Consider the following 71,390-nt stretch of genomic DNA (forward strand, 5'->3'; position numbering starts at 1 on the left):
ACCCTTCGGGGTAAGGAAGAAGGTGCACGTCCGCATGTTGGGCACCAACATTTTGTGTCCCACATATGGGTCCCGGACCAGACGTCAAAACTGATGATCTATGAATTCCAGGAATCTCTGACTATCAGTCTGTCTGTTGTGTGGCTGTCTCTCGACATGCCCAAATATAGAGATGACTGACATCATACTACGGATGTCATAGTACTGACATCATAGACTTACATCCAAATAGAATTTGTAGACTGCTTTAATATAGGCTACATCAGAGTAGTTGTAGACTAGGAGAGTGGTGCCATTGAGGGGGCAGAAAACAGCCCAGTGACGTGGTTCATACTCGTTTGTCACTCGCGTGAGTTCAATGCATTCCATAAACTTCCGGTTCAGTCCTTTGTCACTCTTCACCAATCTATAGTCTATGTAGAAGAGCCGCCTTTGGACTGGCCCATGAAGTGAATGGAGATGTCATGACTCTCCTTCAATGGCTCTGGGCTACATGAGTGACTTCAAAAGGTTGCTTGGTGTCAGTGTAATACACTTAGGCTCGGGCAGCTTTGTAAGCTATGACACATTGGAAATGTGTCTTTCTGAATCAGATTGGATGTATCTTTGTATTTCTTGACTATCTACCGTCCATTCCCGGTAGCTGGCTGCCTTATCTGAACCTCAATTCAGGAGGTAACGCCGTTCTTGCAATAAGGCTCATTAATCGTGAGCTAATCGCTCTATGTGGGTAACTGATAGGCTAATATCTAGAAAGAAGTGATAACCTTTGCACATTTTAACTGTTTAACTGTTTAAGTCAGAGAATTTGAACGCAGGGTGAATTAACCTAAACGATTTACACTATACTTAATTTATGTACAACAAACATCACACCCATGTAAAGTGAGGGGTGCTCTTATCAATGTACATCATCATGATTTAAAATAGACACTGCCTATTTTCTTAGACACTATGATGTAACTTTCTCCATTCATTGTCAATGGGAATGTAATGTTTGTGATAGGCCAAAAATAGACACTAATCCAATTTGCTCAGAGATGACGTAACATTCTCCATGGCATTGTCAATGGGAATTTAATGTTTGTGTAGGAAAAAGAACATACACTGCTGAGTATAGAGGGGCTAGCGCCCCGCAAAAACACATTGAACTGATGTCTGCGTTTTTCCCCACACTGCTGCTGTGTGTGTACGGCTTCTTCTCAAGCCTCAGGCCGTCAGAACCTTTCCTCACCGCGTTCCTCATCGGACCCGACAAGAACCTCACTGACACGCAGGTGGTGAATGAAATCTACCCGATATGGACCTACTCTTATCTGGTGCTGTCCTTCCCCGTGTTCCTGGCCACGGACTACTTCTGCTACAAGCCTGTTGTGATCCTGCAGGCAGCCAGCTTAGTAGCGACATACTCCATGCTGCTGGTGGCCCGGGGTGTGCTGGCCATGCAGCTGATGGAGTTCACCTTCGGCCTGGCCTCAGCCACTGAGGTGGCTTACATCTCTTACATCTACAGTGTGGTGGAGCCGGCCCACTACCAGAGGGTGAGTGGGTACTGTCGCGGCGTCAGCCTGCTGGGCTCGGCGGCAGGCTCCCTGCTGGGACAGCTCTTAGTGTCCGTGCTCCACGTCCCCCTGCGGTGCCTGGTCGCTATGACCCTGGGATCAGCCGTCCTGGCCTTCCTGGCCCCCTGGCTTCTGCCCGTAGCCAGCGAGAGCTTGTTCTTCCACAAGAGCCCTGAGATGGGCGAGGGAGCGGAGCTTCAGGGGGACGATGGTGGCCCCGGGAGCAAAGTGCCTCGGAGCATTGAGGACGACGTGACGTCCCCTGAGGCCGGCGAGGCTGGAGGGAGACTCAGCGGCAGCCTGATGGAAGTGCTGTGCCTCCTGTGGGAAAACTTCCTCCAGTGCTACTCGTGCCGCCCCCTGCTGGCCTGGTCGCTGTGGTGGGCCCTGTCCACCTGCGGCTACTTTCAGGTGATCAACTACGCCCAGGCCCTTTGGGAGGAGCTCCTGCCCTCGCAGGACTTTGCGATCTACAACGGCTATGTGGAGACACTCTCCACACTGCTCAGCGCATTGGCGGCGTTCGCTGTAGGCCATGCTCAGGTGTCCTGGGCCGCGTGGGGAGAGCCAGCCCTCTGCGTGTTCTCCACGATCATGGCCGTGGCAGTCTACGCCATGAACACGGTGAGGAACATCTGGGTGTGCTATGGTTCCTACATCGTCTTCAAAGCCGCCTACATGCTGCTTATCACCATCGCCTCGTACCAGATAGCAGCTAGCTTGAGCGTGCATCGCTACGCCTTGGTTTTTGGAGTGAATACCTTTGTGGCTCTACTGCTGCAGTCTCTGCTCACATTAGTGGTGGTGGACAGCAGTGCTGGCTTAGGCCTCCCCATCTTCACCCAGTTCCTCATCTATGCCAGCTACTTTGCTGCCATCACCGCAATCTTCCTCCTGGCGGGGCTCTACAGGCTAGCCTCCAGGGGACGCTCTACACCGCATTCAGATCCCCCTCCCCTCAAAGAAACAATAAACTTCAATTATGTACTGCATAATAAAATGGATAAATAAACATGCTCTGAAAAAGATTAATTAAACACATTGCCTGCCATTGATGATATTGTCAATTAAAATACACCTTTTGTCTGCCATTGACAAGGATATATATCTTTATCCAAAATGTACCGGGCCGTTAATTATGGCGCGTGAATAAAGCTTGTTTTGATTCGTTGTTTCAGTTAAACAATATGGCATCAAGCATGATGGTTCTCCAATTCCAGTCTCCTCACGGAGGAGACTGCCGACGAGCAGAGCCGTCGTCTGGCCAGAACTAAAGTTCAAACTAGAGTTCTCAACAGGCCCAACAGGCCCGACTACCTGGGCCCTCATCAAACCCTGTACATTCAATACACTGCACCCGCTGCCACCCTTAGATCTCCATATATGGAGCTGACCTGTTCTGACATTCCATATCTTGATCTGACCTCATCACACCCTGGCGGTCAGGCATCTTACTGGTTTATAAATATATATATATACACAAATGTCAACAAGTCGACATTTTGGTTAATGCCCTAATAAGTACTATGACATCATAACTATGACATGGAGTCTGAACCTCCAGTAAGTTTAGGCTGGCTGACAGGGCTAGAGAGCTGTCGCGGTGGAGCCGGCCCACTACCAGAGGGTGAGTGGGTACTGTCGCGGCGTCAGCCTGCTGGGCTCGGCGGCAGGCTCCCTGCTGGGACAGCTCTTAGTGTCCGTGCTCCACGTCCCCCTGCGGTGCCTGGTCGCTATGACCCTGGGATCAGCCGTCCTGGCCTTCCTGGCCCCCTGGCTTCTGCCCGTAGCCAGCGAGAGCTTGTTCTTCCACAAGAGCCCTGAGATGGGCGAGGGAGCGGAGCTTCAGGGGGACGATGGTGGCCCCGGGAGCAAAGTGCCTCGGAGCATTGAGGACGACGTGACGTCCCCTGAGGCCGGCGAGGCTGGAGGGAGACTCAGCGGCAGCCTGATGGAAGTGCTGTGCCTCCTGTGGGAAAACTTCCTCCAGTGCTACTCGTGCCGCCCCCTGCTGGCCTGGTCGCTGTGGTGGGCCCTGTCCACCTGCGGCTACTTTCAGGTGATCAACTACGCCCAGGCCCTTTGGGAGGAGCTCCTGCCCTCGCAGGACTTTGCGATCTACAACGGCTATGTGGAGACACTCTCCACACTGCTCAGCGCATTGGCGGCGTTCGCTGTAGGCCATGCTCAGGTGTCCTGGGCCGCGTGGGGAGAGCCAGCCCTCTGCGTGTTCTCCACGATCATGGCCGTGGCAGTCTACGCCATGAACACGGTGAGGAACATCTGGGTGTGCTATGGTTCCTACATCGTCTTCAAAGCCGCCTACATGCTGCTTATCACCATCGCCTCGTACCAGATAGCAGCTAGCTTGAGCGTGCATCGCTACGCCTTGGTTTTTGGAGTGAATACCTTTGTGGCTCTACTGCTGCAGTCTCTGCTCACATTAGTGGTGGTGGACAGCAGTGCTGGCTTAGGCCTCCCCATCTTCACCCAGTTCCTCATCTATGCCAGCTACTTTGCTGCCATCACCGCAATCTTCCTCCTGGCGGGGCTCTACAGGCTAGCCTCCAGGGGACGCTCTACACCGCATTCAGATCCCCCTCCCCTCAAAGAAACAATAAACTTCAATTATGTACTGCATAATAAAATGGATAAATAAACATGCTCTGAAAAAGATTAATTAAACACATTGCCTGCCATTGATGATATTGTCAATTAAAATACACCTTTTGTCTGCCATTGACAAGGATATATATCTTTATCCAAAATGTACCGGGCCGTTAATTATGGCGCGTGAATAAAGCTTGTTTTGATTCGTTGTTTCAGTTAAACAATATGGCATCAAGCATGATGGTTCTCCAATTCCAGTCTCCTCACGGAGGAGACTGCCGACGAGCAGAGCCGTCGTCTGGCCAGAACTAAAGTTCAAACTAGAGTTCTCAACAGGCCCAACAGGCCCGACTACCTGGGCCCTCATCAAACCCTGTACATTCAATACACTGCACCCGCTGCCACCCTTAGATCTCCATATATGGAGCTGACCTGTTCTGACATTCCATATCTTGATCTGACCTCATCACACCCTGGCGGTCAGGCATCTTACTGGTTTATAAATATATATATATACACACAAATGTCAACAAGTCGACATTTTGGTTAATGCCCTAATAAGTACTATGACATCATAACTATGACATGGAGTCTGAACCTCCAGTAAGTTTAGGCTGGCTGACAGGGCTAGAGAGCTGTCTACTTTGGTAACAGTCTTCACAAAGAGTTCTTCCAGCTTAAACTCTTCATTAGTTTCAGGAATAACACTGTGTTGATGTAAGCCGTTCGCCGTTAAATATGCAACTAAACTGTGTTGAACATACTAAGTGTTAAACATACTACTAAACTCTATCCAAAATGTTTTTGTCCTCGGTTGTTGTTCGCTCTGCTGTGTCGCTAACAGCCAGACACGCGAGGAGTAGTTTGCATGGATCTGCAGCCCGTGCCGGTGCCGGAGGCGTGTTCGTGCACAGGGACACGCCTGACAACAACGCAGACACTCCTTTCCATTTCACAGACGAGAACAAAAAGCGCATCGAGACGATCGTTTCAAACTACCCGGTGGGACACAAGCAAGCGGCCACGCTCCCCGTGTTGGACCTGGCCCAGAGGCAGCACGGAGGATGGCTCCCCGTCGCGGCCATGAACAAGGTCGCAGAGGTTCTGGGAGTCGCCCCGATGAGAGTGTACGAGGTAGCGACGTTCTACACCATGTTCCTGCGTCGGCCGGTGGGGAAACACTTCATTCAGATCTGCACTACCACGCCGTGCATGCTCTGCGGCTCGGACGGAATCGCTGAGGCACTCCAAAACAAGCTGGGCATCACGATGGGAGAGACCACGCCAGACAAGATGTTCACGCTGATAGAGGTGGAATGCCTCGGAGCCTGTGTGAACGCCCCGATGGTTCAGATCAACGACAACTACTACGAGGATCTTACTCCCAAGGACATGGACAATATCGTTGATGAGCTCCGAGCAGGCAGGATTCCACCACCAGGCCCGAGGAGTGGCCGCTTCTCCTGTGAACCTGCAGGCGGCTTGACTAGTCTGACGGAACCTCCGACAGTACCGGGGTTTGGAGTGAGAAAAGACCTGTAGTCTGACGGATCCCCCAATTCATTGTCTGTCGATTATCAATATACATCAACATACATCATCACATTGAAATCATCTCAAATTTGGTACACACACAAAGCTGTGCTCAGCCAATCAAAATCACAAATTTGATACAAACACACAAAGCTGGGCATATAGGAGGCGACCCTCAAAAATAGAAAATTATAGCCGCAATCAGCGATAAGGCGGGACCAAGAAAGAAGACAATACGCAATAAGAACAATATGCACAAATAAGACTGACGAGCTGAGTTGTCACGGATTTGAACACACAACCTTGTGGTTCAATTGAGTGCTATAGCGCCACCCTTTGGCCAATGGTCATGGGCTTCGCATAGTCACCGTTTGGCATGGCCCTCTACCAGATTCCCACGTTTCGCGAAAACCTTCTGCACGGTTCAGTCAGAACTGCTATTTTTGGCGGAAGGAGAAGAAAAAAAACCCACAAAAACAATAAGTGACCAAAGCCACTTTGTGACTTCTTGGTCCCTTAAATAGCTGATTGGCATCTATATTTGAAATAGGTCTTAAGAGGTAATTAATTCATAATCTATTTAGTAAGTTTTGGTCAGAGTAAAGGTCATTACACACTGGCGAATTAGCGACGCGAATTATTCGTGCGAATAATTCGCCTTTTTTTAAAACCAATTGAAGTCAATGCAAGCTTCCACATCAGTGGCGAATGTGCGAATGTGCGAAAATGCGACCGTTTTCGCTCTTTATTTGTTTGCTCCGGTGTTCGCTCCGGTGTCGAATTTTTAATTCGCGTCGCTAATTCGCCAGTGTGTAATGACCTTTAGAGTACCTTCCTATAAATGTAGTGGAGACAAAAGTACAATAAAGTGAAAGTCAAGAGCTTGCAATAAATACCACCACCAAAAACACCTGTGGTGACACCCCTTGGCTGTGAAAACACTAACAGCAGACAAGTAATGCTCCATGTTTCAAGGTCAAAAAAACTTTATTAGGCCGGCCATGCGTTCACTTTATGACAACCAGCGTTTGGCAAACATTAGGTTAGATGCTTCTGGTAAACTGACTTTAACACAAGAGAAAAGCAGGCACTACTGCAGGGGGAAAAAGCAACATTTGGGGGATTCACTAATATAAGGCTACATATAAAATCATGTAATCCATTGTTTACAGAACTAGTGTAGTTTTAACCACTACAACCCATCAAACCCATCAGACTCATATCCGCCGGCAGGCAATTTATTTTGCCAATGGCTGATTCGCGGTTTGGACCAATGGGAATTAATCCTCGATTTGTTCTATGCTGGATTCTAATTTAGACTAAAGCTTCATACAATGTTTAAAACCAGGCAAAGTTGTGACAAGCAAGTTAAAAACGCACAAATATTCTTAAATAAATAGCGAGTGAAACTCAGTGCAATTTCAGAATTAAACAAAAAACATATTTTGGCAAATTATAATTATGTGGCACAGGGACTGGCATGAACATCAGCAGCCCTATTGTTGTCAATTAAAAATCCTTCATACACTAACATCAATGGATAAGCTAAATCTATTCTGCCAAAGTGCAGTAACTATGCAAATAATTTAACTGAAAACTTGAAATTGTTTCCATTGGTCAGCCAAATGTGTTATCCGGCATATAATAGAAATAGAAATTAGTGTGTTAGTGTAGGCAACATACTATTCTACTGTTCTGAGAACTTTTGTCACCTAAAGCAAAGTGTTTTTTGTTCATTGAGTTCAATGGATATGTCTTGTAATCTTTTCTGTAATCCCAAAAGTCGATTTTATGTCTCTTTCCTGAGGCTAATTTGACTTTTGGGATACACAAATAAGTCTGTGTCCAAAAACGTGGTTACTGTACTTTGGCTTTGTATCGGGCAGCATTGTCCTACATCGTAACTGATGAAGCTAAATAACAGGTAAAAATTATCAAATCATCAAGGCCTGCTAGATGTAGAGAGGGAAAGGGACAACATTTACAACATTAATCTCATCTATGGATGGGAAAATAGGTTTAAAATAGGTTGACACCTACTGTATACCTACATAAACGCGATTTTGAATAAAGAGAGAAAAAAGTATTTGCAGAGTGCACATAAGGTTAATTGAAAAATTAAAATAAATTCCACCCATTTCCTTCCTTTAGTCATTACAATGTCCTATGTCACATATACACATTTCCCATGTACTTAGTCCCTTGTTGCTGCTGACCGCTACTGGTTGGTTCGTTCGGGAGGCAAACACGCGTCTCGTCCGATAAATGGGACATCACCAGTCCACTTCTTTTCACCTGACAGTGAAGCGTTTCACCAATCACCGGAAGGACGTAATGCATGCAGAGGAACACAGACAATTCTTCGCCCATTCATTTTTTCCATAGAGATGTCTGAAAATATTTATAATAATCATTTTAAGCCTGGAACCAAGCCAAGGGGCGACGGTGGCCGGATGGTAACCGCAAGGTTGCTAGTTCGAACCCGGGCTCCCCCATAGTTAGTGTCAAAGTGTCCTTGAGAAAGACACTGAACCCCTAATTGCTCCCAATGTGCAGGTTGGTGCCTTGCATGGTTTCCCCCGCCATCAGTGTATGAATGTGTGTGTGAATGGGTGAATGTAATGCACAATCTATGAAAAGTACCTTGGATAAAGGCACTATATAAATGCACCATTTAATCCAGGCTCCTGGTGAAACATAACCATAACACAGCAAATCAAAGGGTATTACATATAGCCCAGTATATACTGTATTCATTCACATAATCAAATGTTTTGTCATGATTCACCAGGAGCCTGGATGGCTTGGTTTCAGGCAAAAAATAATTAATTATTTTCGGAAATCTCTATGGGAAAAATGAACGGGCGAAGATTTGTGCTCTCCTTTAACAGCCACCACGGCCCACCTGTATTGTAGGAATCGCTAATGCAGTGACAAGACAACATCCTTGACGCCTGGCTTTCCCTCCCGTGAATACGACCCTTATGTTGAACCTCACACCATTATTTTTTTCATGTATTTAACCCTACTCTTCTACCCGCTCAGTGGCCTTGTGGTTAGTGTCCGCCCTGAGACTGGGAGGTCGGGGTTCAATCGCTGGCCGGGTCATACCAAAGACTCTAAAAATGGGACCCAGTGCCTCCCTGCTTGACACTCAGCATCAAGGGTTGGATTGGGGGTAAATCCCTGCGACATACTAGCGTCATGTCCAGGGGGTGTACTTGTACATCAAGCTGCCTCACGCTACAGAAACAGGAGATATAGGCTCCTGCCCTATGGGCCTCATGGCTCGGCAAGGCTACTTCTACCCGTGCAGAATAGTTTGGACGAAAACACTGTACTACTATTGTAGCTAGCCGTTTGGTTTGTCTATGTTCTTCTATTTCAGTCTACTCCTTCTAGTGCAACTAGAACGCTGTTATACAATGCAGGTGTTTGCATCTATAATAGTTCATAAACATTCAGTTATCCTTCATTCTTAAATATGCATGTAAACATCACTACATGAATTACTCAATGTCTATGGATCAGGTACTGTAAATGTATAACACAAGACGTCAGGTATGAACACGTTGTTAACAGAATAGGATCATATCACGTCGTGACTAAGTAATCCTATTTGTTTTACTCAGTGTACAAATGACCCGTAAGCCACAAGGGTCCATTTGTACACTCTCAGACAGTGCATGTAAACACATGGGAGTGATTTGTTGATTCACAAGAGGTTTATCTTTGGGTAGGCACATGAAAGAGGAATGGGTCAAAAACATCTAGGCTGGGTTCAGTTAAGGTCAGTAAGGGACCGTGTCCACCAAGATGTGTTTTTTCCCCACTCCAGCTTAGGAATTTGCGAATAGTCTATTGTCGGTGTATGTTTTTAATTGTTTAAAACGGGAGTGTGGCATTTTCTGCTTGTTGAGAGTTATCATATTTTCAACTCGCCGTTTGGAAGTATTGGAAGAGTTTTAGACGAGCACCTTTGTGTTTTTAGGCTGGGAAGAAACAGTTTTGTTGTACACACGAGCTAAATCCAAAACATTATGCATTTGGTTGATAGAGGAATTCATTGCATTTCAGACTCAAAACCCCCTTGTGAACCAAACACTCCAACACACTAAATCATTAGCAGAAATAACCTGGGAAAGACCTAAGGTTTCTCCACTAACAAGTCATACTAATTAAATACTTAAACAAACTTAAAACAATTTAACTTAACTTACCTACAATAACATAACAGCAAAACAATTTAACTTAACATACGTACAATAACATAGCAGCCAACTAGTCTATTCAGAGACACAGGGGGAGTCTCCTGTTCTTAAACTACAATCATTCAGTCACCTTTTCTAATCAATCAATTAATGAATCAAAGTGTACAGATGGAACCAAATGGAACCGTCCCCGGACCTCACTTTGAGAAACCAATGTCAATCTAATCTGCCTGTGAAAGAGGTGGCTGCAGTTCACCCTCCTGGCCTGAAAGGGCGCTCTGAGCTGGCTCGTGCTCCAACACCTCTTCTTCTTCCTCACGCTCTGCAACCAGCTCTTCTTCTACTTCTTCTACTTTGTCCTCTGTCGCTCCCTGCGTGTCATCCGATTGGCTCTCATTGTCCACTTCCTGTGTAGGCCCTGCCTCTTCCTGTTCCGCCTCTCTCTCATCTACAGGAGTGAAACCGGGACACAACAAAACAAATTAAATCAAATACTAATAATTATTATTATTTTATATACCGTACAAATAATAATAATTATTATTATTTATATATAATACATTTGTATTAATAAAAATAAGTTGTAGATTGCAGTATTACTTTTAAGTAGGCGTATCTTCCTTGATACAGGCAGATTTCAAAGTGTTAAATTGAATAGAGAGAAGCAATTAAGCTGTGAATTGTTGTTAGTACTGTATGCATTTCATTGAGGGATGCACGATATTTACATTTTGGCCAACATTCAATAACCAATTAACTGCATGGTCGAGCATCCCTAAAAATGATGGTAGATCAGACTTACCACCCACACCACCATCATTCCAACATTTAAAGGGGCAATCAATCAGAATCAGCAAGATGCAGAGTTATTACGCTATAACCCATTACCGTAAATATGAATTAATTATAATATATAAAAAATAAACTGAATTGATCGTCCCGAGCGGGAAATTGCTGTTCTTCATGCACCCAGCAGATGTCTTGCTCAGATTAGCCCTCAGTGGGGAGCTGTTAGGGGTTATGATCAGTGGTTCTCAAACTTTTTCCATGTCAAGGAGCCACAAATGAATGGTTGCGGACCCCCATTCTGAAAAATGTTTTGTGCCAGGGGACCCTTGTACAAGATTTGTGTTATTTGGAAAAAATAGCAGATGTACAACCTCACAACATGTGAGCTTGTAGATCGTCTATTTTCAAAGCCAATGTAAATAAGGTTAAAGTGGTCAAACTGATGCTATATTAATTCATTTTGCTTGGGGGGGGGGGGGGGGGTGGAACCCCCCCTTAAGGGCCCCTGGGCCTGGGGGTCTCTGGACCCCACTTTGAGAACCCCTGTTCTAGAATCTCTAAATCATAGATTGAATCCAATCATCAATCCAGATTAAAGTGAATTAAGACAATACAAACGGGGGAGGGAGGGGGGGGGGGGGTAATGGGGGGGACCTGGGTTGTGTTGAAGTTGGTTCTGGGGGCGGGTCTGCTGCTGGATCTGGGTACTGGTGAAACTGTGGACTGAACTCCATGGAGTAGGAGCCTTGGCTATAGAGAGAGAACCAGCAGTCCCGTTAACAACCATCTGTGACGCAACCTCGTTTGTCCGAATAGACGATTAACGATTCATTGTGTTTCTGTCATTAAACATTGGAAATATCAGATTTTTTTTCCGGGTTTTTATTTAATAACTTTATATAAATGGTGGAGCTAGTAGTTCTACAAGCTCAAAACGCGTCACATCGTGGCTTCCATCGTTGCCCATTCCTTTCACCCTTTTTTTTCGTGTAGCTCCGAACAGTGTAACCAAATGGATGAGTCCTCCTCGGAATTTAATGAACTAACTACTGTATAAGCACTATGTAGCTCTGATTAAAGACCAGATTGTAAATAAAGCAATTTTCTGACTTTGTATTTAAGGGACATTCAAGCTCTTATTAGGCCTACTCGTGAAAGTTAGAACTACCGGTACATGAAACATTGGATAATCATTGTTTGTTCACACATTGAGCCGTTATGGCTGAATGGGGTGTACATTACACCAACTGAACTCAAGGAGATGGCAGCGTAAAGTCCGTTGCGTGTCAAGTGTGAAAGGCACTGCTGCCTCTCCATCTCGTCTTAAGCTCAATTTACACTCCGTCGCGCGACGGTGTCGACGAGAACAGATCTTCAAGTGGCATGGTGATGGATTATAATGATGTTATGATTACAACTAACTTGTCTATACTTGAATGGAATGGCATGGTGCGTGTGCACGTGCATGTGTTGGAAAAAGTAATCACATTCTTTAATTAAGTAAAAGTATCAATACCGCAATGCAGAAATACTACTACAAGTCGTGAATTCAAAATGTACTTGAGTAAAAGTGCAAAAGTATTGTCAATTTGGCATCAAAATGTACCAAAACTAGCAGTACTCATTATGCAGAATGTCTGGTTTCAAGTTTTCAAATGTATACAAACCTTTTGAAAATAGCCGATCTCACAATGCGTCGCATCGCGAGTTCGCGACGCATTGTGAGCTTGTAGATCTACTATTTTAAAAATGGAGAAAGGAAGTGGTTAATGTAATATATGTATGTTTTGTAATATTAAATGTACTTAGTTAATTTCCACCACTGTGTGTGTGTGTGTGTGTGTGTGTGTGTGTGTGTGTGTGAGTGAGAGAGTGCGAGTGCGTGTGCGTGTGCGTGTGTGAGTGTGTGTGAGTGTGTACCTCCAGACGGGGGCGCACTCTCCTCGGTGTCAGCCCCGGAAGGAGGGGCGCGTCTTGGTGAAGGTGACTCCGCCCTCAGCCTCCTCTCAAAGCTGAACTCAGGAAGTACGGGGGCATGGGGGCGCGTCTTCCTAGCTGGGTTCAGGAAGTAACAGTACGCACACCGGAACGCTGCCACCGGAAGGGGAGGGGCCACACAGTGAGAGAATGACAAGTTATGACGTTTAAGTTGTGACAGTACAAAGAACCACTTCAGGAGTCTTCAACGCTTTTCAGACCAGGGACAACTTTGCTGAGAGAGAGATGAAGCAGGGACGTACACACACGCTCACACAACCCTTCCATCGCCACATCACGAACGAACAGACACACGCACATTTAGCCTCTTTAGGCTTTTTCGTTATACTGCATCTTACCTTTTCAAGACATGTTGCGTTTAGCGTTCTATTTTTGGATCGCCCCCTTACTTGTCAGGATTCAAATTCCAAAACAGCAGTAAGCAATAGCAGAATGACAAACTGCGTTTTGAGCTTGTAGATCTGCTTTTGATGCTTTTGTGTGACACTGTAGTAGGTGCGTCAATTTACAAAAAAAACACAAAAAGTTTCTGCCCGACAGCAATAGCTAAGATTTGGAAGAAGGCATTTTTATATAATCGGCCTCAGGTCTTAATTGGTTTCTTTTAAAAAGAGGGAGAAAATAATGAACATATCAAAGATTGCAGCTCTACAACATCGCGACACATTGTGAGCTTGTAAAACTATCATTGTGTGTGTGGACGGTGTCAGAGTGTGAGTTTCTCACCTAGATATTCAAACTCCTCTTTCAGAGCCATTCCATTGTGAGAGAAACACTGCTGGCATATCAGAGCATATCTGAGAAGAGGAGAGGAGAGGAATAAATAATAGTACAGCAACGGGTCAAAGGTTGTGCTAAAAGGATATATCTACCTCTGGTCCAGCACCAGCAAGGAACTGAACGCAACCCACCTGTTTTTAAACATGCTAAAAGGATGACACAAAAAGACCCAGGAGTCCCGTTTCCATATACTTTGGGATGACATCATGAGGTACACTGTTTTCGTGTAGCTCCGAACAGTGTAACCAAATGGATGAGTCGCAAAAAACCCGCATATGTAAATAAGAATATGCAACACGAAATTAGATTATATGCACTTCACGGTTCAAAATGACGGACCCCCCCCATAGCAGCAGCACCTATTATTTAATGGAATAAGTAAAGAAATACATGATCACTTTGTTCCCCCATATATTTCACTGCAGTAATCTGATTCCTGATCAGCCAGTCTATCATATCAGCACTTGATTCTAGCAGCCCGAGCCTAGAGCACTGCACGGGCCCAAAACATGGGCCCTGGCCCGGCCTGGGTCTGTGGAGTTAAGCCCAGGCCCGGCCCAGCCCGTTGTGGCACTGCAGTTTTACAGCCCGAGCCAGGTCCGAAGCCTGACACATTTCCTAGCGCGGCGCTGCGCGTGCATTCACAGACAGTGCGCGCAACAGCTGCTGCACTGTCAATCAGCAGCGCTTTGCTCTTGCGCTACTGTACAGTACATGATAAAAAACAAACCCACAATAATAATAACTGAAGAACCCTTACATTTTCTGCACTGTACAAAACCAACTGACTCGTTTGGTAGGCGGTAAATTCCCCTGTAGTATTTAAATTGTGACTGCTTGTTGCTCTGACAGAACACCAGAGCGGGGGGTTGTTGTCATGTCACTATGGAGCGGACAGCGGAGCATGCTGCTGCGCTGCGGAAGCAAATCCATTCTGGGTGAAATTCATCGGAAAATTAATATAACGGCACGTGAGCCAGGGGCCCGGCCCTGCTGGGCCCGTTGGTCAGGTACAGAAACGGCCCGAAACAGGCTTCATTTGGTTCCAGTTGTACACTCTCAAGAGTTATGGGGGTCCTTGCAAATAAAACATTTGAGAACCACTAGTACTAGATGGACTCCTAATGTGACATAGATTGTGTCGTATTTAAGTGTAATAAAAAAAATCACACCCGTGTGAACTGAGTGGTGTAAGGTATGTAGCCTGATCAGCTGTGGTCTGACGTAATGTCTGACGTAATGAAATCACACCCGTGTGAACTGAGTGACCATAGCAACCATGCTCATTTTTTTGGTACGAACAAACACGTGGACACGTGGACACGTAAACTAACAAAGCCAGTTGTTGGAGTGGTTTACACCACTCAAAAATAATCTGAAGAGAACCTTGGCATTCAGTAATTGGGTCTTATGATCAAAATAAGAAAATGGTGGAACAATGGTGTGTAAAACATCTAAAATGTACCGCGGACAAAGACCACGGTACATTTTAGATTTTCTGTGGATAGAGGTTTTTCCTTGGCCTACTGGGAGTTTGCGAGGAAGGGAGTTCGCAAGAGTTATTTACGGCGGTTCTTGAAATAAAATAAAAGGTTTGAAAAACACTGGCCTACTCTAGAGTTTGAGGTCCAGCCTGAACAAAAGATACTATAAATCCATTGATTGATTGTTATATGGATGGATATAGTGTACCTGTTCTGCGGTCCATCTCCAACCAGATATTCTATAACTCTGTCCACAGCTCCCCTGTCCCGAGGGAGGATGGGTCTGGATAGAGGAGGACCTGGGGGGTGCAGACCTGGAAGCACACACGCGGATATAAGGAGTTAGCATCTGCGATATTGCATGGTAAGATACTGTTGAGGCCAAATATTATGATTTCAGTTTCATTTTCATTGAGAGTCAGAAAATGTATGTCCACCATCCAGGTTTTGACATCCTGTAGGCAGACTTAGTTAGTTTTGATTCTGAAGAGCTGGTGTTGGTCACGCAGCAAAGCTAGTGACAGTAGATGTGCTCGTATCGAAACACAACACCAAAGTTATTATACTAATATTAGTTAACAGTATTTGAAGTTATTATACTAATATTAGTTAACAGTATTTGAAGTTATTATACTAATATTAGTTAACAGTATTATGAAGTTATTATTCTATTTGTTAACAGTATTATGAAGTTATCATTAGAGATGCACGGTGATATTTATTTTTTTTCCCTTTCGGTCGATATCCGATAATATGCAGGTTCACATCGGCCGATACTGCTATATTACATTATTAAATATTATATTTATATTGATTATAAATAATTGATATTGATATAATTATATATCGTCAGTCGGGAGGATACCTCACAACTCCAATTTTAAGGTTTTTGTTTTTTTTCCATAAATCAATGCTACTGAACAGTGAACACCCTTTACGTCTGTGTGTTGTTGTGAATATATTTAACCATTAGAAAGTATTAAAAAGCGCTTCTGAAAGAAGCTCGCAACTCCATTTGATCCTCAAACTGTCGGTAGAAACACATAACTCCACTGCTCTGTGGGGTACTGACTGCAGCTCAGCGCCGCACGGAATATAAACAAAAAGAACGACTGTGTGTGTGTGTGTGTGTGTGTGTGTGTGTGTGTGTGTGTGTGTGTGTGTGTGTGTGTGTGTGTGTGTGTGTGTGAGAGACTGATGATGCGATTGCGAAGCGTTTACTATCTGACTGTCATGGCGGAGCCCATATTGCACGTTTCAAATGGATATATTATTGTAATTTCTTCACCTTTGTCGAGCTACTCCAGTCCAGAGCACAAAGAAAAGTAAGTTAAGTCTTGTGTCAAGTTTCACTGTGCAGACTGCAGAGCGGTGCAGCGTCGCAATCGCATGCAGACCATGAGATCCCACCATGCGAATGGGAGGAACGGGATTTTACTTTTGTGTGCGTGCGTGCATGCATGTTTGTTTGTGTCGGTCCCACAATGTGTGAGTGCGTGCATGCATGTGTGTGTCTGTCTGTGAGACTGACGTGTGCGCATGTGAGCGAGCAAGAGGGACAGACAGACAGACACTGAAAGAGGCTGTGCGCGTGCGTGCTGCGCGCACATGTGTGTGTGATAATCAAACTTGCGTGTGTGTGTGTGTGCCCGTGCAACATGATGTGAGTGAGCGAGAGAGTGACAGAGATAATGTGGAAGATAATCAAACTTGCATGTGTGTATGCCCGTGAAACATGAGTGAGCGAGAGAGAGACAGACAAATACTGTGTGTGCGTGCATGCATGTGTGATGATCAAACTTGAAGATCCATCAGTGAAGTTAAGGTTTTTGATTTGATTGATTGATTGATTGATAAGAACTATCTTGACAGAGAAAACCACCTAACTCCACTTGAGCTGTATTCGGGTAAAGTGGTGATAATATAATGACACATGCAAGTATCTGATAATATACAAAGTCACAATACCAACTTTGATGAGGCAGTATTGCTTTGTTTCAAAAATATATGGTTTTCTTCAATTTCTAAAAAATGTAAAATTTGTTTTTCCATTTCCTGAAAAATGAAGATTTTGGAGTTAAGAGGTTTCCTCGCGACAGCAGAGATATATTATACATACCCATTGCATTTTTTCAAAAACATTAACGGTCACATACGGTAATTATTGCATCAATATCGGCGAAATATCTGTGACAATTATCAGAACTATTTTGATATCGGTTTGATAGCGATTTTTAATGACATATCAGCCAATATAGATATTACCGATAATATCGTGCATCACTAGTTATTATACTAACAGTTATATGAAGTATACCATTTGTTAGCAGTATTATGTCAGGGACACATGCAATAAACAAACATTAAAGTCCATAGACATGGTGCTCTAAAAATATATATTCCTGTGAAGGAATATATATTCTAAAGGAGAGGTGAATAAAGTCGAGACGCCAACAGACATACAAAGTAAATCTCACTTACATAAAAAGGCGACATAAAACAGCACCTACGTACGTACCTACACCTGGTATAGGAGAGCAGGGAGTTCTGTGCACTGGCCCCTGGGGGCTGAAGGAAGACATAGCAGTACGCTCTGGGGGTCCCCCTGGAGCAGAGAGAGGAATACCTGCAGACGTAAGAAAACATGTGACATCACACTGACATCATCCTGAGCCCCCAGTCCCCCCAGCTGAAAACCTGTGTGTGTGTGTGTGTGTGTGTGTCTGTCTCTCTTACCAGTAGGCGTGGCTCCTGGTGCCATCGGGGGTCTTCCTCCAGGCTGAGGGGTCATCGCCATACCAATGGGGCCCATGGGTGTAGGTCTCCCTCTGTGACGAAGCTCTGACAAGACCAGAGCGAGAGGACATGTATTACTGTGTTGTGCTGTGGAATTGTTTAGAGTAGTGGGGCGCTATGTTGCACACATGGCACGTTGCTAGGTTGCTAGGCAATGAACTAAACAGACAATGAACCGGAAACAAGATAGCCACACGTATCCGCTCGTTGTTTACATCTTTTCAAATGCCTTTATCTCGGATTCCTTTCCCAGATTGCGCCCCTGGTCAAAACAAGCTTTATTCAACGGCCCTGAACCAAAGAACTAACGGTTACACAATGTCGTCTCCAGGTGAAATAAATTAAAAGCCTAGTGTATGTCACCACACACATCGTAATTATACATCCGGTTCCGCTTTGCGGGTTTCGGCGGAACCTTCAAAATAAGGGTTTTACCATAAGAATTATGGCATTAATAGCTGGCAGTGTTGTTAATATGTATACCTATTTATTAACCCACAATAAACTGTATATCAAATAATCGTATTCTATTCACTTACATATTGGCGAAACTTTAGTGTTGTGATTTACCTTGCAAACCAAACATCACCTCTGTAATTTAATTAGTTTGTGAATCCATCAGCCAATGGTATCCAACTCTTTAGACTGCTTCCAACAGAACATCTGCCACCTACAGTAAGCTACTTAGCAGGTCGACACAATGGATCGTCACCATCGATATGCATCCAACCAGGGCGGTCATTTTTGTTAATTCAAGCTGTGACACTCGGCATCGATCGACAGGTTCTTGTTAGCGAGGTGTGAAAACTGTGAATGGCTTGCGTGCATCTTCAAAGGTACGTCGTGAAACTTGTAGATCTGCTATTTTCATTTTTTGGGGGAAGTTCTTGAAAGTTTGTCTACATTTTGCAAAGTGTCACGGCCCCTTTGGCCTGCATGAGCCTTTAAGGTCTTAGTGTTTTATAATAATTATTATTGAATTATATTGCTAGTGTACCTTGTCCTGGACGAGGGGCCATCTGAGGACGCTGCGGTGTGGCCTCCAGCTCCTAACAAAATATAAATAATACACTAATAACTACATTATGACACCACAATATTTATATACAATGTTTTCTTGTACACTAAAATGTTATGGGCAATGATTTCATGAAAAGCCAATTAAGGTGTTTGTACACTGGTCCGAAATTCGCTCCGAATAGTGAATTTCGGAGGACTTATAAAAACATATAATCAACCTCACTTTATGTCAATCACCTTTGCATACTGCCTCCGAAAATATTGCGTCCATATAACTTTTTTTTTGGACCGGGGTAGATTTTCTCTGCAGCCGTCTATTGGGGTCTAGTAGTGTGTTGTTGACAGGCTGACAGCTAGTGATAGCCTACTACTTTCGGATCCGTAAAATGCAGCAAAAGAACGCACCATTGTGCAACCACATTGCCGAGGCGAAATGCATATTAAAAAACTTTGTAAACAAATTGTATAAAAACGTATAATACGTGACGTGTTTAATAGCATTATTTGAATTTAGCCAATCTACAAGCTATCATTATGAGATTGTGCAGCCTATACATTTTTCGTTATTTGATGTACAATGAAATACAGTATATAGGGCTTATACATATCATGGCAATGTGTACCTATGTTATTTTAATGCAGTCAAGTGTGGACATTTGTTTGTGATCAGATTAATGCTTAGTTAAGGCACCAGGTTGAGTTAAACCTGGCTGTTAACCTGGTCTGCCAGGCTAGCAGCCAGCTAACTAATGCCCGACAGGCATTGGTTTGACTGTTAGTATGTCTAACGGTTAGACATACTAACAGCCAGACAGGCATTAGTTTGACAACACTGCACATATGTTGGTAAGACTCTAACCAACATATGCACCCCGTTTTGGGTGAACTACTCTTTTTAGGACTACACAGTCGAGGTCAGACAGACCAGAACAATCTGACTCACAGCTTTCTTCTTGGCTTCAGGGTCGAAGCGCTCCAGGATGATCTTGGCGTTCTTGTACGTCTCTGTCTCCATCACTTCCTCCAGCTGGAAACACACGCCACACAACTTTAGTTCCACACTGAAGACAGAGACAGGATCCTTTGATCTAATACGACTGACACCTCCAGTTACAAATAATGCACATATCAGGAAAGTCTTTTGACTAGAATACAGCACTGCACTGCAAAAACGGACAGGTTCTCTTCTTCCATTGATAGGCCTACATGTAAATGTGGCGTTTAACTCAATTCATCTTTTTTGCAAAGACTAAAACAATTACAATTAGCTACAATTAGTAGATTCTTCTTTTGTCAGTTGCTTATAACGATGAGAAATGTATTCCTAAAAAGGCAGACGGGAGTTCCCAAGCAGCCACTTGGTTCAATCCCCATTTCCCCCTGGGTTGGTACTACTACCTTGCATGGTTTCCACTTTCCACTGCAGTGTGTGTGAATAAGTGAATGCAATATATATTGTACATGACTTTATGACCACTAGCGTTGGGATTTGTTAGGATTTTAACGGTTCCGGATCCTTACCGGATCCCTCTTAACGGTTCCGGTTCCTAACGGTTCCCTTAACGGTTCCTAATATTTTTTTCCCCTTTTTTCTGACATATATTATGCTTATATTATAACTAACCTAACCAACTACTTAATAAACACAAATTAAATTATTGTATTTGCACTTTACAATTATGAGGTAACACTATTATTTAAACTTCACCACCACCAGCTAGCTACCACGACAATATCATTGTTGCAATTTATACTGTATATTAAATATACAGTACACATTGCAATAATGATATTGTTGTGGTGACAAATGTTGTGTCTTTAATGTTCAGATTAATTTAATATGAAGGACCCCAGTTACCCTAATGGAAACAAGCCATAGTGCTTTCTTGGGTTATAAAGTCCTCCTCCAGACCTTGTATTGAACTCTAGGCTATGTTCCTGTGCTTTTTTCTGCAAACTTACTTATAAAGTAATCAATGTATGGAGGTATATATGCACCTAAAGGCTGGGCTCTCAACAGTTGCGCGATTAATTTAGAACCAAATCAAAAGCAGTTGAGTTGCTTATAAGTTGTAAAAATAAGTGCAGACAAATTGATTTTTATTTAATTCATGGCTCTATAGAGCACCGAAGTCCTGACGTCACTGCCCTCTACTACCAGTAGAGGGCAGTGAGCGCCATGGTTCATGTATGTTTTTATAAGCATTGTACTCTCCATAGGGGGATTTTAGATCGCCTCATATAAGAACTGTGTTTGAAAAATAAACCGATCACCCCGGCCTTTTCACTCATATGGATATGAAGCATCGACTGAAGGTGGAAATGTACAAAAGAGTAACAAAATAAGCGTTAGAAACGAGCCAAACAACCCAGAGACTACATTTCCGGGTAGGCTGCTTCTGCCCGCAGCCCGTCGCACAACAGAAACTGAACGTTAATTACGTTTATTTTTATTTTTATTTTATTGATATATAATGTATCGTGGTTAGTACGAGTCGAGTCACCACCAGCTGAGCTTACGTCAACGAGGAATCTCAGGAACGCAATATGTTGACAGCTGGGCGTGACGTATATGCTCAGCGACATTGCATTCATATGTAGTTTCAAGGCTTTTGCGGTCACATTAATTCCATTTTCTCTAGAAACTGGCTGTATCAAATATGAATGGACATCATTAACGACGCACAGCCACTCCCCTGACAGAAACGCAGAGGTGGTCGGTTTATTTTTCAAACACAGTTCTTATATGAAGAGACCTAAAATCGCCGTTTGGGGATCTCAATGCAAATAAACAAATACATGAACCTGGAGATTGACACCCTCTACTGAAAGTGACGTCAGACTTCGGAGCTCTATAGTTGATTGATTTTGAGATGTTTCCTCAATGTGGACGTGCAACTGGTGCAAGTTGCAACTACCTTTGCAGGAAACTATGGCATCACATTGTGATGCCATAGTTTCCTGCAAAGGTTGTTGTTGTAGTAGAAGTCACCCCAGTAACTTGGCTCTGCATGCAAGCATGTACAGACACAGCGGAGCTAAATGACGACTGATGAGAACCGTTTGGGGAACCGTTAATAAAAAAAACAATGGAACCGGCTCCGGATCCGCAATGTCGGAACCGGGTCTGAAATGGACCCGGTTCCGAATTCCAACCCTAATGACCACATGATGGCGCTATATCAGTGGTCATCGTCATGTTGGCTTATGGTGGACATTGTTTGCATTTTTGCCGCCGACCCCCATCTGAAAAGATGTTGTCCCAGGGACCCCCAGCCCCCCCCCCCCCCCCCCCCCCCCAGTAGCAAAGATTTGAGTTAAAAACGTTCGCTCTGAAAGAATATATTCAAACATTTGGGCCACATTTTCACGATTTTTCAAAAATAGCAGAACTACAAGTTCATAGCGCTATGAGCTTGTAGATCTGCGATTTTTCAATAGCTAAAGTATAACATAATGCTTAAAACACCAACGGGGGGTTCCCGCCCATTCGCCCAAAATGGGTTAAAGAGCTAGCCCTGAATGACTATTACAGGTCTAGAACTCTGAGTCGTGTGTGTACAAATTTACTATTTGTAAGAGTTATGGGGGTCCTTGAAAATAAAACGTTTGACAACCACTAATACCAGTGGACTCATAATGTGCCATACATAGCCGTCATAGTAAATCAGTCCAACAAATATTCTGAAGAAAACCTGGAGTATGACATTCAGTAATTGGGTCTTGTGATCAAAATAAGATATTAACATAAAAACAAAATAAAGAATTGAGGAAGTCCTGCCACGGACACATTTGTCCGCATACAGACATATTGATGACCCCTGCGCTACACATTTCACATTCCATGTGGCACTTACTATCTTTCTTTTTGTGACTTTCAGGTCTTCCAGCTTATCATCTGAAACACAATGTCAACACATGACTATGTAGAATCTATTAAAAAAATGTATCACTGAGAAATAGCAGTTAAATATGAAACTTACTGTTTCTCTCTGTGCGTTTTGAGAAGAGGAAGATTAACAATTTCCTCATGAAAAACACCCTGATGGAGAGAGAGACAGACAGACAGACCGAGAGGGGGGGGGGGGGAGAGAGAGAGGTATTAGTTGTATTATTAACTACTCTCTGCTAACAGCAGAATTGGGGTGGGGGGCAAGTTCCTGTTCCTTCCACTGAGAGTTAAATTAACTACTGAGGTTACGGAGAGTGTACGTGCACGGGAGAGGAGAGTGGTGCGTGAACGCACCCGAGATGTATTGTGATGAGCAGCCGTTGTAAATCACAGATGAAGAGACTCTCCGCTTTGAGTTTTAATTACATAGTGACTTTATGACTCTCAGTCACTCACTCTGTCCCAGTCACGTCCCAGTCAGAGGCAGAAAATGGACGGCATTTGCATGAAGCCAACTCATCATTACAGACTGTTGCAGCAACATTGCCTCCCAAGGAAAACTCCACCACACTATCAACATGTTTGTTTACTGTGTGCGCTGCAGGCATGGGCATTTCACGCCACAGGCATGAGAAAGGAAGCACTTGATTTGTTTAAAAACTTTTCCCCATCCCCAAGACAAATTAATTATTTAAGACTTTTTAAGCACCCGCGGGAACCCTGGGCGTTCTCTATGATTCACAATTCAAGTCCCTGTGAGACCAGGAACAAGGAAATCATGTGATCGCTAAAACTCGCCTCCCGTCCATATCCATGTTGGAGAATCTTCTAGAATGCTCACATCTCTCTTCCTGTATCGTTCCACTCCTGACGCGACCACCATTCCATGTTCATGATGTTCAATGGGCTCTCACACGTGTTTTACTTTTGAGGCTAGACATGGGCTGCACTCACACTAGTAGGGGAAACAGAATGAGGCTAGACATGGGGTGCACTCACAGTATGGGGAAACAGAAGAAGGGCAGGGCCATGAACAGACGTTGGCTCCATTGTTCGGGCAGGTAGAGACAGTAGACGGCCATACACGTCAGCAGGTACAATGCTGACGAGTAGAGGAGCAAGCGACCCACCCACAGCTGTGGAGAGGAGAGGAGACGACGAACGAACGAACGGACGGACGGACGGACAGACAGACAGACAGACAGACAGACAGACAGACAGACAGACAGACAGACACACAGACACACAGACACACAGACACACAGACACACAGACACACAGACACACAGACACACAGACACACACACACACACACACACACACACACACACACACACACACACACACACACAGACACAGACACAGACACAGACACAGACACACACACACACACACACACACACACACACACACACACACACACACACACACACACACACACACACACACACAATTAGCAGCAGTAGATTAATGGATACAGTGGTTGACTCGTACAGTAAATAACCAAACAAGTCCTTAAGTGTAGTCACATTTTACTTAATGTAGCGTCTATAATGCATCTCATCTCACAAGGCTTCGGAATAGTTGTTATAAATGTTTACAACTTATAGCAAAGGCACTTTTTTATAGTGTTCTGTTCTACTGAGCTTATAATGCATTATAACCAACACTTATAATGTATACTTATAATGAGTGTTATGAAGCCTTGTGGGTGCATTATAGTACACTATAGACCCGCCATTTAAGTAAAGTGTTATTGAATAATAATATTGTAAACTTCACCTTTAACAGACGTTGATTCTTGGCTCTAAACTCCTCCAGTGATTTGATGTCCTAAAGACAAGACATGGATAAAATACTATGTTTATTTGTTTGTATGTGTCAATGAAAACGTTGCAATTTGCAAATAATGCCAAAAGATTTACAAGAACCTAGGTTGGAAATAAATGATTGCATCAGCATCTTGGATTGACAAGGACAGTTAAGTAGGAGAAAAAGGAAAAATGTAACAGCTGTGTGTGTGCGTGCGTGTGTGTGTACATGTGTGTGCATGCGTGCATGCTTGCGTACCTTGTCTATGTCCTCCAGCTGCTCCACTGTTGTTGGCTTTGTCTGCATGGGAAGAAGAAAAACAAAAGAAGAAAAACAAAACACAATAAAACAATATCAGATAAAGCAGTGGTATTTTTGGGGGGTCCCCAGCAGTTCATATATGATGGGTCAAACACATCATCCATCTATGAATCCCACAAGTGTCAGTGTGCATGAGAGACATTTTGTCCTAGACCTGTTGTCACAATTATTCCAGAGGTCTTCAAGAGGGGTTCCGGGACCCCTAGGGGGTCCTCAGCGTTATTATAGGCCTAATTCTAGACTACGGCCGGGTCCGGTAAAGACCCGCCCCCCGCCTGCCTCTGATTGGCCCCCCTTCCTACTAGTAGTAGGGAAGTCCTACTATTAGTAAGAAGTATTAGGCACCCGCAGGGCGAGTGTAGTGTACCCCCTCCCCTGTCTATCCACATTCTGTTTCCCCATACTAGTGTGAGTGCACCCCATGTCTAGCCTCTTTTGGGAATGCCTTTCTAAATATAATTGTATCACAAACTGAACGATTCCTAGTTTATATTTTCGAGCTATGCTGCTGGACTAAAAGTCACCGCTGTGGATTCGAATCCACAACCTCCGTGGTGGTGGACAGAGACTTTAACACTGCGTCACCCAATAAAGATAATTCTGATTTGCACGCGTGCGCGACTGCACGCACACACACACACACACACGCACGAACGCACACACACACACACACACACACACTTACCCTCCATCGTGAGATGACAGCCCCCATCTCTGTCTGGTTTACTATACAAGACACAAAAATAAACACATTAACCCATTCTCGATTCTAAAAACGTCTTCTAAATTAAAAACAGAACTTGAACAAAACATTTTGTTCGATCGTACATCCTACTGGTAACTGGAAGACTCGCCTCAAACACGCTCTCCCTAATCTTTTCCCGCCGACTGCCCGGTTGGGCGGTTCTTGAATTTGTTTGACTGAGGATAAGGTTTGAAATAGGTTTAGGGTTAGGCATAGTTTTACTGAGGTTATAGGTTTAGGAATAAGGTTAGGTTTTGGCAGTGTTTTACTGAGGTCACAGTTTACTGAGGTTATGTTTAGGAATAGCAGGCAGGCAGAGTCCGTTCTACCATTCCGCCAGATTAAGGCCTGAGGCGACTGTGATTTGAGGCGAGCGTTCTGGTATTCGTACTACTGTTAGTACTATAGTAGTAGTAGGGTGACCAGAATCAGATGTCCCCCTATGCGTGGGACAGTCCCTCATTTCCAAGACTTTTCACAAATTGAGACCCTGTCCCACATTGTGACTGGCAGGCATCAGTGTTCGGGGCGGCAGTGGCTCAGGGGTAGAGTGGCTGGATGGTAACCGCAAGGTTGCCAGTTTGAACCCGGGCTCCCTCAGAGTTAGTGTTGAAGTGTCCTTGAGCAAGACACTGAACACCTAATTGCTCCTGATGTGCTGGTTGGTGCCTTGCATGGTTTCCGCCGCCATCGGTGTATGAATGTGTGTGTGTGAATGGGTGAATGTAATGCACAATCTATGTAAAGCACCTTGGATAAATGCACTATATAAATGCACCATTTACCATTTAGTGTTCAAAATGCCCTAAGAGTTTTCCCCTAATAGTTGGCTTTCTGTTGCAAAGCCCTCGTTGTCTTTTCCTGCAAGATATTTTTAAGCCTGTTAAAATAACATTTGAAATATCCCCTAGGCTAGAGTACCAAGTCGGCCATACCACCCATGACCAAAATTAGCATTTTAAGACAAAATAATGTGAGAGGCCCGAGGGATTTAATAATAACAAAATGATCGGCAATATTATGCCTATAGTTTCCAGCAACGACTCGTCATAGATCTCTGATCTCCGCCCCCTCGCTGTGTCGTGGGGCAAACTGAACCAGAGCTACTGCCCCACTTTCAAGGCTACAACAACTGATACCTTATTGAAGAAACAAACTATTATACATGTAATTGCTTAGCGAAACATCTGCAGAAATCTTTCATGCCCCATGTTTATTTTACATATTTCTGGCGAGTGCTCAAATGTTGACAATGTAGGCTACAGTAATGTATTTGATTGCCCATTTGCCTATGATAACACATGGTAGGCTATGATTCAAGAACACTTATTACACATATTAATCTCCACGTTAACTCTGTTCATTGCAAATAGCTGATCTGCAGCTCACCAGGGTATAGGCTATTTTAATAAGCTACCAGTAGTTAATTGACAGTTGACCTACTTTTACGTATTTTGCAGAGCAGTGACGTTTTGGCTATTTTCTGGGTGTTAATTTAAAGAATGAATACATTAATCAAGAACACTTTAACAAGATACAATACAATGTTGAACGGGTGATTTTTAAAGTTAAATCTGTTCATTGAAAATAGCTGATCTGCAAGCTCACTACTAGGTTGTAGATGGATTACAATTATACTAATAGTGATATATAAATAAAATCATGACATGACCAGCTAGACACCCAATTCAAATAGAAACCGCATTGATATAAATGCGTATGTGGCTTAATTAATTGACCAGTGCTTTGCTGTTATGCATCCATGGTTCTGTGCGCCGTCAGCGCCTCCAATGCACATTTGCTTGAAACTTGATTTTTGATAGAAAGTCCAGACAATAAAATCTTTCCTTCTAAAGTCCTTCTGTTTTGGCACACGTATGAACCGAGAAAATCTGCACCATTATAGTGTAATAGCATGGTAAAGTCACTGTTTAGGCTACAAGCTCATCATGTCACTCTAGCAAAGTGATTGATCTGTGTCTCTCCTAGGGTCCTACTTGCCCCACAACAAGGATGCTGGCTGGAAGCGACAAAAATGTTTACGCCCCTATTGGGATATTTTCAGGGGCCCTATATGGTTGAATAGGACATCAAGGCATTTAATAGCAAGTTGCTAACCCCATCCTTTCCCCTGTCCGACTCCCACACAAGCTATACTTCTGTCCCTCAAGTGAACAGTTTGGATCTGGTCACCCTAAGTAGTAGTAGCACTAGGCTACTACAGTACTTGGTGGTAGTATAGTAGTATACTGTAGTAGTAGTAGTAGTAGTAAAAAACAATATTCTGTTATGATTCATGTGTGCAATTGACTTGATTACATTTTGTACCCAAATATAAAAAATATAAAAATCAAAAACAATCAACCAACTGAGTGTACACGTGTAATAGAATTCATGTATTCATAATGTCTCCATATTATGGTTCCATATTTGTACACTGTCAGAGTTACTCACCCATGTAGAGTTCATTGTTTCCATTATTGTTAGACCTGTAAACGCGTCCATTTGGTTCCTGATCCTGGCTGACTATCAATACCTTTGACCCATTACCCCTGAATTGCATTAAAGGTTAACACCAACCACTGCCAACATGGAAGTTAGCACCCATGAGCGCTAAAGCTAAAATTAAAAGCAGGAGCGTGCGCGCTTCATTAATACAAAAAATTATACTTGCCTTGTTTTCAGTGTGAGAGTTGTAGATGCACCGGGACTCGAACCAATAAGTGCGAGCCTGTTCGGCCGCAGCAGCACTGCTTCAAGTTTTCAACTGTCATCCACACACAGCTGTTTTGTTTTGTTTGGCTCTGTCTGTTCTGTGTTCTTCTGTCAACCCGCGGCGCGACCCGATGACGTCATCTCTGCCATAGCTTTTACCCAGGATTCTTTTCGTTGTAGTTCTCTACAATAACTCATGCACTGACTAAAGCGTGTTTCTCATTTAAACCTTTTTCATTTCAAGCAGTGGTGGAAGAAAAGTAGGCCCACACACCACACTCAAATATTTTACTTAAGTAAACATAGCAAATACAATACGACAATATAAAAATGCTCTGTTAAAACTAAGTAAAATAGTCTCCCTTAGACAACTATTCCACAATCTCCGAATGACGGAAGCATTTGTGCAGCTTCCGTGTTCCAGTGTTCAAAAATGTTACTTGAGTAAAAGTGCAACAGTATTGGCAGCAAAATATACGTAGCCTACCAAAAGTAAAAGTAACCTACTAAAAAAAATAGCCGATCTACAAGCTCAAAACGCGTCGCATCCATAGGTATAAAATATGTGGTTAATGCTCAAGTTAATGTATGTTTTATGATATAATTATATCTGCAAAGTCACTAAGCTAAAGGTTTCCTCTTTACGAATGTTTCACTCTAATCAGTCTAAAATCACCAAATTTGGGCCATCTGCAGCCCAGGGCATGCTCTAATCTAATGATTTATCTAGGTCGCCTGAGCCGGCGACCTTCGGGGTCGCCAATGCCCGCCAAGACGGGCAGTGTCGGTAGGCCAATCAGAGGCAGGCGGGGCGTTACCATGTCTATGCTCGGACGTAGAATAGATATACGCGTCGGCGTCGCCAATAGTGGCCAAATCCAATATGCCAAAATCCAATATGACTGCCACCTGAAAACAGTTGACTATAACTTTTGAACCAGATGAGCTACAAATGCAAACTTGGTGTCTCAGGTTGTTTGACAATTAGAAACAGTTTGAAATACTTTATGATTGGGTGTGTCTGGACACCTAATTTACATATGTCCAAGATGGCTATATGAAAATTAGTTATCTCTGACACTATTGGCAAACATGTATCTATTTTATCTTATTGTTTTTTTTAGCATTAGAAACATTGGAATGTGCTTATACTGTATGTTGTCATCTGGACCCTCATTATTGGTGCAGGCACCCTCACATGAGGGTGGCCTAGTAGTAGAGTAACATTCCTTTACATCAGATCCCAGCAGTGTCCCAAATGTATTTGTTTTCATCACTTCCAAGTTCACATGTATGCAGTTTATCCTGTATGCTAGTCTGTGAGTTCTCGCTCCAGATGAAATTGGTATCCCGACCGGTAATGCATTTTCCGCCGTGATCCGAAAATACACATGAACATGAATCCAGTATATTATTAGATCATTTGTAAACTAACACCATAGCATTTAACTTACACAACACTGATGGCAGTGCTGTCTAATGCATGTCGACCCTATGGAGTCCTCAGTTACTATGGGGGTCACCAAATACTTTGTGTGATAACTTATTTTTTCAACATTAACAACATGACCCTATACTTTTCTGTACTCTGAGAACTTTATCCAAAAATAGCTGATCCGTAAGCTTGTCTATTTTTGGCAAAGGTGTGGTGTAGAGGGGAAAAAAGGGCAGACTAAGTACAGAATGAAATAGTTAAGTGGTTATAGGTCTGATAATACACATTAACGTGAATCCAACACTGATGACAGTGCTGCTTTTTTTGGAGCTTGTTTCTAAAGCGTAGTTTACAGATACTTAGAACGACCTATAGAGATCACCCCATTGAATGGGACTGTTATCTCCCCTTATCATAGCCTATCATAACATTAGCTATGGTCCAGTATTGTTAACGCATGTGCTGTCACGGGCGGAGTCACATTGACATAAAATGGTAAATGGTGCATTTATATAGCGCCTTTATCCAAGGCGCTTTACATAGATTGTGCATTACATTCACCCATTCATACACCGATTGCGGCGGAAGCCATGCAAGGACTAACCAGCACATCGGGAGCAATTTGGGGTTCAGTGTCTTGCCCAAGGACACTTCGACATGTAGACAGGAGGAGCCGGGATTCGAACCTGCTCTACCTCCTGAGCCACAGTCGCCCGGCATATAGCACGAAACCCCATTCCAGCACCTGCCTCGGCAGCATGCCTTGCTAATCATTAGACTTTCAGCCCCAACCTCCTGGGATCAAATCACGGCGGAGGTGCACCATCAGAAGCGGACTGGAGCTACGAGAGGTACAGCGGAGCGAGCTAAGGCAAGCAAGTCGCCGCACCGAACGTTGCAAAGTCCGATTCTGCCGACTCAGCGCCATCCGAGTTTTGTCCCGATAAGCACAGAATCGTAAATCATATTTTGGGGAAAGCGTTGCAACTAACTGCCAATCAAATGACTATACTGGCCAATCACAGCGCATCTTTTCTGTGGCTGATAATAGCCTACCAGAGGATCCTGGTAGGCCAGTAGGTACCTACTGGACCATAGCTATGGAATGATACTCTGATAACAGCCCCATTTAATGGGAGGACAATGTGAAGATTGGCCCACTTGTTTCACTCGCTAAAATCCGGCCAATGCCAACCCGGCTATTGCCGTAACCAGACACAGGCCTTGACGAGCCAGAAGGCCACAGTAGCGGCGGACAGGACCACTGCTTGCCTGGAGCGCTCATGGCTCTCCTCCTCCAACAGCTGCAGGCGGCGCTTCATCGTCTCCATCTGCCATCTGAGTGAGGAGGTGTCCAGTTCATCCAGAACCAGAACCTCCTCCTGCTGCTGCTGCTGGTGGGCCCTGCTTTTGTTCAGGAGCTCTAAGGCCTGCCGGTAGCCCCGGCCCGTTGTCGACTGCATGTATGTCAGAAGACCCCGTGCCGTGTACAGGTTTGTGTCTGCATCCTCGGGACAGCAGAGCGGTGGACACACAAGGAATGGGGGAGCAGATGATGATGGTAGTGGTGACGACGGCAGTGAAGGTGACAAAGAGGTTTCACTGGCTTCAGCTATGTCGATGATGACCCGGCGGCCATTTTGGCTTGCAGCCACGTTCTCACTAGTGGCACTTTGGTCTTCTCCGCGGGAGCTGGAGGGACAGTGTGGTCCCTCCTGTCTAACGTCGTGGCTGCAGTGAGACAGAGTGGTCTCCTGTCTAGCACGATGGGTGGGAGAGGGAGACGGGGTGGTCCTCTGCTGAGCCTCCAGGCACTCTAGAGGTTGCTCCCGGAGGGTCAGGACGTGAGGCGGGGGCGTCATCCTGTCCGAGTCCAGGGGTGGGGGGGAGGTGTGGATCGGGTGTAAATAATCTCCGGGGTGGGGACAGTATGGAAGGTCCCAGCCATCAGCGTCCTCTCCTGCTATGGTGATCCTCTCCGGCACGTGCATGAAGGTGGCGGGTTTGCGGTGTTGGTGGTGGGCCAGGGCCCACTGTGGTGATGGTAGCAGTGCCAGTGGGTCCTTGGTGTTCTCTGCATCGTTCACCCTGAGGGTGTCTGGGATCCTCATGCGCTGGTTGATGTCCTCTGCAAATTCCAGACGGTAGTGAAGGACACGACTTGCCTCTGCCACGGTGTCGAAGGCTGTCGTACTCATCCAGATATGATGTTATTATACCTTATTCCGGTAACAAGGGCAGGGCGAAAGAATGTTTGGATTAATAAAGTAAAGGTCTATCCAAAACCAACTCCAAACTGGAGTCCTCACTTGCAAGTTGGTTTGACTAATCTGACAAACTATGAGGCCATTGGTTGGTTATAGGCTCTGATGATGTCACTGATGATGTCGCCGATGATGAGGCCAGCCGCCTCCCGCTTCAAATTAAGCCTCTTCCCTCTTCCTTCCAACTTCCTTGCATCGTTCTAGTGTTTAAAAAACTCATCTTTTCACCATGATCATGTGACAACAGAATTTATGTGATCATATATAAATCATATATTCCAGAGTGCGAAAGTCCCAAAAAGCATATTGAAAAGGGGCTTGCAAGTTTGAAACTCACTTTTAATGCAACCTTTATTGTGATATGACCGTGACCATGAGGGTCGAAACGTACGCATCATGATAAAGTTTGGAGCATTAAGCTAAAAGCGAGTTACAGCTCTTTCTGACATGATTGTCATGTCAGAATTATTACATTTTGTTATAATCTGATGGAGACTTGACCCAGTACATTAGACCAAAATACATAGTTGTTTACCAGATTATAAGTAACATCTGGTAATATGACATAACTCATGTATGTTACATACATGTTCATACTACATACAGTTGACATACCTACCACCAATATGCACATTCTCTCAGTTCAGTGTATGTTTGTACAGGGACCTGCAGACATAGTGGTTGCAGAAAGGGGGTTGTGTTCTTTGCACGGCATACGCTTTAGTTGTGGTTAGGTTGCAAGTAGCACTTCTGCAATTTATCTGTGCTAGACCACAACCTCTCCTCGCTCATTCTGTGCTCTCTACACCACTGCTCCAGTTCCATACTGTATATATAAACCACCAACATGCATAATCTCACCATTACAACAATAATAAGATTGATTTCCTTTCACATTCACTTCTGGACCTGGTGCTCAGTACTTTCTGCTTTCCCATTTGTAATCTACAAATCAAATCCAATGTGGATCTCAGACTTCATGTGGCCTGTCTGTACGACAGTAGCATATGATGTCTGACGTATGAATCCATCCAAAAATATAAAAATGGGAAAATAAATGAACACACACATAGACTGACTCTCTTATAGGTAGGTTATAGGTTAGAGTCTCCTACAGAGCAATTCCATGAAAATAGACTTAGTTAAAACACCAATATTTCTCAATATATTCTTGCTTATTCAGCTTTCACTCTGAATTGGAAGCATGTTGAACTTCCTGTACAGTGTGTTTGCATCACATGAATATGATCAGTTGACAGTTAGACAGACACCACAAAGACGTCAGACGGTTAGTCCACTGTTATACCTCTAAAGCATTTAGACTTAGTAGCACAGCTGAGAGAGAGACATGGTAGAAGAGACAGTGGGACCGCCTGAGAGAGACAGTGAAGGAGAGACAGTTGGAAAGCTGAGAGGGAGTGTAGGAGAGACAGCCAGTAGGACAGCTGAGAGAGACAGCTAAGTAGAGACAGACAGTCTGGACATGATATCACTATCTGCTGTTATCTGGTTTCTACTGAACAACAACATGGTGAAACACGTTCAGATGCTGTTGTTTATGTTTGGAGTTTTTATTACCTCGGTCCACAATCAGGGATGGACCAATGTCCCTGTGGAAGAGGGACAAGGCACCATACTGAACTGTTCTCTGGATGAACCAAATATCATCTGGTACATGCAGCTACTGGGAGAATCCCCTGTTAGCATCCTGAGAACATTCAGCAGGGAGTCAGTGGGTGCTATTTATTGCAATGAGACTTTCAAAAACATGTACTCTGTGAAGTTGGGGAACCGCCTGTTCATTCACAACGTGACCCTGGACAAGACAAGATTTTACTACTGCATCGGTGTCCTAGATAAGACCATCTTTCTGAATGAAACATTTCATCTCGTCTCTGGTAAGCATGACAAGCTTTCTGGCTTTTGAAAGATTTGAACTTCAAACATGTTATTTTCTTTAAGTACTATTGCATTTCATCATCTCAGTTCAATCAAGTATAAACTTGACCCTTATCAATACAGTATGAAGAATCTCAGGGAACATTTATTGATTGCAAATCTTCCGAACAGTTCTCTGCAAATAAACGTGAATATGATTGTTATTTTTCAGAGATGCATTTTTAAAACGTTACACATTTTCTTTCTGTTGCAATGACGTTTAATTTTAGTTTTTGTTGTTTGTTTTTGTTTCAGCTAGCAAGCTGCCAATGCCAAACAACGAAGGCTCTCAGAAGGATTCTATGTTTTGGCCGCTTGTGTCTCTGGCCGTCTCTCTGTCTCTGGCTCTGGCTCTCAACCTCCTTCTGATCACAGTACTAGCAGGTCATACTCATGATGATTTTGATTGATTGATTGAAAAATGTATGCACAGAATAAAAGCCAATGCAATAGAATAGAATTCAATACAAAAACTGTTACGAGGATGAAACCCGAAAAAGCACTAAGACTTGTTTACATCAGGGTCCTCCATTTTCAATTCATCAGAACAATTAAAGACATACAAATATACACTTCTATGGAAAGAAAAAGAAAGGAAATCATCATATATAGGCTACAGTTAAATAAAGTAAAAAAGGGAAAAACATGTAGGCCTACAGTATGGAAAAAAATGGGGGGGGGGGGACTTTGGCTTTTTTACAGGGGCCAGTTTCGAATTGCAGCCTTCCGTTTAAAGTGCTCTTTGAGAGCGGTTTTGAAGGAGTCTAGGGATTCACATTTCTTATTGGCTGTTGGTAGGGTGTTCCACATTTTAGTGGTATAGGAGCAAAATTACACTAACATTAATAGCATTTTGTAAATGTAATTTATGGTAAAACTTCTGTAATGAACAATTGATGTGATTTGAGTGTACTACTTTTTACCCATTAACCAATGACAGAAGTTGGGTTTAGTATTCTAGGGCCTAGAACACTAAACCCAACTTCTGTCAAACCATCACTAAACGAAAATGTAATATATTCTATGAAGATATTTCTCATTAAAATATATTAAAGTACAGCAATAAATGGCAATTTGAGGTACTCTTCTTTAATATTTCAACATGAAATGTCACAAGAAATAGATATCATGTGGGCCGGGGTCCTATAATGTGGGGCAAAATATATCAGTGGTGCTCAAACTTGTCAAGGACCCTCAAGTTGCCTCAACATTATTTGCCCGCAGACCCCCATCTAAAAATATTTTGTTCCAAGGATCTCCAGAAGCAAAGATTTGAGTTGAAAAAGTCTTTAGTTTTGATGTAATTACTGTATATCTGCCCGTTTCATCAGCCCGATGTCACAACAGACCCAGTCAGCCGGACAGTGACTTTTCACCTGTCACCACTTCACCTGGGAACCCCACCCCTGCTAAGGTCAGTAACTTGGCTGTAAGTGAGCAAGTTACCGTCCATACCGTAAGTACTGACAAATTACCTTCTGAAAATTAACCTGTATCTGGGAAATGGATCCAATGTATGATCTTCTTTAGTATAGTAAAATTGCCACACCATAAAAACAATGTTATGGTTTCATCAACAGATTTAAAGAAGGACTGGGGCAGCTAAATCGGAAGACACTGAAACAGGTATAACAGTGTATGTATTCTGACTTTGTGTTTCAGTATGAGGAAATCCCTATGCAAGTGCAAGACCAGACGTCAGCTCATGTTGCCATGAGGCGATCATCTCACTGTTTCTCTACATCTGTTGCTGTTGCAGTCTCTGAGTCCCAGATCCCACCTGCTCCTACCTCTGGTCCAGACTGTGTTTACTACACACTCAAGCTACCTGCCACAACACCTACAGCAGTACCATGAACCACACACACACAGATACGCACGCACGCGCTGAGATCCCGGTCACACAGTGCTGTGAGAGGGCTCTGATGTGACATATCTGTGACAGGGCCTGACATACCTGTCACGCCATGTCACAGCACTGACGCGATACTGCATGGCCATGATACATGATACCGTTACAAGTACAAGTCCAGAATTCAAAATGCACTCGAGTAAAAGTAGGCTACAAAAGTACCAAAAGTAAAAGTACTATTATGTAGAAATGTCACATTTCATGTTTTCAATTAAAAAAACTTTTGAATATAGCCGATCTACAAGCTCACAATGTGTTGCATTGTAGATTTGTCAAAATCTATAAAGTAATTAGTAACTAAAGTTTTCTATGCTATCTATGCTGCTACATTTCCGAATGCACCCTAAATATAAGATTTTAATCTAAAGTTGATTTAGTCTAAAATGTATTTTGGCAGGCCTTGATGGCGTCGTAATGGCTGAATTTACACTTGGTTGCATGCTGAAAATAGCTGATCTACAAGCTCACAACGTGGCACAGTGAGTCACACTGTGAGCTTGTAGATCTGCTATTTTCAGCATGCAACCAAGTGTAAAATGACTTCTCTTTTAGTTCTACTGGAACTCTTCTCCACTAGTCCCTCCCTAATATTTTAGTCTAGTTTTTGTTGTTGGCAAAGAAAAGAGGTACTCACTGAATAATTTTTTGTGTTAAATAACACATCGGGACACATCAGACAGTCTTTGAGATTTATTTACACGTTGAGCTAGTATCCATTCTAGTTTATATACAGGAACTTGTTGTAAGGCATTATGAAAACTGTAGAAGAAATTTGTTAAAAAATAAAAAAAAAGTTTAAATGAATTTAAGAGCCCCGATGACGGAATTGACGGATTTAATCAATAAATCCAGACCTCCCGTTGACGGAATTGACGGGCTGTCAATCGGGAGCCTAATCGGGACCTTAATGTAGCAAAATTTAGCATTTTTTGGCTAATTTGGCTAACGGCCGATGTAATGTTCCTAAAACCGGCCGAAATCCGCGCGTGCATGGGCGATCACGCACGCGCATGATTGTGCATGCATCGCTGCGTAAAATGCGATGTTTTGGGCTTGATTAGAGCTTAATTTGACTTAGTTATGAAAAAGACGATGATAGCTTAGCATTCCGGACATCTTTCATTGTGGCACACTAGCAAAGCTACTACCGGATATTTTGATCCTAACCGGATGTGGTCATCGTTCACTCGCTCCTTTTGGTCAGAATCGGCACAATGGTGACGTTACCGCCACCATCAGGTCTGATTGTCCCAATACTATAGTCTTGCCCCGTCAGAATGAGATATAGGCCCTCATTTATCAATCGAGTGTAAAATCTGCCCCAAATTCGAGTGTAGGATTCGTAGTACACCCACGTCGGGTCGGCATTTACAAAGTGATCGCAGACAGCTGTTTCTTCCTTAATTTCGTTCCGACGTTAATAAATGTGACGGCTGAAATCTATCTGGCACGCCCTATGAAATCAAGCCTCGCCCTCGTTTTTGCGACATGAACAACTGCAATACGACCTGGAAACCATGGTTACAGGAAAAATAAAGTTCCCCTCGCTTGCATAAGTTGCCTTTCTGCCCCCTCTCATACACACAAACACACACACACACACACACACACACACACACACACACACACAGACGCACGCACGCACGCGCAACTTGCAACTTGTTGTATCTTAAATAAATAAACCTGCATGAATTAAATAAAGCTGTAGCCTACCCTGTCTGTTTCTCCTCTCGCTTCGCTTCCTCCCTGTCCGCCTCACCCCCCCCCCGCACGCATGCACGCACATATCGCAATTTGCAAGCAACTGTCACTGTGTGTTGTTAGTTGTATATTCAATTATTAAAGTATTTTTAATTTAATATACAACAAGAAATATTAGTGAACGAAAACCTGAACCTGTGAACCATGAATTAAATAACAAATAGGCACACACACGCTGCTGTTTTGCATAGGTGCTCCTCCTGTCCTGTCTGTCTCTCTCTATCACTGTGGTCCGTCCGTGACACCGTGATCAACTGACCAGCACGTTCGACGATTTAAATTGCCTCGCAGTCGCTGCAGTGGTTGGGCTGTCAACTGTCAAATCAATTATATGAATATTGAAGCCAAAACCGTAGCCTCATGTGGCATGCACTGGACAGTGGTGGTGGTGGTGGTGGGCTGCAGGCTGGGTTAGCCTATACTATCTCCGATGCGTTCCCACTTGCGCTGGCACGACACATTTGGCATTCGAGCGACGCGTCGGGTTTATTAAACGAGGAGGAGATTGCACATACTGTAACTCCAGAAAGACATCGGCCTGCTGTAGATTAGGCTACAGTAGGCTACCCATGTTGGGACTCTCCGCAGCTGCAGCGCTGTACTATAATCTCCAACGTCCCGTCATGGAAATATTTCAGCACAGACAGCCCAAATCCTCGCATGTATGCGCTCATCATGCAAAACACTGTTTAAATGGCTTACGCATCTAACTTGCAACATTGTTTTTAAAAGCGCGATTTTAATTGCTTGCTTGTAAAGTTGGAAATCTCCTACTAATTTCATATGACACAAAGACACATCGTTGATGTATTCCTTTACTTTTTTTTGTATTTCTTTTTTTACATTTAGCCCATACATACCTATACAGTTTTATATAAACATTTTAGGAGTGAATACATATGTTTCGATGCCTGTGACAGCCTCTCAGCTGGTCAAACAATGCTGCTCCGCTGTTCTACGACAGAAAAACAGGTGAGGACAAAGCGTACGACAGCTCCCGACCAGACGTGGTTTTTGTCTTGGCTCAAGTTCAAAATCAAACGTTGGCGCAAATGGTAAATGCCGAAAATTGCGGTAATTTCGGCGTACACCCATATTTTGGCGTACGCACGGTTGATAAATGAGGGCCATAGTGTGTAAATCGCGGATTTTTCTTTAGGCATTAAAATGATGATTTAAAAATATGAATATATGTCACAAAAGGGCCTTTTGGGGAGTGGCAGCCCAAGGGTAAACAAAACATCAAATCAAAGTATAAATGAAATATTTTTTTAGTTTAAAGTTTGTACCTGTGAAATTGGAGGGAAAATTGTTCAGATTGTTACAGGTGCAAATACCATTACCTTTTTATTATAATTATTATTTTTTAACAATTTGTATTTCTGTCTGCAAAGGCAAATAAATGAAAATAAAAACCACTCCACTCAAATGATAGATTCTTATACAAACTCACATGGCATTACATACACTGAACAAATACATCCAGAGCCATGTTCCTGTGCTCGATGATGTCTAAAACAGTACTTGACATAAATGTCGGCTCGATGGATGGATGGATGCGCACACGCACACACGCACACACACACACACACACACACACACACACACACACACACACACACACACACACACACACACACACACACACACACACACACACACACACACACACACACACACTCTTAAGGTTTTATTAGGCCCCACGTTGATTTAAAATTACAAACACTTATAGTCATCTGGTGGCAACACAAGAAAATCCCCACCAGAGTAGAGATTATGTTACACTTACACACAGTTAAATCCCCAAGAGTTAATTTATGCACTTGGTTACATTTGCATCCTCTCAGAGTTATATTAACAACCAGAGGTTTAGGCTACTGACTCATTCTCTGCACTTCCAATGTCGAACTATTACAAAACTTTTACTCCTGGATGGAAACCTGCCAGATCAGAGATCTCCCCATACTTAAATCAACACCCTACTTTATCATAGTAGACTAGAGTGTCTCACAAAAGCATCGAAAGTAGCAGATCTGCAAGCTCAAAACGCAGCGTGAAGCCTAAAGTCTTCACATTGGTTCTACAAGCGGTCTCTCTCCTGGCCAAGCGGGGAGAATCTTGGATGAGAGGTTTGGCCAAGCGGGGAGAGAATCTTGGATGAGAGGTTTGGCCAAGCGGGGAGAGAATCTTGGATGAGAGGTTTGGCCAAGCGGGGAGAGAATCTTGGATGAGAGGTTTGGCCAAGCGGGGAGAGAATCTTGGATGAGAGGTTTGGCCAAGCGGGGGGGAGAATCTTGGATGAGAGGTTTGGCCAAGCGGGGAGAGAATCTTGGATGAGAGGTTTGGCCAAGCGGGGAGAGAATCTTGGATGAGAGGTTTGGCCAAGTGGGGGGAGAATCTTGGATGAGAGGTTTGGCCAAGCGGGGAGAGAATCTTGGATGAGAGGTTTGGCCAAGCGGGGAGAGAATCTTGGATGAGAGGTTTGGCCAAGCGGGGAGAGAATCTTGGATGAGAGGTTTGGCCAAGCGGGGAGAGAATCTTGGATGAGAGGTTTGGCCAAGCGGGGAGAGAATCTTGGATGAGAGGTTTGGCCAAGCGGGGAGAGAATCTTGGATGAGAGGTTTGGCCAAGCGGGGGGAGAATCTTGGATGAGAGGTTTGGCCAAGCGGGGAGAGAATCTTGGATGAGAGGTTTGGCCAAGCGGGGGGAGAATCTTGGATGAGAGGTTTGGCCAAGCGGGGAGAGAATCTTGGATGAGAGGTTTGGCCAAGCGGGGAGAGAATCTTGGATGAGAGGTTTGGCCAAGCGGGGGGAGAATCTTGGATGAGAGGTTTGGCCAAGCGGGGAGAGAATCTTGGATGAGAGGTTTGGCCAAGCGGGGAGAGAATCTTGGATGAGAGGTTTGGCCAAGCGGGGAGAGAATCTTGGATGAGAGGTTTGGCCAAGCGGGGGGAGAATCTTGGATGAGCGGTTTGGCCAAGCGGGGAGAGAATCTTGGATGAGAGGTTTGGCCAAGCGGGGAGAGAATCTTGGATGAGAGGTTTGGCCAAGCGGGGAGAGAATCTTGGATGAGAGGTTTGGCCAAGCGGGGGGAGAATCTTGGATGAGCGGTTTGGCCAAGCGGGGGGAGAATCTTGGATGAGAGGTTTGGCCAAGCGGGGGGAGAATCTTGGATGAGAGGTTTGGCCAAGCGGGGAGAGAATCTTGGATGAGAGGTTTGGCCAAGCGGGGAGAGAATCTTGGATGAGAGGTTTGGCCAAGCGGGGGGAGAATCTTGGATGAGCGGTAGGTACAGTAGGTAGATGTTTGGTGTCCCACGCAGGACACCAAACTTGTCTCTCTCCATTGGTAGGGGATGTAAAACATAGGGATTGCAGCTTTATCCAACCTTCCATTCCATTGATTAAAAAAAAAACATTCACTGATAATTCACAATCACAGCAATTATCATCTAGTGTGTTCAATGTTCAGTAGAAATGGAACAAAATCTACATTATACCTCATTATTTGACAAGTGAGCTTCAAGGGAGTGTACGATATATGTAAAAACAAAAGAAAACATCTGCACTTAGGAAACATTTATAGGTCAGGATGCGGCATCAACTTTTAAAGTGTTCCAATTCCAATGTCTTTGTTTCATCACTTCTAATTGCACTTATTTATCCTTTATCCTTTATGAGTTGCCGTGCCTGATTGGATAAAATTGGAATCCATGACCCACAAAAATGAATGTTCTGTTTAGAGTACACCCTAGACAGTTTTTAAAATATATCACGGGCACCTCATGTATTAGAAAGATAATATCAGTCACCAGAACCAAGGCTAAAATGGAGTTTGAAGTTACATTGGGTTTGTATAGGAAGGGGGCAGGCAAAATGAATATCAAATATGTAAATACTGAATTGAGCAACTTAAAAACTGTCTGGGTCCGGTGTTCACAAAAGCCTGAGTAGATGATACAATGACCAAAAGCTATTTTGAAAGTGAAATATCCCTTTAATTCTTCATCAGTTAATATTAGAAATGTTAACTTGCACCTGGCTGCTTGGTTCACCCTACTCACGTGATGGTGTGTGTGTATTTACTGTATGTGTGCGTATGTATTAAGTATATTTTTATAAGTAATAGCGCTGTGTGTGTATTTACTGTATGTGTGCGTATGTATTAAGTATATTTTTATAAGTAATAGTGCGGTGTGTGTGTTTGTGTGAGAGAGAACTGGAGTGTTTTAACGTTGATGTTGGGCAGAAACCTCCCATATCCATATTTGAAAGATATTTTGTCTTGCTTCATGGCGTGTTTTGAGCTTGTAGATCTGCTACTTTTGACATTTTTGAATTTTGAGTTGTGAAAATAACAGTTTTGGACGTATGAGGTTTCCACCTGCCAGAAGTTATAATAGCATGGTGTGTGTGCATGTGTCACTGTGTGTGTGTGGGACAGAGGTAGGGGTGAGGTGTGCTGTACTGTACGTTACATTGATTAACGTTTAAAGACCAATGGAGTGTAGGATTGTCACATAAATTATTACATAATTGTCTAATTGTAAATATTTGCAGTAATCGCAATTTTTGTCATAATCGTGACCATGTTTTTTATGCATGGACATTTGTCCATGCATAAAAAAGCAGAAATAGCAGATCTACAAGCTTAAGAGTTTGTAAGCTTGTAGAGCTCGTAGATCAGCTACTTCCACAATTTTGTATAACATTCATAAAAAATGCCAGTGATTTCTTGGTATATTTCAGTTACTTTTCATATCTGCCCTGTGCACGCTTATTACGAAACCTAAAAAGGCAAACGGAATTGTAACTTCTATTCATAATATTCTAAATTCCAACGCCAAATATACAATTTAATCGCAATTATGTGACACAATTGAATCGTCAACTTAAATGTGTAATCGTGACAGCCCTAATGGAGTGGAGTCTACGAGAACAGACAGGTTCAGACTGGTCCAAGGTCAGCAGGTATATTCTGCGTTTGGTGATTCAACTCCCATGTAGAACACATTTAGTAACATTTTGGATGAGAGAAGTGTTAGGGTAAGGGTAACGTTTTCCCATTCTGTAACTACATTAACCACTCAACACAATATAGGTTAGTGACCGAGGTCCCCCAGGGCTCTGTACTAGGTCTGTCACCACTTAGCCTGGCTAATAAGCCAGACCGAATCAGCCGTTGGCAAAAGAAAAATCCGCCGGATTACGGTCTGGAGAGGCTCAATTGTACGCCCATTTCCTACACCAGAGAACTGGTGTGGCCAATCGGGACACGGTATGCAATATGGGCGGGCTTTGGTACAGTGACGTTCAATGCTTGAGACCTTTGACTGACAGTAGCTCTGACCAATTGCGTCAAAGAGAAAATGTTTGAACCCGCCCCCGGGAAACAAGATCCATACACAGCATCTCCAGACTCAAATACCACACGACAGTGTGATTTGAGTCTGGCTTATTAGCCAGGCTAGTCACCACTGGCCTCTCTCTGCAGTCTACACCATCAGCTTGTGCTGTGAGCTTGTAGATCAGCTATTTTTTTGCAGAACTATAGGATTCATGTGGACAATACTGGTTATTATTGTAAACTTGAAAGTTGTGGGTGTCATTTATTTTAAATCCATTGAGTAAAATCATTGTTTTCCTTGTGCCATTATGGATCCTCCAAGGTGGCCATAAATCTGCAATCCCTAGCACAAAAACCTTTCAGATGGGGGTCCGCGGCCAAATACATATCATTTTGGGGTACCTTCACAATCTGTATGGTAGAGCATGTTGTTAATACGTTATAACTACTGTAGAACAATTGCTGGTAGTTTAGTCCATCTCCTTATAACCCCTTCTTTGTTCCCCAACCTGTACGTGTTTTATTTTTATTTTATGATTTGATTTTTGTTGTTTATTTTTCATGTCATGATTATGAATTGAATACCCAGGACCTGAATGGAAACAAGACAGCAAGGACTTTTTTCGGTGATCCCATTGGACGTGTGTTTGACTGTATCCTGTACCGATTACATTTCTGACAATAAAGTATTCAATCAATCAATCCCTCCTAATATTGGGACATTTAGATCCTGTGGTCAAGCTAGGACACCTACTGATTAAAGAGAGGTATTGCATCAAAGACAATCAAAGCAATTTAACCTGTCTGCACAAACAAGCTGTCCCATAAGGCCCAGCAGTAGAACTTTCCACGTGAAAGTCAAGGATTGCAGCGTAAATCTTAATTTATTCTCCATGATACCAGGGTGTCCCATATATCATATTCAAGTGTACAAAGCCGCAGCTAGTATATGATATGATTGTTGTTATCTCCATTCTTTTTTTTCTCTCGTAAATTAACTACGTGATCTACGTAGTTAATTTACGTGATCATACTACAGCGTCACACAAAAGTATCTAAAGTAGCAGGTCCGCAAACTCAAAACACGGTACGAAGAGACGCATTTCGAGCTTGTACATCTGCTACTTTTGAATTCTGAAAGGTTCATTATATGAAGTTTCCACCGACAGAGACCATATTCAAGTGTCCACAGTTGCAGATAGTATATGAAAGTGAATGTCCGACACCAACTCAAGAGAAAAAAAACTCCTTATCTTTAGAGTGTTTATGTTGCGACTGCTGCAATTATACACAAGCTTATGCCGCTTTATAGGCGCATAGATTTTCAATACAGTAAAATCAAAACAAAAACAAATAATCTGTAAAATGTCTGTTACATGATTTTTAATACCGTAATCTGAAAACAATACAATATGTGTTTTTTTATAAATAAAGGCTTCTCTGATTTGGAATTATTAGTATCCATATTATTAATTAGTATCACAAGTATGTTTAAACAGTGCCCCCCCGCCCCCACCACCATTAGTACTTTTATACAAAATGGCCAAACTGACGTCACAGTTGGGTTGCACAGGGTGGAGTTGGAAGGCAGCCATCTTCCCTGACCACACTGTATAATATCATTAATTGCTGTCGGGCAGCAACCTCTTTATCTTCATATTCTAACTTTTTGTGTTTTTCCGTAAAATCAACGCCCTACTTGATCATACTACCGCGTCACACAAAAGCATCGGAAGTAGAAGATCTGCCAGCTTGAAACGTGTGTGAAGCAACATGTTCTGAGCTTGTAGATCTGCTACTTTTGATATCCTATCCAATCCTGAAAAGTAACAGGTTTGGAACTATGAGGTTTCCACCCGACGGAGACAATATTATGTTCATATTATTTAAATGTTGTTCACACATTACCACCATGCATAGTTTCCAACATGAATGCCAACATTATGGTGGAAATTAAAATGTATATTTTCGGGGGTTTTATATAAGAACATGAAATACTAATGTAATCATCATGGATCCTTTTAAAGGCAGAGTGAAAACACAACACATTACTTTCGATTATCCTAAAATCAGTTCAGGTTTTTATTCAAATCATTTCATATTTTTCATTTTCATTTTGATCCTGATTTTGATAATGTTTTTAAAAAATGTTCTTTGAATTTCCAATCCACTCCATGGATTATTTTCTAATTATTTCTGCATAAATTCTACCTTAATTTAATCCCTGGTGGCATATGTGGATTGAGTTAATTTGTTCCCTGGTGGCATATGTGGATTGAGTTAATTTGTTCCCTGGTGGCATATGTGGATTGAGCTCATCATATTTTTGTCTCCGTATGTTTGCAGAATGAGCTGTAAACATATTGGAAGGTATAGCTTGCTTGTTTCGCCATGCCATCGAGTTGTTTGGTAGCAACAGACAACACAATAAATAATTCTAATTTAAATCCACACCCACAGGGCACTGAATTCTATAACCTAAAAGCTGTGTGTAAAATCGTTTTTCTTCTTTACGCTCTTAGAAAAAACATTAGCACCATCATTTGGAATGGGAGTGTAAGTGTGACATTTTAGCCTATGCTCCAGATTGACATCTGCTCAGCAGTAGTGGAGAAACAACTTCAAACTACAACTCACTGCCCGGAGGGAAGCTTCTAGAAATCAGAAGCAATCACATGATTTGGGTAAAAAAAGAAGGGAAAAAAAGGAACAGAAAAACAAAAACAAGCATAATGACTGGAATCAAAATCTGACAAAACCTTCAAACCTGCAACTAATCCCAAGGCTGAATTAACTTGAGCCCTACATGCATCGTCGTGAGATGGATGGCGAAAATAGGTGATCTACGAGTTTACAGCATGCCAGGGTGCGCCGTGAGCTTGCAGATCTGTTATTTTGGAGAATTTCTTTCGAGGTTTGTGCCCAAAGTATAGAGAGAGGACAGGTTCAAAAGTGGTTAATATGTCTGTGTTGGTGTTGTCGTGCTATGCAGGGATCCAATCCAAACCACGTCCATGTCTCATTCGGCATGAAGTCTAAAGCAGCCATCCCACGAACGCTGGTACTGTTCTGTCCAGAACGCTGACGTCCAATCAGTTCGACCAGAATAATGTATTTTCCACCGGAAAAAAGAGAAGTTTGTGTGGTATTAATGTTTAAAGTGGCTATTGGGTTAAATGACCTACTGGATATTAAATAATCCACCCGTCACTATGACCGGTGGGATACAAGGTTAGGTTTGTTGCCTTTGCTACTGAGACGGAGGTGAACAGTTCCAGGACATCTCAAAGCTTCTCCGCCAAGAGAGAAGAACAGGACATCTACTACCAAACAAAGGCAGAAGGACCAGGGTTCTCAAACCTTCTCCTCCAAAGAACAGGGAAAAAAAGGACATCTTCAAACTTCTCCAGCAAGAGAGAAGACCATGACATCTCCAACGTTCTCCACAAAGAAAAGAAGAAACAGGACATCTGAAACATTCTCCATCTAAGGCAGAAGGACAGGGGTTCTCCAAACCTTCTCCACCAGAAGCAGAAGAACCGGGCCCAGCAGTCTTAATACTAGTATTGGGGTTTTGGTGAACTTTATTTCTGGGTAAGCCACTACATGTATCCATCATGGCTCACATGCTAGCATCATGGCTAGCCTTTCAATTGAGATACACAACTTCAAAGCTGATCAATGTTAGCGTCAAGCTTTGTAGCTTTAAGTTCCTCAGCTAGCTGGCCGTTGACGTCCCAAGGTTCACTTCCAACATGTTCCGCAAGCTAGCGTTAGCCGCTAAGAGGCCTGTGGCTAGCGAGCGCTGGGTTATTAGTGTTGGCGAACTAGTGTTAACTTCGCAGCGCTGGGCTGTGGCTGTGGTTGCTTTTGTCCATTTCTTTATTTGCGTCCTTCATCAAGGCAGAAAACACCTGGTGAAGAGACACAACGTTAGTCTCCGCTCCTCGAGAGCAAAAACTGTTCACACTTAAGACTAGGACTGTCAAACGATTAATTAAAAAAAATGTATTAATCATGATCAATCACCATTCGAGCTATGTCCAAAATATGCGCCTTAACCACTCGGCCATCGGCGCCCCCACCCCCAGCGAGTGAGTGAGTGATAACAATGTGACTCACCTGCCCCAAGCGCCGGTTGCCGCCGGTTGACCATGTGCGTGTTGGCCATCACGGCGGTGAACAGCGTGTCTCCCTAACATTTTAGTCTACTTTTCTCAACGAAATTGTCCGAATATCAATTTAGTTATCGATTTAGTTATCATAGCTTAGTTTTTAGTTTGTCAGTGAAAAAAGGCAGTCGACAAACATTTTCCGTCATAGTTTTTAGTCTACGAAATAAACACTGGATAAACAACGTGACTCACCTGCCCCCAGCGCCGGTTGCCGCTGACCATGTGCGTGTTGGCCATAGCGGTGAACAGCGTGTCGGAGGCCAAGTCTTCGGGCAGCCGGCTGAGGAACTGGGCGATGTGGATGAAGTCCATCTGCAGCAGAACCTCCTGGAACAGCCGCAGGATGCCGAGGCCCGTGCGGAACAGGCTCTCCTCGCCGTCGCGGCAGAACACATCCCACACGCGGCACGCCACGTCCAGCGGCAGAGACTTGCTGTACAGCGTGAAGATCCTGCAAGGGGACCACGTATGGACCAATGGATCAGTCAGTCCAACAAATTACACATAGCAGTGGTTCTCAACCAGTGGTCCGCGAGGGGGTTCCAGGTGAATGATGGAGAGTTGTTAACCAAATGGACCCTTATAGATCGTTAACTCTCGAGAGCGTAAAATGAAATGAAAAATGATAATTTTACGCTCTCAAGAGTTACATTATTGTTAAACATCTGCATTACTTAATTTATAAGAAGTCTACACAATTAGAGAATGTAGAAGATATTTTGATCAACGTTTGCCCGTTATCTCTCCTAATGGTACCACATAAATACAGGATAGAATTGTGGACAAAATGTTATCTAACACTAACAAAATATTCTTAGGTTTTGGGTATGAGAGGCTAAATCTCATCAAATGGTGGTCCGTGGCTCAAATGCAGATTAAATAATGGACCTTGCCATGAAAAAGGTTGAAACCCCCTGACATAGGTCTGTCACCATTACACATTTAATTGCGATTGTCACACAAATAATTGCGACTAACGATTTGACTGGAAAGTTGGAAAGTTATGAATAGAAATTGCAATTCTGTTTGCCTTTTAGGTTTCGTAATAAAAAAGTGCACAGGGCACATGTTTCTTCACCTCTTTTCCACACTCTTGCTCTGGAACGTTGACCCCAAGTACTTAAAATCCTTCACCCCACTGTTCCACTTGGGCTACTCAACTTACTCTCATTCACACACATGCATTGTGCCTTTCCAGGGAAAGAACAGACAGGGGACAACTCACCAGTCAATGAGATAAAGGTCAGGGGTCAGACTGTTGGTCTGGAAGTGGTTGAACAGATGAGGAAGATTCTCCTCGAAGAACACCTCGAACGCCGCAAAGTACTTTAACATCTGGAGGACAGAGAGAGAGAGGAACAATATAGTAAAGGACTTCAACATCTGGAGGACAGAGAGAGAGAGAGAAACAATACAGCAAAGTACTTTAACATCTGGTTAACACTCCGAACGCCCAGGACGAAGTTCTTTGTCCTTTCTATTAGTAACGCCCGTCGCCCAGGACGAAGTATTGTCCAAAAGACGAAGTTTATTGATACGAGAACAGATCGCATGGCTGTATAGCCCAGGTGCGCCTCCTGGGCTCTCCTCGGTGAGGCGCAAGAGTGAGACGTCATCGAAAAACTCCCTCCTCTGTTTAGCTGATGAAAAATCTTAAAACGTTCATAACTCGCGATCTAAATCATCCCGTCTTTTTCTGAAAAAATATCCTGTGTTAGACGGCGCTCCGCGGTCCAGTCGCTAGTCTCGATAGATTTATTCTTGTCTCCCGTTGTTGTCGATCGATTTTAAAGTGGTGTGGCTATTGTTAGCTGCTACACAACATCATGAACTTCCGGCCGGTCCGTCCGGAAAAGGCGTCAAATGCTTACATTTTTTAATCAGATTAATCACAGCTTCAAAATGAATTAATCATGATTAATCACCATTCGAACCATGTCCAAAATATGCCATGTTTTCCTGTTTATTGTTGTGGAAATGGAAATATGACAGAAAGCGGATATTTCTAATGCATTTAGTATAGCCTATGATGTGATGTGAGCATTTGTAGGCCTAGTCTACACTTTGAGTTAAATGAACACTGGCTTTTGGCCATGTAGACTGGGGTCCCCCAGGAGGAAGTCACTAATTTTGCTCTGGAGAGGGAAGTCTGGAACACTCTGGTGGAGCTGTTGCCCCTGCGACCCGACTACGGATAAGCGGTTGAAGATGGATGGATGGATGGAGACTGGGGTCCCAGTCCAGAGATGAAAATCATAATGAGGCTACTTTCTATCAATTTAATTTGGGGGTCCTTGAAGAAATCTTTTTTGAAACAGGGCTTGGTTTAGAAAAGCCTATATTTTGCACTAAAGTAATATATTGAAAAACATATAAATGTAGGTTTTAAGGCTAGAATGGCATTGTAGATAAGTGGACTATAGTGAGAGACGAGATTGTCTCTCCATCATTGCGGGACTGCAGGACTAGTCTGGAGGCGTGTGTGTGTGTGTGTGTGTGTGTGTGACTGTGCAGTGTAGCCAAATGGGGCTTTGAGGCAGACAAAGTAACGCAACAGAGTTACAGAATTAAACCATTTGGCAACCCAACTACAATAAACAAGCTCTCTCTGGTGTTGTTCAATCATGACTGTGTCATAGGGACTGTGTGCTACACTGACAGACTTGTTATATGCACTGGACGTTCCTGAGCCGCGCGCACGGGCGCACGTTAGGGGGAACACTGTAACATGCGTTAAATATTTTAACGCAATTAATTAACTAAATTAATTAACGCCGTTAACGCGTTATTTTTGACAGCCTTATTTATTTATATATATATATATATATATATATATATATATATATATATATATATATAAATAGTTAGGCTAGATTTATACTTAGTTGCTTACCAGTGCCCAACATACCCAATCTAAAAGGTCACAATATTTTGTGAGCTTGCTTGCTGCTGTTAGCTCGTAGATCGGTTGTTTTTTGGTGAAAGAATTTGATGTAGATTGAAAAAGAACACACCAAGTACAGTGTAACTCAGGTCCAGAGGGTTTAAGCCACTTAGACCTGTTGTAACCTTACTAACCTATACACTGTTATACTGTTCAATCCAGGAGCTACCTCTGTGTGTGTGCGTGTGCGTGCGTGTGTCTGCGTGCATGCTTGCGTGCGCGCACGTACCAGTTCGTGGTCGACTCTGAAGAAGGCCATTTGACAGGGCTTGTTGAGCAGGTTAGCGAAGGTGATGAAGGCCTCAGCCTCCTCCAGGTTTAGAATCAACACCGCAGCAATGAATGACATGCCTTGCACCTGCACACACGCACACAGAGGCAGGCGCACACACACACACACACACACACACACACACACACACACACACACACACACACACACACACACACACACACACACACACACACACACACACACACACACACACACACACACACACACACACACACACACACACACACACACACACACACACACACACACACACACACACACACACACACACACACAGTTAAGAGGACAATAGCATGTAATTGGGGCAGCACGAGTGGGTGTGTGAATGTAATGCACAATCATTGTAAAGCGCCATAGATAAAGACACTACATAAAAGCACAATATACCATGGGCATGTTTTCCCTTGGAAAAAACACTCAACATTAGAAATAAAATATGTACAGGTCAGTTCTGTTTGAACGTGTGTGATTGTGTGTGTGTGTGTGTGTGTGTGTGTGTGTGTGTGTGTGTGTGTCTGTGTGTGTGTGATTGTGTGTGTGTGTGTGTGTGTGTGTGTGTTCAGACTCACATAGCCAATGTCGGGTCTGTAGCAGGTGTAAGCACCCAGGATACTATGGAGTAAGTCATGGTAGGGACCACCCTGAGAATGAGAGAATGAGAGAAAGAGAGAGAGTCTGTGTGAGAGTCTTATCTATGAGGATATGTGTGTCTGTCAGGAACTAATCTCGCAAAAAGCCACCAGCTGACCATATGGACCCTTACAGGTCTGTAACCCTGGAGTTCCACACCAACAGTCATCGATGACATCACCAATAGGAGATAGCACTCACCTGTCCCCAACCACGATGTACACGCAACTGCAGTGACATCACTCTGACATCACCATTACATCAAACTCTAAACTGATGATATTTCTGGAGAAACCGAAACAAGAACGCAGCACAAACCTTCGCTACAGAGGTGACCATCAACCAATTATCTAGTTAGTCATGGGAGGTGACCACGAACACGGTAAGGGGTCCCTGCCGGACTGGAGGCAGTGGAAGGTGGAGGGGACGCCGCTGGAGTTCACCCAGAAGAGGCTGAAGGCCAGGGGCCTGTCAGACCCGTGGGCACGCAACGAGGCCTGGAGGTACATGGGGGGCTTTTCGCGTGCCGTGACCCTGTCGGACGTGCTGCTCAGAGGGTTCAAGTGGGGCTTCGCTGCCTTCACGGTGGCCCTGGCTGTGGAGTACGCCCTGTTCCCACCAAAGAACAGCGACCACTGATGTCTCACTTCTTGCCCTCAACAAAAGTGACGCAGTTTGAGAAGATAGTGTTAAAGTCCTCGACATCTATTTGCCTAAAGCAGAGGAGCTTATAGCATCATGCCTAAAGACATTATTACCGACCAGACGAGAAAGTGCACTGCAAAACGCTCAATGTTAAACTCCAGCTGCGCAGGGTTTCCTCGTGCTAAATGCATGCCTGCAGTCCCAGCTCTGACCAGTAGGGCCAAGCGCTTCAACATTGGCTAGCTCTTCTGGGGGCTTGGGGATACCCCATTAAGGCATCGTTCAAGTTAGCGTCCATTGCCAGATATGGCGATGCCTGATGTCATGGATATGACATCATGCGGCCGCACGTGCACACACGCACGAGCACACACACACATACAGAGCGTGTACCTTCTGGAATATGAAGAGTGAAGGGAAGGTTCTGGAGATGTCCAGTTTAATCAGGTCCAAGCTGGACTCTCTGTCTGCCAGGGACGCTCCCTCTGAGAACATACACACATGTCACATGTACTTTATTTAAGAAATATAACAATACTAAAAATAATGTACAGTATTATTATAATGTATACAGACAGGCTGACAGTTTTCAGTGTCTCACCACTCTCACTGTCGTTGACAGAACTGGTCTCACTGTAGCTCCTACATTTCTCCCTGGCTCTGGACAGAAATATCTCATACAGCTCTGCACAAACAACACAAAACACACAATACAACTCAACACCAAAATGTATAAGCACTCTCGTGTTTCAAACTGTGCAATAATGAAAATGATGCCTTTTCAAATATTACAGATAATACAACAGATGTTGTTGTTGATGAGGACAGTAGAGAAGTGACCATTTTGGAACTTTGGAAGTGGGTTGTACATTCGACCACAGTTTGGAAGAGGCATTGCTTACCAAGGTGCCAACGTGTCTTGAGCATGCTATTATACAGCTTAGTTACACATTAACTGCTTGTGTTTTGTTTGGAAGCCCAGGTAATGTGCATACATGTGTTGTGAGAGGCCTGCAGATTGCAGGAATGAGAGCTAAGGCATTGGATAAATTCAATGCTTTCTTTATCTGTGATCTGTATCCTGAAACACTGGTTGAGTTTCCCAAGTTTAGCATCTACTATTGTTTCTGTTCAAGAATGTATTGTCTTGTTAAGATTTTAACACAAATAAAGATGTTAAATTTGTGTGTGTTTCTGTTTAACCACTTGAGAACTTTAGCATCCATATTCTGGAGGCACATTTGCTGAAAATAGCCAATCTACTAGCTCACAACGTGTGAGCTTGTAGATCGGCTATTTTTGGTGAAGAGATTTGGAAATTGAAGCCTTATACTTTGTCACACTACAGTCTATGTGTCGTGTTGAGAGCTTGTAGATCTGCTGTAAGTAAAAGTGATTGTGTCTGTGCGTTTTATAAATATTTCAGCAATGAAAAGTATTGACAATGTGTGTGTGTGTGTGTGTCCGTGTACCAGGTGTGATGTTGAGTTCGTTGGCGATGGCCAGACTCCAAACTCTCCCTCGGACGCTGGGAGGAAGACCGTTCCACCAGAGGTCTCTGACACGACGAGACCCCTTCCTACACAAACAAACACTATTTGTTAGATTTGATTATGAGTACCAATCAATTTTCAAAACTTTTCCATAAAATGTCCAAAGTATTCAACCCATGCATATAGCAATGATACAGTGCAATAACCAGGCTCTGTGCTATCAATGCTCTAAGACGGACTTTTTGTCACCGGACGACCTGTATGCATTAGGCCGCACTCACACAGCTCGTGCATCACAGCACTACAGTTTACCATGTTACATATGTCAAGTAATGCTACACGTTTTTGGGACATGTTTGATCTATTCCAAACCCTTTCCAGGCATGGAAGGAGGAGGCAATCTGCTAATTTAGAAATATTCCAGGAATTTCATGACTGTGGTGGAGCTTAACGCTAAAAATGTATTTCACCCACTTCTTTACACATGTAAAACAGGGATGTGACAATACATGGATTCTGGTTCTGAAACATGCACACCCAGAAACACGTGTACGTACACAGAGTCCCAGTGAGGCAGTATTTCGTTGTTCCAGATGTGGATGGCGTGAGCGATGCTCTCCTCCTGGCGGTACCTCTCCTTCATCTGTCGTTTCTTCTTCTGAGCCTCCTTCATCTCTGCGACACACATAGAAAGAGGCGTGGACGAATGACACCACAGATTAGAGCAAAAAATAATAATAATAATCTCAAGACTGAAAGTTATTTTCTTGACCATGTCCCAATATGTGATTTTTGAAACGTTGTGATAGGGGAACCCCCAAACCTCGAATCGGTCTACCCCTGTCCTAGACAGGGATAAAAGTCGATGTAAGAGAAAGAAAATCATGAATTAATAACATGGCGCGCTCATTTTTGGGGTGGTCAAATGGTGTTGTCCCGAAGTTGCCTTGACTGAATGTGTGTGTGCCAAGCCATGTACCTCTTCTCTTGGCTCCAGCCACCATCTCCTCATATTCCTGTTTGTGTCGCTGAGCCTCTTCTTGACACTTAGCAGGCAGATTCCTGCACACACATACACACACACGTACACACACAACCAGTTAATAATGTTTATGCTATGTTGATGAATTGAATACATTAGACCAAAATGTAAAGAAGTCCCAGAACGATTTTGTGTTATTATTTTAGCCTTAACAGATGTATCACGTGCTGTTTACATTTCTGACTAATAAGAGTATTCAATCAATCAATCAAGTTAAAATAAATATGTTGGAAGTTTCAGGTATTAATCACTGATCTGACATATTTTGTTCTAAATTACATTAAATGTTCACATAATGCCAAAAATAAACAGTATTTTATTATAGAATCAATCTAACATTCAAACAGTGCAGTTCTCCTACTTGGTAAAATAAAAAAACAACAAAATACAAAGCTAAGTGTCTAATATTTTATCTTTACGATCATGACATTTCAGTGACATTTTTAAAAACCTTGTCCTATGACATGACATCGAATGCAGAGCTGTGTCACGACCATGAATGTTTAGCTGACGACTGTCATACAAATAATTGCGACTAATTGTGATTATGTAATAACTGTGACAGGCCTAATATAAGTTGTAATGTAATAATAATAGTATAATAATGTAATGACAATAGTAGAATTATGTAATAATTAACAGTATAAGTGTCAGAGACTCACGGTGGCCTGTCTTCCAGGATCAGAGCTGTGGTGGAGAGGGGCTCAAACTCCAAGTTCCTCCTCTTCCCCGCAGCCACAGGGGGGCGCTGTGAGCACGGCAGCTCAGTAGAGCTCTTCAGTTGGTCCTCCTACACAGAACAACACAGGAAGTAATGTTAGATTCAGCTGGTCCTCCTACACAGACATATATAAAGGGTACATGACCATAGACATATAAACGGTAGACGCCTCTTCTGGCTCTGGGGCGTGTGTTCTCGAGAGGGGGCAAAGCCTTCCCGAGATTCCTTGCGAGCTTGCGAAGCATAGCGGAAGCATGAGCGGAAGCCTGCCAAGCTTCCGGGTGCGTCACGTGCGGACGTTTGGGTCTGACAAGTCCCGGAATAGATGCACTGTGGCAGTGTGGCGTAGCGTGCCTCCCACACTTCCGCCGCACTTCTGCCCCAGAGTGTAAATTGTTCCGCCCTCCCTTCGACACATGGCTCCAACAAACTGCAGCGGCCAATGATGCATCTATTTTTTTAATATCCATGTACATGACTTGTCTGTACTGCTGGGTAATGGAGAGCAACGTCGCCACATGGCGGCCATCTTGACTATGGTGCATGTACTTTTAAAATAACCATAACTTTAACCGATTTTGGTTTGGTTTCTTATAAATGTCAGAGATGTTATGACTTTCGTTATTGGACTTTCATGTAAAAAACAAAACATCAAGCTGATAAGCATCCTGAATCATAGCCACATTGCTAACATTTGCAAAAGCGTAAATCAGTGAAGATTTCAGCAAGTGTTTTTTTTTTCACCAGCTACCATAGAACGTACCAGAAAGGTTGACTGTTGCAAGATGGCCGCCGGTGAACTGCGCTGTAGACGCTGCTTTGCGGCCATCCAGTCTTTCTTTTATTTTTATATATATATATATATATGCTACTACACATCAACACAGGAACTAGTGTTACATTCAGCTGGTCCTACACAGAACCACTCAGCTATGGCCGCCCCTTTAACTACTAGCTTTAACTACCAGCTCTGAGAGTGTGATTAAAAACGGTTCTGGAAAATGGTTCCAAAAGTGATGGAAGTGATTCCTGGTTCCTCAATGTTGGATCCGGTTCCCGGATCCCAACCCTACCCATGATTCACCACTGGGTGCTAAATGGTACACAACACGTCTCTCCTGCTGCTAGATCTTGCGAGAGTGCGTTGCTGGGACAGAGGAAAGGTTTTTCTCATTTGTCTCCATGAAAAACAAAATTTTAGTGCATGAATGTCTGAATGTGTGTGTGTGTGTGTGTGTGTGTGTGTGTGTGTGTGTGTGTGTGTGTGTGTGTGTGTGTGTGTGTGTGTGTGTGTGTGTGTGTGTGTGTGCGTGCAACCACAGACGCTGTCTAAGGCTTAGACAGCGCAAAAAATGCACACTTGTGAACTTTTGGTTGCTTAGACTCTAAGCAACCAAAAGTTCACAAGTGTGCATTTTTTTGTGCATGTGTATGCACTTGGATATTCCCTATTTAAGCCACAGTGTGTGTGTGTGTGTGTGCGCATTTGGCAGAAGATATCATATGAACAGCCGTTTAATCCTTTAATGCGGTTCAGTAAATAACCACCAGGGGGCCCCCAAAGGAAACAACTTTCCACTGGTCGAGTAAGACTGCAGTAGTTTTGTCAAATATTTTACACTGTGGTAACAAATCAAACACATTCCAGACTCTGCATAGTTCAAATATGGCTATAGTAACACACCTGGAGGGACCTCTTAATCCTTGGCGTTTTAGGGGTCTTAGACTTAGCTGAAATAGAGATGAAGCAGAGAACCCCCACCCCACCCAAACACACTCTCACACTACATATTGTATACAATTGTGTTGCAGATTAAACTTTTTCATAGCTTAGATAGATTCATAGACTTGTTTGACAGCAACTATCATCAGTGTATGTTGGATTCATGTTAATGTGTATTTTCAGACGTTTAACCACTTTGAACCCTCAAAAATTTCACTCTTTACTTGGTCTGCTCTTTTTTCCCCTCTACGCCTTGTTATTTTATATTTTTAAATGTTAACACTTCTGGTGTGGTCTGTGGCACTTCTGGTGTGGTCTGCGACCAAATACATATCAATGTGGGGGTAAAAGAAAACTTTTTAGAAGCTCTGTTAAGGCTGTTATAAAGGGTTGTATAACTGTAAAGAACAGATACTGAAGCTGTAATCTCTTCTCTCTTACATTCCTCCTTTCCTATGGCCTCACCTCTTCTCGCTCCTGTGTGACGTGTCCTAACATCTGTGTCTGGCTGACTTTCACCTCATGACTCATCAGGCTGGAGTGTGTGTGTGTGTGTGTGTGTGTGCGCGCGCATTACTGAGGACCATGTGGAAATTGAGAAATCGACATTGCGAGGACCATTTTCCTACAAGACAACTTTTTTATCACTGAAAGGATTATTTCAGAGATACGTTTACTAGGAGAAAAAAAAGATCCAGGTTGGATATTAAGAATTATATACCCGATTTGTACTTACTTGTGTCATACACAAAATAGACGATCTACAAGCCTGTGGGCTTGTAGAGCTGATGTTTTCCTGGCTTTAGGCTAATGGCATTCATAAAATTGCAATACTAAAATGTTGATGTCCTCACAAGTATAGTAATACAAATGTGCACACGTGTGTTTGTCTTGAACACACACACACACACACACACACACACACACACACACACACACACACACACACACACACACACACACACACACACACACACACACACACACACACACACACACACACACACAGAGTTCTGAATAGTCAAAGTACATTTCCAAGAGTCTTCCAAGGTGCTAAATCAGAGTCTTTCTAATCACGTTCCAACAGCCGAGCACAGCACTTTTCATGGCAACCTGCTCATTTTGACCTAGCCTTGACGACCATGCAGTCTTGTCCAAAGGATACAATGTAATTTAGATTGCATGTGATGTAGACGCCAGGAACATTATACAAATAGAATACTGTAGATCAGGGGTCCCTAACCTTTCTAGGGGGGGGGGGGGTAAGTAGCCTACCCGCTGCTATATTATTATATGACAATATAATGTTATATCATTGACCTAAAAGGCAGATAGTACAGGGCTTAAAGCAAAAAAATCCCAAGACTGAAAATGTTTTTTTGCAAATCTGCACTGATCTCATTAAATGACCCCTATGAAATTCTCAGGAATGAAGGACTGAGAACTTTAAGCCCTGCGGATAGTATGATAATAAAACAAAAGGTTATTGCTTTCTTTTTCAGAAATGACTTTGGACATGTGGAAAACATCTTCTGATATTTGAATGTTTTGAAATGAAATATAATCCCATACTGTGTTTTTTTTCATTAGCCAAGCGTGACAAAATAGGCTACAGCTTGTTGTTGTTAAGCTGCTGCTGCTGCTCTGAAGTTCTGAACACGCGTGAACGGTAAAGATACCAAGGTAAGCAACAGATCTACGTCCCGGACCCATACCCTGGAGGGATGCAACCTTCTGATTGGTTCACAAACACACAACTTTCCGTTTCAGAGTGAAACTTCAAAATGAAATGCACATATTTTTAATTTCACTAGGTCTTTAAATACTGTATCTTACTATTCTTACCCAGCAGTCAAAACACATAAAACTTCTATATCTATAATATGGAACAACAAAGACAGACATTGAAGTTGTGTAAATGGCACAAGCATTCAATTCAATATGTTTACTTTGACCTGATTATAGATCACTAAATCCGTGATTCCACAACAACAAATGATGCATTTTGATTACATTTCAGTTGATCAAATAATAGATTTATGAATAGACCCGTAATTATATGACCATAAGCTAACATCATCATGAGACCAGAAGAGACATTCTTCAGACGAGCTGCAATGATCCATGCTTCAGGTCATATGATCATCAGCTACACGATTCACAGTGGTTGGGTTGTACTGTAGACAGAGCAGGGGTCCTCAACGTTTTTCAGCCCAAGGACCCCTTAGCTGAGAGAGACCTGAAGCAGGTTCCTTCACTACATAATGCATACAATTGTGTTGCAGATTAAACTTTTTTCATAGATTTCATATTCATTGGATTGTTAATTCATGTTAATGGTATTTTCAGAGACTTAAACCACTTAAACTGTCAATACTTAGTAAACTTGACCTTTCACTATTTTTTCCCTCTACACTAAACCTCTTTTTTTTTGTGGCTTTCGCCTTTATTTTATATTTTTTTTATGGAGGGACAGACAGTATTTTAACCACTTTAACCCTATTATATACTTCGGCTATTAAATAGCAGATCTAAAAGCACGTAGATCTGCAAACACACTCTAAAAGGTTAATTGTTTTTTACCACCTTAAGAAAAAAGCTGCTCTACAAGCTCACATCGCATTGTTCGTGACTGGTTTGTTAGCCAACTGGTCAGATGGGTTTTGGTAGCTTGTCTGTCTCATTCACTACAAACAGTAAATGGTGCATTTATATAGCGCCTTTATCCAATGATTGTGCATTACATACGTCACCCATTCACACACATTCATACACCAATGGCGGAGGAAACCATGCGAGCCACCAACCTGCTCATCGAGAGCAATTAGGGGACACTTCCGACACCAAATCTGGTGGAGACTTGGCTGGAACTGCCTGGGAAAAGCGTCCACTCTACCCCTGAGCCACTGCCGCCACATCACAGGTCCGAGCTGGACGGTATTGAATGAGTAAATCTTGTGTAATGAGTGAATGGATTTCTGTGTGTTTGTGTGTATACAGGGGGGAGGGGGGTGGACACCAGCTGGGGCTGCAGCTGTAGAAAGCAAAAAGGGTCTGCCTAGCAACCACACACACAGTATGTATTTTTCATAAATGAATGCACTACTTATACATACTACAGCGCCACATAAAAGCATCAATGAGAGACGATCCACAAGCTCTACACGACGCGTTCAGAGCTTGTAGATCTGCTAAGTTTGCAGTTTGTGTGTTTGTATTACTATACCAAAGTACACACACACATATATATATATATATATAAAATACAAACCTGTGTGTGACTGTGTGTGTGCGTACCTGTTGTTGTGGTGAGGTGGGACTGGGAGGGTCCTCCTTCGCCGTCTTCCCAAACAGCCGCCACCCTGTTGCGTTCTGGCATGGAGGCACCTTGGGCTCTTTGGCTTTCCTAGTGAACAGACTCCTGGAGAACACAGGAGAGAGAGAGACAGAGGTACAGTGAAACCAGTACAACTGATATAATAAGCTGTGTACTGTGTCCTTATATTGTGATATGGATCTCCTTTGGCCTTGGGTCTGAAACAAAGATTGAATTGAATTGATAAACCAGTCGAACCGGGGCAATGTGAGCTGACTGGAGATCAGGGATGCACAAAAACACCTTTCAGCAATGTGACCCAGAAATAGTGAGCCAAGCTCGTTGTCGCCACCCAAACCCAATGTAGTGTTTGTTCTCTAGTAATCTCTCAAGAAGACAGGTGTCATGACCACTGCCCTAAAGATGTAGTGTTCCTGTTAGTAGCAATAAACACAGAAGCGCCCAGTCGGGAGGAATGGACTAAGAAAGGGGGAGGAGCCAAACCAAGTTCCCTACATTACAGTACACCATGTCTCTTCACAAAAATAAGGGCCAAGTAGCACCAAGTATTCAAAAAGTGCAGAAAATGTACACATTGACCCACACACCGTCTGCACTCGCAGTCGGTACACTTTTATTTACACTTTTATTATTTAAGATTCAGTTTTGGTCATAGACTTCTACTGGCACCAGATGCCAGTCATTGAGCACATTTTGTGCATTTGAATACGTCGTTGACCCCTGCCTAGTACCCACCCGTCTCTGAGCCAATCAGGTGTGCATAAGACTTTGTTTCCTATAAACAAAGTAACATTTTTATTTTCAGTCCTAATGGAAACCAGTTTTCCTCATGACATACTGTGTCTTTGGGGGAAAGACTTACAAATGTACGTACCGTTAATATGACCGTTAAAGGTGCTATAAAGTAACAAATTCCGGGGTGCCGTGGATGAAAATGTTATTTACAGGGGTGACCTGAGACAAAAAATGTTGATAATCACTGCTCTAAGTACTGCTTGGGCACCACTGACAGAATAAACGACATCAGCGAGAAATAGATAATGAGGGAGAGAGGAAATGTGCGTGTGTGTCCATGCGTGCTGGAATGTGGAGCTCTCAAACTCCACATAATATTAACAGTATTTTAATCAAGGACATGAACAATTCAAATATGGGCAATAAACAGAATATGGATCCATGATGTTGTTGAACTGTCTTATTAATGGACAATATGGAAGGCAGGCATGTTTAATAATGACACATTTCAACAACAACTTCAAGTCTTGGAGGAGTCTGCCAAACCGTTTGCGTGTCTCTCTTTCAGACTGTATGTCTGTCTGTCTGTTGAGACAGCAGAGTGTGACATTGTGTCCAGCTGTTGAGGTCTGAAACCACCAAAAACATGAAATGAAACCCAGATGAGGATTTAAACCCTCAACTCTTCCTGTATTCAGACTCAGTGAATCGTTGGGGTTGTTTCCTGTCCCAGTCAGATGGAGAAATGGAAGAAGAGTGACTTTGTTTGTTCTCTCTCTCTCACATGCGCGCACGCGCACACACAGTCAATTAGTCAGGCAGGTCATTTAGCCTGTCAGTCACACAACAAAAGGCTGTAGTTACGTGCGAAATGGAAGGCTGCGGGTGATCTGTAAATAGACACAGTGGAAGCTGCATGTGGACTACTGTCAGTGGTGGAAAGTAATGTGAACTACTGCCCAGTCCCAGTGATGGAACAAGTACACATATTTTTCGGTAGTTCGGTATTCAATATTAATTTGAGTAAACCACAAAAGTGTACAAAATGTAAAAAGTATATGAAAAAATCAAATATATAAAAAATCATTAAAAAAAAAAAAAAGGTTGTAGATCGGCTATTTTCAAAATGCTGAAGTATAAGTATATAGTTATATATATAGGTCTGAAGTGGTTTTGTAATAAAGAGAGAGAGAGAGAGAGAGAGAGAGAGAGAGAGAGAGAGAGAGAGAGAAGAATAGAGGCCGAGAGGAGTCTGGTATGGGAACTGTCTGACCTCAACCACAAAACACTGCAGTGTTGTGCAGACAGCTCAGGGGTCCAAATGGACCCTTACAGGCCTGGAACTCCGAGAGTTACAGGCCCTGTTTAGATGGCAACGTTCTCTAGAGAAAACGGCAAAATAGAATATCAGCTGTGCCTTCCGTTTAGACGGCAACGGCGTATTAGGTTTGAAGACGTTAACACCATCGGGGCCCAGGCCGGAGATCACCGTCAAGTTCAAGGTCATGGTCAAGTGCCCCAGACGGAGATTGATAAACGGGACGGAGATTAATGATATCAAAACCGATCGCATCGCTCCACAGCCTAGGAGCACTTGTTGCCCAATCCTCGGTGTTGCACAACAGTGACACGTCATCGAAAATGTTCCCTGCCTGTTTAGCGGACGAAAACGAAAATCTTAAAACGTTCATAACTCGCGATCTAAATCATCTCGTGAAAAAAGATCCTGTGTTAGACGGCGCTCCGCGGTCCAGTCGCTAGTCGCGATAGATTTATTCTTACCTCCTGTTGTTGTCGATCGACTCTAGAGTGGTGTGGCTATTGTTAGCTGCTACACAGACATTCACAACAACTTCCGGTGCGCCGGTAAAAGTGGTCCTGGCGCTATAAATGATGGGCACATTTTATTAATGGATTAAATAGGTCCGGGCCCTCAAGGTGTTAACAGTGAAACAAGTTAAAGTGAAAACCCCTTCCAGATTGGAAATCCTTGAAAACGCTTCGCCTCGCGTTTCCATGTAAACGGGGTAACACGGGGGAATCCGCAAAACGTGTGAGGTCATGGTTCATGGCTTATTACATCGGTGCTGCAAACGTGGCCACAGACAACCAACTAACGCCAGTGGGTCGATTTGGTTCCACTCTGTCACTGGGTTGCTTGCCATTAAAAATGTTTGAGAACCACTGATCCAGGACCAGGACATAATGCAACAGATGTGGCAGTAGAAAGGCCACAGAATTGTAAAAGAAAATCCTAGCCACCCCCACTACAACCAAGGACTGTTTCAGATGCTACCACATGACAAGCACTTCCAGTCATCCACAAGACCAATGGCAGTACAGGCTGCTTGCCGCTGGTGATCAGGTTTATGAGAGATTTACACTATATACAGTAGGCCTGTTGCACGTATTCCTAAACACACGCACGCACGCACGCACGCACGCACGCACACACTTCCAGTCGTCCACAAGAGTAGACCAATGTCAGTGCAGGCTACTTGCACCTGGTGATCAGGTTTATGAGAGATTTACACTAAATAGGCCTGTTGCAAGTCTTCCTAATCACACGCACGGCACGCATGCACGTTCATCCTGTATCCTCCTGTATGGGTTCTCTCTCCCCTAATTGGATTCAATTTGTATCCTGACCTGAAAATGCAATTTCTGTTTACTAAAGAGCCAGAGAGACAGGGAGACCCCTGTAACTGGGGGGAGGGAAAAAACACTCTATAGCAATGATTACCGGAATCATTCAAGGTGAGAGTGTGAGCATGTAGATCAGTAGCCCCATATGTGCCCTCAGTCCCGGCTTACGCTCATCCTGTAGCTCCGAGATGAGGTCACACACAGTTTATCATTCCACTTTCAGAACTGAAACCAAGGAATTTTACTTGTGTACTCTAATATCGTCATTGTCGGGCGGAAACACCGACAATGCACTTTGTGTATTTTCCGCAAATTAATGCCCTACTACATACTACAGCGTCCCACAAAAACATCAAACGTAGCAGATCTGCAAGCTCGAAAGGCACCACGTTTTGACTTGAGCTTGTAGATCTGCTTCTATTTTTGAATCCTGAAAAGTAACAGTTTCGGACATGAGGTTTCCACCAGAAAGAGACAATATGAGAGACAGAGAGAGAGAGAGGGGGGGGGGGGGGGGGGGGGGGGAGGAGGGAAGGAGGGAGGGAGGGAGGGAGGGAGAGAGAGAGGCACTGTCTGATCAGTTACAATGGAACTGGGGCATGATTAAATAGAGGATATGATCTGGTTTCTCTCTCTACATCTGTCCTCTCTCGTTCTACAATAAAAGCATACATGTGTCATCTCAAATTACATCAGCCACTTTCCTCCCTCTTTCTCATCCTCTCAGTTTAAGAGAAACCATTAAGACTAAAGAGTGTTTACATCTTCTCTACAGGTCTCGCTGCATCATACAGGTGTCTGTCTGGCTCACTGCATTGTACAGCCACTGTATCCATCTCACTGCATCACACTGTGTCTCACTGCATTGTACAGGTGTGTGTGTGTGTGTGTGTGTGTGTGTGTGTGTGTGTGTGTGTGTGTGTGTGTGTGTGTGTGTGTGTGTGTGTGTGTGTGTGTGTGCCAGGATTAAAAATTAAAATGTGTGTGTATGTTATGCCCTGTATATTCCCCGGGGGCGGCGGGGACACATGTATTCTGATATTGATTGAGGCTGACAGACAGGGTAGCCATGGTAACCCACAAAACCACGAGTGTGTGTTTTTGAGAGACTGTGTGTGTGTGTGTGTGTGTGTGTGTGTGTGTGTGTGTGTGTGTGTGTGTGTGTGTGTGTTGTATGTTTGTCTAACCTGGTGAAGAAGTCGGCGATCCCGAACCTCTTTGGTATCAGCTTGTGTTCCAAGGCGTCGCTCTGTTCCGAGAGGTTGTCCGGAGCGCTCTGCCGCCGGCCACCTGGCTCGAACGCTTCCTCTTCTCCAAAATAGAAGCCCCCTGCCCCCCCCCCCTCTTCGGGGGACAACGGGGTAGCATCGCAGCTCAGCGACACCGTGACACTGGGGAGGTTAGTCCTCAAACTCTGAGGTCTGGTGGGCAAACTGAAGTCTGCGTAGCCTTCTTCAGAGTCTTCCTCCTCATCCCCTTCCTCCTCCCTGGGGATGGGCTCTGTGCCGTGGCTGTCGCTGGTGAGGTTGGAGAGGGTCAACGGACAGGACGAGGGGGGTTTGGCACTTAAATCATCCTGGGTGGGAGGAGGGCCCTCCTTAGGAGAAGGGTCCAATGCCTCTTCCTCCACCAGGGAGGAAGGAGGGAACGAGAGTTGAGTCGGTTGAGCGGTCTCCTCATCGGCAGAGTTCGACCCTCCGCCGTGGTCGTCTTTGTCGCTGCTGCTGCCACCTTGGCTTTTCACACACAACCCGGCTGCTAAACCCACCACAGTCCCGGCGGCTGCGCTTTCTTCCGGTGATTCCCCGTCAGGTCGACGGTTCGAATCTCGCTGCACGACACAGACCACGTCGAAGGGTACGTTTGTTTTGTTCTGGGAGAAATACTCTTCAGAGTCAGAGTCGGAGGACGAGAGATGGTCAAGTGTGGCGTCCGCTGCATCAGGAAGGTGCAACCCGCCATTCGCTAGTTTTATTAATTCCTTACCATCTGCGTCACACAAACAACCAACAACCGCCGCGGGTTCAGATTCAGTCTGGGGCTCCGGTAATAAAGCGCCCCTGTGTTGTTCACAGGGGGACGTGTCCCCGCCCGGCCCAACACTGCATCTGAGGTCATCAACGTCGCCGTTGGGCAGCATTAAGTCCGACACCCCCGGAAACAATTCCACCAAACTGCCGGCGCAGTTCCTCTCTGAGTGTTTGCCCTGCTCACAGGGCAGCTGTGCGTCAGCGTGGGTGAGGAGGGAGGTCAGCGACTCAGTGCCAACAAAGTCTGCACCTGGAGTGTCCCCGTCCCCTCCATTGTTCCCATCCTCCTCAGCCCATACGCTATGGTCCATTCCTGCCTCCTCAGCTGTGCCCGCTACTCCATCTTCTCCCTTTCCTCCTTCCAGAGATTCCACAATCCTCCTCCTCCTTTCCTCCTCCGGTGACTCAGCGAATCCGTTGAGGAGGACGTCTACGTCTGAGATCACCCGGCTGTCTGGCACTAGTCGCTCCTCCTGGAGGAGGCATTTCCTCCCATCCTCCTCCTCCTCCGCTGAAACCAAATCCAACACGATGGCGTCGTTTCCGTCCGGACTGCTGCGGCCCCTGTCTCTGTTTACATTCCTGCCGTTGCTGGTCACGTAAATGTGACCTTGTTTCCCTGCTTCTCTTTCTTCTTCACCTTCCACCGACTCCTCTTGACCCGGGTAATCCTCCTCCTCACTCCCCTGGCCTGCATCTGCCCGAACCCCACAGTCACCCTCCTCCTCCTCCTCAGTAACAGCCGGGTATGTGTTGTGGAGGACACTGTGGTCTTTAAGGGAAACAAACACACATCTTATTAATGTATTATTATTATTATTACAACTTTAAAATGTAGGCCTTTAGCAGACGTTCTTAATCCAGTGAGTTTTACAGTAAGCAAGGAAAACACGAGGTAATAGAAATGGTGATCTAGGTCCTAGATCCTAGATTCTAGGATAGTGGTTCTCAAACATCTTTGACTCAGGTCACCACTGTAAACAACTTTATCATCCACGGCACCCCTGAAATGTTTTGATACATTATAGCTCCTTGCTGCTTTTGTCATATTACCGGTACGTACATATTAATTATTTTCCCCAAAACTAGAGAGAATATTTTTGTTTCCATTAGGACAGACTGAAAATAACTTGTATACTTGCCTTTTAAACACATAAACCCCAGCAGCATTCCTATTTGGGGGGAACATTCACCAAAAATAGCTATTTATGGTGAAGAGACTTGGGTGTACTGTAAACTGTAGGCTGAAAAAGAACGCACCAACCAAGTACAGTTTAACTTGATCGGTTTTACCAAGAATAGACTAAGGGCCTAAGTGGTTAAACTGAAGTGACATTGATAAATTCCAAATATTATCAAAGTATTCTGAGGCACCCCAGGCCCTGGACTTGCGTCAAGGCACCCACTTTTAGAAGCCCTGGTCTAGGATCATAGGTAAACAAATAACCCAAAAAAAGAGAGAAAAATAATTATAATCTTCTGTACATTGAGACTATACACACCATGCTAGGTCTACAATAACCTGGCATTTGTCTACATCAGTGGTTCTCAACCAGTGGTCGGTGTACAACCAGTGGTCCTTGACAGGGTTTCAGGAGATCCTTATAGATCTTTAACTCCTGAGACTGAGAGCGTAAAATGAAACCAAATGGATCATTATTTTACACTCTCTCTAGTGAAACATCTGCATCACTTAATTTACAAGAAGCCCACACAATTAGATCATGTAGAAGAATTGTTATTTTGAACGTTTGCCTGTTATCTCTCCTATTGGACCCTGTTGTAAACAAGTGTAATGCTTAATTGGGTCGTCCACTCACAGTTAACAGCCTTTGTATTGAGTTTGTGCTCGAAATGTACTGTAATTCTGCAAACTGTTAATAAATATTTCAATCAATCAATCAATCAATCAAATTGGCACTATACATCAATTACAGCATGGAATTGTGGACAAAATATTAACCAACAATAACAGAATATTCCAAGTCTTGGGACTGAGAGGCTATAAAATCGGTGCTCGTGGCTAAAAGCAATGCCAAATAAAATAACGGACCTTGATATGAAAAAGGTTGAAAACCACTGATGCCAGGTCATTGGCATCGGTCTACATAACATGCTATCTATGCTATCTAATTTAACTTATTGAGGATCAACCCGTCACCTTCTCCTTCTTCCCGGTTCTCCTCTCCTGTCTCCATCATCCTCAGCCCCGGACCCCGGCGTCACCGCCTGTCACCGCCTCGACCTCCCGGTGCTGCGCGCTGCTCCGTCGGCCTAGCTCTGCGGCAGCAGCCGGCCCCACTCCCCGTACTGGTGTCTTCGTCCCCGGCGGTGGAAGAACAGGAGGAGGCTAACATGTTAGCCTGCTGTAGGCTAATAATAAGTCTTCCACATTATTGACGTTATACGTTCAACGCGCCGGGGGGAGGGGGCGATGTTTATTATAGCATATTAAAGCGTTCCGTTTCTTTCTTAGTGTGTCATAATGTGTCGAAATCCTTTTTAGAACGCGTCTTTTTGAAGGTTTTTGTCTTCTGTTAAATCCCTCCGGTGTTTGTGTCTGCAGCGCGAGCGCTCCGGCAGCGGCTGGTCGCCATCTTGGAAATAACCCCACATTCAGTGTTGCCAGGTGTTGTGAGAGAAACAAGCAACCAGGTCTATGGAAACAAGCCCCCTCAAGATGTATTAAGTACATTTACTGTACAATTTTTAGGTAGCCTACTTGTACTTTACTGATTTCCAGTTTTGTATAGGCTATACTTTTACCCCACTACACCCCACCCAGAGTCAAATGTTGTACTTTTAGGCCTGTTAGAAGATATTACCGGTAGTTATTTTGTAGATTATTTTTTCAAAATATGTTAACCTTTGAAATGGGAGTGTATGGACATTATTGGGTTACTTGTTCAGATTAATTGAATATGAAGGACTCCAAACAAGTAAGCCATTTTCCTGCAAACAGTAAATATTGAAGTCTGGACTTTTACTTCTAACAGATTATTTCTACATTGCAGTATTATTTTATTTAAGTAGGCCTAAACACAACAACAATAATAATACTTTTACCACCACTGTGCCTCTGTCTGATCTGTGTACCTCTGAACTGGTCTCACCAGCGGGCGGCTGTGGCTCAGGGGAAGGTTCCCAGCTCAAACCCGGGCTCCCCCAGTCGAAGTGTCCTTGAGCAAGACTTTGAACCCCTAATTGCTCCCCATGTGCTGGTTGGTGCCTTGCATGGTTTCCTCTGCCATTGGTGTATGAGTGAATGGGTGAATGTAATGCACAATCTATGTAAAGCACTATATAAAATATAAATGCACCATTTACCAACACATTTCTTGGGCGCACTGCCAGTAGGCCACAGAAGTAGCCCACAATTTTGTTCCATTTTATACCGTTTGGATACAATACTACTGCAAATAATAATACAATAATAACACATACAAATATGTATGTAGGGCAACACATTGCATACATGTGTGAAAGCAGATGTGTAGACCTACATCAAGCTATGCATAATATGCAGATCTGAATATGTTATTAGCATCATGTAGAACTCAGGACAAAGACTTGCACTTACCTATAGGCCGTGCTGCGAGGTCCCTTTTCGTTCGGTTTCGTTCCCGCGTCTTTGGCACTACGATTTCAATGCATATTTCCATAGACAATACCCTTCTGGACTCTGGGTTAAAAGTTCTCTGCATAATATCCTGCAGTATTTTGTCACAAGCCAGAAATGTATATACAAGTGTATAACCAAAAAACGAAAATTTTGTGCTGCTGTTTTTACTTGTAAAATGTGTTATATTGATTTTGGGAACACCAAATCTTTCTCAAATGTCATAAATACATATACCTAACATCTGAAACAAGTATTGGTGCCTTAGTTTACTCATATGTGAATCTAGATCATGAAATGTAGCAAATTTGTTAAAGAAAACGCTTCAACTTAAGTGATTGGCACCTAGCACAATGAAACATACACATAGAAAATGTAGCCAAAAATGTTACCACGCCCCCTAAATTGGAATAATGAAAAAAAATAAATGCACTAAAGGTCAGAATTATTACAACATATGGTATGAAACATTTATACAAGTACCACAACGTGTCACAGCATCTGACATTTGCACATCACCCCCCCCCCCCCAGCTCAAGTGCAGTTAGTCAGTCTATTTGCCAGCCCATAGAGTCCCATTGTGAACCCAGACATGTTGAGTACACCAAAGTTTTATAGTACAAATGTTGAGTATGTTTGGGTCCCCAGCATGTAGAAACCGCCGGATGCTAACTTGCATATGTTGAACAATTATAATTAGCTTTAATGACCATAATCACCTACTGTATATGGACAAGATTTCAGCAATAGTCACGGGCCTTATGGATTTTTCTACGCCAATCACTATTAAAAGGACTAAATTTGGCCCAGATGTAGTCCTGCTCTAATGATTTAGCTAGGGAACCCGAGCCAGTTACCTTCGGGGTCGCCATGGCGGCCAAATCCAATATGGCCGCCACATAAAACGCCTTCCTCACCAGCCATTTGCAGCATCCTGTTGCACACACTAAAAGATCTGAGCCTTCTTGAGAAGAACAGAAGACCAGAGTAGTCAGACCAGTCCAACGACCTGTTCAGGTGCACTCCTAGAAACTTGTAGTTGTCTACATTCTCCACTACCTTAATATGTTGCTGGGAACCGGAGGTACACTCTTGGTCGTGCCATAGTCCACCACCATCTTCTTGGTCTTGCTAGCATTGAACCAGAGGCTATTAGCCTTGCTCCAGTGCACAACCTCCGTAACCATGCGTGCTCAACAGTGTTGTTACCTGAGATGCAGGTGACAACTGACATGTCTTGTAGTTGAAGTGGAAGTCAGATGTTTATAGGGTGCCCTGGGGAGCGCCCGTGATGTTCACCAGCACCTCCGAACAGACAACCCTGCAGTCTCACATACTGCGGTCTGCCCGAGAGATAGTCTGAGATCCATGCCACCAAACCATGGTCCACCCCCATCAACGCAAGCTTCTGTAAGCAGTTGTGACTGGATAGTTCTGAAGACTCTGGAGAAGTCAAAAAGCATGATTCTAACTGCGTTGCCCATGGTGCCAAGGTGTGTGAATGCCCTGTTTAGCATGTAGATGATGACATCATCAAACCCAATGTCCACCTGGTATGTAAAAACTGAAGGGGGCCGACAAAGTCACTCACCATCGGTCACAATGCAGCAAGATTTCCACAGTTTCTCCCTGTCATCAGGGAGGGGCATATCGTTTGGGGGAAGCCCCCATATATGGTGCCCAGGTCTTGTGAGTGACATCACATGACATCATCAGGGATGGAGATCCCTGATGTCATCAATATTGGCCAGCAACTCTACAACTGACCCCAACCCTTAGATCTCCATATGGATATACTGTATGTCAGAACCTGTTCTGACATTCCATATGTTGATCCTTCCCCATCCATCCTTCCTCTTCGATGTCTCCCTTTTGACTGATACCTGTCCATGTAAACTCTAGATGGGCCTGCCCCAAAGTTATTAATGCAGCCCGTTAGGGTGAGGTCGCTTCTCGCCCTCAGACTTACTGGTACTATGCTATAGCCTATACTATACTATACTATACTATACTATACTATACTATACTATACTGATATGCCAATATCTATGTATGGGTGTACATACTGTAGGTAGTTTGAATCAGCGGTTCTGGACAACCGGATCTCCATATATGACTACACTACACTACACTACACTACACTACACTACACTACACTACACTACACACTACACAATACTGATACGCCCATACCCATGCATGGGCATATATACTGTAGTAGTCCTGGACAACCGCCTATCCAATCAACTCTACACCGGACATATAAATGTCCCTGTGCTGGGGTCAGCAGCAACGTGCATGCCGAGTGTGAAGTTAGTTGGTCATACTCCTACTCATACTCTATCAATAGGAATGTACTGAACTCCATTACTTTCATTTTCAGGTGTTCTGGGTGAAAATGTTGAATACGTGTTTTGGGTATAGTGGCCAT

At 43.6% G+C, this 71,390-nt stretch overlaps 7 protein-coding genes across 8 annotated transcripts; 4 read left to right on the plus strand and 3 right to left on the minus strand.

Moving 5' to 3' along the window:
* Positions 1-1,154: 1,154 nt before the first annotated feature.
* LOC306930721 (thiamine transporter 1-like) lies at positions 1,155-4,484 on the plus strand (the record flags this gene model as incomplete). Its single annotated transcript, XM_079511816.1, has 3 exons — positions 1,155-2,546; positions 3,154-4,194; positions 4,431-4,484. The coding sequence occupies 3 exons, from the start codon at positions 1,155-1,157 to the stop codon at positions 4,482-4,484; spliced, it is 2,487 nt and encodes an 828-aa protein (XP_079367942.1).
* A 486-nt stretch (positions 4,485-4,970) lies between these two features.
* LOC306931380 (NADH dehydrogenase [ubiquinone] flavoprotein 2, mitochondrial-like) lies at positions 4,971-5,714 on the plus strand (the record flags this gene model as incomplete). Its single annotated transcript, XM_079512758.1, has 1 exon — positions 4,971-5,714. One exon carries the CDS (start codon positions 4,971-4,973, stop codon positions 5,712-5,714), a length of 744 nt encoding a protein of 247 aa, XP_079368884.1.
* A 952-nt stretch (positions 5,715-6,666) lies between these two features.
* LOC306931634 (endoplasmic reticulum junction formation protein lunapark-B-like) lies at positions 6,667-28,419 on the minus strand. 2 transcript variants are annotated; one of them, XM_079513120.1, is made up of 16 exons: positions 28,228-28,419; positions 25,494-25,534; positions 24,746-24,787; positions 24,458-24,508; positions 23,675-23,811; positions 22,767-22,825; positions 22,641-22,681; positions 19,727-19,810; positions 18,761-18,812; positions 17,704-17,808; positions 17,486-17,593; positions 15,176-15,281; positions 13,430-13,500; positions 12,626-12,796; positions 11,360-11,455; positions 6,667-10,364 (listed from the first exon to the last, which is right to left on the minus strand). In XM_079513120.1, exons 2-16 carry the CDS (start codon positions 25,518-25,520, stop codon positions 10,138-10,140), a joined length of 1,377 nt encoding a protein of 458 aa, XP_079369246.1. In that variant the 5' UTR covers positions 25,521-25,534; positions 28,228-28,419; the 3' UTR covers positions 6,667-10,137. The 2 variants fall into 2 exon arrangements, with proteins under 2 accessions (XP_079369246.1, XP_079369247.1); XM_079513121.1 differs by lacking the exon at positions 11,360-11,455 and having other exon boundaries at positions 28,228-28,418.
* A 2,483-nt stretch (positions 28,420-30,902) lies between these two features.
* LOC306930722 (mitochondrial fission factor homolog A-like) lies at positions 30,903-31,901 on the minus strand (the record flags this gene model as incomplete). The annotated part of the gene is made up of 1 exon (XM_079511817.1): positions 30,903-31,901. One exon carries the CDS (start codon positions 31,899-31,901, stop codon positions 30,903-30,905), a length of 999 nt encoding a protein of 332 aa, XP_079367943.1.
* Positions 31,902-33,374: 1,473 nt separating this feature from the next.
* On the plus strand, positions 33,375-35,785 carry LOC306931637 (uncharacterized protein). Its single transcript, XM_079513126.1, has 4 exons — positions 33,375-33,865; positions 34,161-34,289; positions 35,237-35,319; positions 35,568-35,785. The coding sequence occupies exons 1-4, from the start codon at positions 33,451-33,453 to the stop codon at positions 35,760-35,762; spliced, it is 822 nt and encodes a 273-aa protein (XP_079369252.1). The 5' UTR covers positions 33,375-33,450; the 3' UTR covers positions 35,763-35,785.
* A 9,191-nt stretch (positions 35,786-44,976) lies between these two features.
* Positions 44,977-67,973, minus strand: LOC306931632 (TBC1 domain family member 12-like). The gene is made up of 14 exons (XM_079513118.1): positions 67,502-67,973; positions 64,498-66,112; positions 59,890-60,013; positions 54,811-54,938; positions 54,086-54,168; positions 53,664-53,781; positions 53,086-53,192; positions 52,215-52,298; positions 52,007-52,098; positions 50,908-50,979; positions 50,273-50,401; positions 48,325-48,434; positions 47,292-47,550; positions 44,977-46,838 (listed from the first exon to the last, which is right to left on the minus strand). The coding sequence occupies exons 1-14, from the start codon at positions 67,539-67,541 to the stop codon at positions 46,758-46,760; spliced, it is 3,042 nt and encodes a 1,013-aa protein (XP_079369244.1). The 5' UTR covers positions 67,542-67,973; the 3' UTR covers positions 44,977-46,757.
* On the plus strand, positions 51,070-51,815 carry LOC306931638 (NADH dehydrogenase [ubiquinone] 1 beta subcomplex subunit 3-like). Its single transcript, XM_079513127.1, has one exon. The coding sequence runs from the start codon at positions 51,329-51,331 to the stop codon at positions 51,605-51,607; it is 279 nt and encodes a 92-aa protein (XP_079369253.1). The 5' UTR covers positions 51,070-51,328; the 3' UTR covers positions 51,608-51,815.
* Positions 67,974-71,390: the final 3,417 nt, after the last annotated feature.

The sequence above is a fragment of the Electrona antarctica genome (genome assembly GCF_951216825.1).
Source record: "Electrona antarctica genome assembly, chromosome: 10".
Classification (NCBI taxonomy): Eukaryota; Metazoa; Chordata; class Actinopteri; order Myctophiformes; family Myctophidae; genus Electrona; species Electrona antarctica.

Excerpts from the sequence above, each read along its gene's own strand:
- LOC306931634 (XM_079513120.1), bottom strand. The coding sequence starts at position 25,520 with ATGGGGGCTGTCATCTCACGATGGAGG. Across the intron at positions 23,812-24,457 it reads AGAATCAACGTCTGTTAAAG|CTGTGGGTGGGTCGCTTGCT; the intron begins GTGAAGTTTACA and ends TCCTCTCCACAG. Across the intron at positions 11,456-12,625 it reads GAGTGCGCCCCCGTCTGGAG|CCAAGGCTCCTACTCCATGG; the intron begins GTACACACTCAC and ends CTCTCTCTATAG.
- LOC306931637 (XM_079513126.1), top strand. The coding sequence starts at position 33,451 with ATGATATCACTATCTGCTGTTATCTGGTTTCTACTGAACAACAACATG. Across the intron at positions 33,866-34,160 it reads AACATTTCATCTCGTCTCTG|CTAGCAAGCTGCCAATGCCA; the intron begins GTAAGCATGACA and ends TTTTTGTTTCAG. Across the intron at positions 35,320-35,567 it reads GGAACCCCACCCCTGCTAAG|TATGAGGAAATCCCTATGCA; the intron begins GTCAGTAACTTG and ends TTTGTGTTTCAG.
- LOC306931638 (XM_079513127.1), top strand. The coding sequence starts at position 51,329 with ATGGGAGGTGACCACGAACACGGTAAGGGGTCCCTGCCGGACTGGAGG.
- LOC306931632 (XM_079513118.1), bottom strand. The coding sequence starts at position 67,541 with ATGATGGAGACAGGAGAGGAGAACCGGGAAGAAGGAGAAG. Across the intron at positions 66,113-67,501 it reads GAACCGGGAAGAAGGAGAAG|ACCACAGTGTCCTCCACAAC; the intron begins GTGACGGGTTGA and ends TTTCCCTTAAAG. Across the intron at positions 47,551-48,324 it reads GACCTTTATCTCATTGACTG|GATCTTCACGCTGTACAGCA; the intron begins GTGAGTTGTCCC and ends GTCCCCTTGCAG.